General features: G+C 39.7%; 2 protein-coding genes and 1 long non-coding RNA gene across 3 annotated transcripts in view; 1 reads left to right on the top strand and 2 right to left on the bottom strand.

Annotated features, from left to right (window-relative positions):
* The window catches only part of LOC139948601 (uncharacterized), a 12,329-nt gene extending 1,039 nt beyond the window's left edge, over positions 1-11,290 (bottom strand). Inside the window, exons 1-2 of the long non-coding RNA XR_011787466.1 lie at positions 11,201-11,290; positions 5,642-5,704 (exon numbers count right to left, since the gene is read on the bottom strand). This is a non-coding gene — a long non-coding RNA (uncharacterized lncRNA). The remainder of the gene's footprint in view (positions 1-5,641; positions 5,705-11,200) is intronic.
* Positions 11,291-17,687: 6,397 nt separating this feature from the next.
* LOC139949196 (uncharacterized) lies at positions 17,688-22,489 on the top strand. Its single transcript, XM_071947590.1, has 4 exons — positions 17,688-17,706; positions 18,447-18,547; positions 20,533-21,255; positions 21,389-22,489. The coding sequence occupies exons 1-4, from the start codon at positions 17,688-17,690 to the stop codon at positions 22,487-22,489; spliced, it is 1,944 nt and encodes a 647-aa protein (XP_071803691.1).
* Positions 22,490-42,990: 20,501 nt separating this feature from the next.
* On the bottom strand, positions 42,991-55,887 carry LOC139949256 (uncharacterized). The gene is made up of 6 exons (XM_071947652.1): positions 55,800-55,887; positions 49,539-49,799; positions 47,079-48,079; positions 46,596-46,656; positions 45,795-45,957; positions 42,991-45,088 (listed from the first exon to the last, which is right to left on the bottom strand). Exons 2-6 carry the CDS (start codon positions 49,783-49,785, stop codon positions 44,962-44,964), a joined length of 1,599 nt encoding a protein of 532 aa, XP_071803753.1. The 5' UTR covers positions 49,786-49,799; positions 55,800-55,887; the 3' UTR covers positions 42,991-44,961.
* Positions 55,888-72,089: the final 16,202 nt, after the last annotated feature.

The raw sequence follows: 72,089 nt of genomic DNA, 5'->3' as shown, positions 1-72,089 counted from the left end.
TATAAGATTCCTATAAGTTTCTAATAAGTTTGTTATAGAGTATTTTGTGAGGGAAGTAAGCCATGGCCCATTTTTTTTATTGACCATACACAGCCACATAAGCATATATAGCCTTGCCTGTAGTGTCGTGTTGGGTTACAATGATACTGGCAAGCGTAAAAGTGAATCACGGCAAACAATAATATAGGTTATTATTACATTCTTGTTGCTATCAATTGACCATAAGAATAGTGTTTCAAATTTACTTTAAAGGGACACGTTGCCTGGGATTGGACCTAGTTGGTGTTTAGAAATCGTTTTTTATTTTTTTTTTTATATAATATGCATATGTTAAGAAGAATGTTTTAGAATACAATGAGCCACAAGAATATGCCCCAAAATTGTGTGGTTTTTCTTTTACTTCGCAAACTAACATGGCCAACCATTTTGTGGAGTATAAGATTTGACTCCACAAGCTGGCGTGTCATGTTAGTAGAGAACATAAGAAAAACTGTGCAAATGCTGGGCATAATGTGCTTAGTTAAATTCTACTTTCAACATTTTATAAACGGTTCCAAGCGCTTTTCATAAGATCAGTAACATTTTGAAGTTAAATGAGAATGTCGTCTCACCTCTATTTTCTCTATGAGCAGATTAATAGCAGGAATGTCAAAACAGAATCCTTTTCCCATTGTCTTCTTCCTTCCTAGTAACTGGATATGTTGAACCTTGAAATGTGACCTGAAAGTAACAAAGAAACAATACTACTCATTAAGAACCCTCTCGTTAGTGACAAACTGCGGATTTGGTCAATGTTTTTTTCTTGGTACGTACTGTCATTTGCTTAAAACACACCTCTGCCCACTGTTCTAAACAGGGATCAGCACGAGAAGCCGGGCAGTAGGAGTTTGACTAGGAGAGGCTATTTGAGACGCTGGCCATATAGAATGTTTCATGAGTGAGAAGTTGCTCAATACTTCACACACATTCTTGGCCGTTCCTAGCCCTTTGATCCCCACGATAAAAGTAACCGGCCAACAAATCTGATTAAAAACACAACAACATTTAAATTTATTTAGTTATACAGGGTTAAGAAAAGGGGAATGATCAATAAACCGGCACAATCTACACACAAACACAAAAAATTAAAACATCAAACATAGGTAAAAACTGGTAAAACAAGTAATTGAAAATAAAAGATTCTTAAAAAAAAAAAAAAGCAAGAGAGTGCCAGTCTACCTACTAACCACTGTAGGTTCTCTTGGTGGATCGAGGGGACTTCTCGCTATTAACGTCGCTAACTCGGAGTGAGTTTTTTTTATTTTTCATAATCCCAAATTTTCAAGCCCTCGCATCATAGGGTTTGGTTAGGTAGAGTGCCAGTCTACCAGCTACTACCGCAGAGTAGGTTCTGTAATGAATCCAGTGGAATTCTCGCTCAGAACGTCACTTCCCTGGAGTGAGTTTTTATTCCTTCAATATATTCCCATAATCGCTAGTATCATAGGGTTTTGTTAGTTAGAGTGCCAGTCTACCTACTACCGCAGAGTAGGTTCTCTTAAAGGATCGAGTGGACTTTGCGTTCTTAACTTTACAGAGTTAAGATAAGTGGAATGAACAATTAACCGGCACCATCTGCACACAAAAACAAAAAATTGTTGTTAAGGGAAATTTAAAAAAAGGCAAAAACTGGTAAAAACATGTCATTAAAAAAAAACAAGATTCTTAAAAAAAAAAACCAAGAGATTGCCAGTCTACCTACTACCCACTGTAGGTTCTCTTGGTGGCTCGAATGGACCTCTCGCTCAGAACGTCACTGTTACGTAGAGTGCCAGTCTACCTACGTCACTGCACCGGAGTGAGTTCTTTTTCCTTCAATATATTCCCATATTTGCAAGTATCATAGGAAATTGTTACGTAGAGTGCCAGTCTACCTACTACCGCAGAGTAGGTTCTCTTATTGGATCGATCGGACTTCTCGCTCAGAACGTCACTGCACCGGAGTGAGTTCTTATTCCTTCAATACAATCCCATATTCGCAAGTATCATAGGAAATTGTTACGTAGAGTGCCAGTCTACCTACTACCGCAGAGTAGGTTCTCTTATTGGAACGATTCGGACTTCTCGCTCAGAGTGTCACTGCACCGGAGTGAGTTTTTATTCCTTCAATACAATCCCATATTCGCAAGTATCATGGGAAATTGTTACGTAGAGTGCCAGTCTACCTACTACCGCAGAGTAGGTTCTCTTATTGGATCGATCGGACTTCTCGCTCAGAACATCATTGCACCGGAGTGAGTTCTTATTCCTTCAATACAATCTCATATTCGCAAGCATCATAGGAAATTGTTACGTAGAGTGCCAGTCTACCTACTACCGCAGAGTAGGTTCTCTAAGTGGATCGATCGCACTTCTCGCTCAGAACGTCACTGCACCGGAGTGAGTTCTTATTCCTTCAATATATTCCCATATTCGCAAGTATCTCAGGAAATTGTTACGTAGAGTGCCAGTCTACCTACTACCACAGAGTAGGTTCTCTTATTGGATCGATTCGGACTTCTCGCTCAGAACGTCACTGCACCGGAGTGAGTTTTTATTCCTTCAATACAATCCCATATTCGCAAGTATCATGGGAAATTGTTACGTAGAGTGCCAGTCTACCTACTACCGCAGAGTAGGTTCTCTTATTGGATCGATCGGACTTCTCGCTCAGAACATCACTGCACCGGAGTGAGTTCTTATTCCTTCATTACAATCTCATATTCGCAAGCATCATAGGAAATTGTTATGTAGAGTGCCAGTCTACCTACTACCGCAGAGTAGGTTCTCTAAGTGGATCGATCGCACTTCTCGCTCAGAACGTCACTGCACCGGAGTGAGTTCTTATTCCTTCAATATATTCCCATATTCGAAAGTATCTCAGGAAATTGTTACGTAGAGTGCCAGTCTACCTACTACCGCAGAGTAGGTTCTCTTAGTGGATCGATCGGACTTCTCGCTCAGAACGTTACTGCACCGGAGTGAGTTCTTATCCTTCAGTACAATCCCATACTCGCAAGTATCATAGGAAATTGTTACATAGAGTGCCAGTCTACCTACTACCGCAGAGTAGGTTCTCTTATTGGATCGTTCGGACTTCTCGCTCAGAACGTCACTGCACCGGAGTGAGTTCTTATTCCTTCAATACAATCCCATATTCGCAAGTATCATAGGAAATTGTTACGTAGAGTGCCAGTCTACCTACTACCGCAGAGTAGGTTCTCTTATTGGATCGATTCGGACTTCTCGCTCAGAACGTCACTGCACCGGAGTGAGTTTTTATTCCTTCAATACAATCCCATATTCGCAAGTATCATGGGAAATTGTTACGTAGAGTGCCAGTCTACCTACTACCGCAGAGTAGGTTCTCTTATTGGATCGATCGGACTTCTCGCTCAGAACATCACTGCACCGGAGTGAGTTCTTATCCTTCAGTACAATCCCATACTCGCAAGTATCATAGGAAATTGTTACGTAGAGTGCCAGTCTACCTACTACCGCAGAGTAGGTTCTCTTATTGGATCGATTCGGACTTCTCGCTCAGAGTGTCACTGCACCGGAGTGAGTTTTATATTCCTTCAATACAATCCCATATTCGCAAGTATCATGGGAAATTGTTACGTAGAGTGCCAGTCTACCTACTACCGCAGAGTAGGTTCTCTTATTGGATCGATCGGACTTCTCGCTCAGAACATCACTGCACCGGAGTGAGTTCTTATTCCTTCAATACAATCTCATATTCGCAAGCATCATAGGAAATTGTTACATAGAGTGCCAGTCTACCTACTACCGCAGAGTAGGTTCTCTAAGTGGATCGATCGGACTTCTCGCTCAGAACGTCACTGCACCGGAGTGAGTTCTTATTCCTTCAATATATTCCCATATTCGCAAGTATCTCAGGAAATTGTTACGTAGAGTGCCAGTCTACCTACTTCGGCACCATAGGTTCTCTTATTGGATCGATCGGACTTCTCACTTAGAACATCACTGCACCGGAGTGAGTTCTTATTCCTTCAATATATTCCCATATTCGCAAGTATCATAGAAACCTGTTAGGTAGAGGTGCCAGTCTACCTACTTCCGCACCATAGGTTCTCTTATTGGATCGATCAGACTTCCTGCTTAGAACATCACTGCACCGGAGTGAGTTCTTATTCCTTCAATATATTCCCATATTCGCAAGTATCATAGAAACCTGTTAGGTAGAGTGCCAGTCTACCTTATTCCGCACCATAGATTCTCTTATTGGATTGATCAGACTTCTCGCTCAGAACGTCACTGCACCGGAGTGAGTTCTTATTTCTCCAATATATTCCCATATTCGCAAGTATCATAGAAACCTGTTAGATAGAGTGCCAGTCTAACTACTTCCGCACCATAGGTTCTCTTATTGGATCGATCGGACTTCTCGCTTAGAACATCACTGCACCGGAGTGAGTTCTTATTCCTTCAATATATTCCCATATTCGCAAGTATCATAGAAACCTGTTAGGTAGAGTGCCAGTCTACCTACTTCCGCACCATAGGTTCTCTTATTGGATCGATCGGACTTCTCGCTCAGAACGTCACTGCACCGGAGTGAGTTCTTATCCCTTCAATATATTCCCATATTCGCAAGTATCATAGAAATTTGTTACATAGAGTGCCATTCTACCTACTACCGCAGGGTAGGTTCTCTTATTGTATCAATGGACTTCTCGCTATTAACAGCACTGCCTCATTAAAAGTTTGTATCGTTTCAATATATTCCCATATTCGCAAGTATCATAGAAATTTGTTAGATAGAGTGCCAGTCTACCTGTTACTGCACCAAAGGTGCTCTTATTGGATCGTGTGGACTTCTCGCTATTAACGTCACCGCCTCATAAAGAGTTTGTATCCCTTCAATATATTCCCATATTCGCAAGTATCATAGGAATTTGTTACATAGAGTGCCAGTCTACCTACTACCGCACCATAGGTTCTCTTATTGGATCGATAGGACTTCTCGCTTAGAACATCACTGCACCGGAGTGAGTTCTTATTTCTTCAATATATTCCCATATTCGCAAGTATCATAGAAACTTGTTAGGTAGAGTGCCAGTCTACCTACTATCGCACCTAAGATTCTCTTATTGGATCAATGGACTTCTCGCTATTAACGTCACCGCCTCATAAAGAGTTTGTATCCCTTCAATATATTCCCATATTCGCAAGTATCATAGGAATTTGTTACATAGAGTGCCAGTCTACCTACTACCGCACCATAGGTTCTCTTATTGGATCGATCGGACTTCTCGCTTAGAACATCACTGCACCGGAGTGAGTTCTTATTCCTTCAATATATTCCCATATTCGCAAGTATCATAGAAACTTGTTAGGTAGAGTGCCAGTCTACCTACTATCGCACCTAAGATTCTCTTATTGGATCAATGGACTTCTCGCTATTAACGTCACCGCCTCATAAAGAGTTTGTATCCCTTCAATATATTCCCATATTCCCAAGTATCATAGAAACTTGTTAGGTAGAGTGCCAGTCTACAACTACTACCGCAGAGTAGGATCGAGTGGGAACAACCTGTTTTGGGAATAAAGTTTTGTTAACATTACATAGGTAACAGTGTATAAGATATATAATGCCCACCTAACTAGAACCGACCAATTCGCTTAGCTGCGCAGAGCGCTCCATACATCAAAGGGCCTCGTCCTGATTGACAACAAAAAGAATACAGTTAGTAACCAGGGAAGACGAGGGAGCTTTGGATCCAGGCAACCTGTTTTAGGAATAAAGTTTTGTTAACATTGCATATATGATAAAGTAGGTAACAGTGTATAAGATATTTAATGCCCACCTAACTAGAACCGACCAATTCGCTTAGCTGCAAAGAGCGCTCCTTACATCAAAGAGCCTCGTCCTGATCATTGACAACAAAAAGAATACCGTTAGTAACCAGGCAACCTGTTTAGGGACTAAAGTTTTGTTAACATTACATATATGATAACATAGGTAACAGTGTACAAGATATTTAATGCCCACCTAACTAGAACCGACCAATTTGCTTTGCCGCAAAGAGCGCTCCATACATCAAAGGGCCTCGTCCTGCTAGACAACAAAAAGAATAGTTAGTAACCAGGCAACCTGTTTAGGGACTAAAGTTTTGTTAACATTACATATATGATAACATAGGTAACAGTGTACAAGATATTTAATGCCCACCTAACTAGAACCGACCAATTTGCTTTGCCGCAAAGAGCGCTCCATACATCAAAGGGCCTCGTCCTGCTAGACAACAAAAAGAATAGTTAGTAACCAGGCAACCTGTTTAGGGACTAAAAGTTGTGTTAACATTACATATATGATAACATAGGTTACAGTGTTTAAGATATTTAATGCCCACCTACACTTAACTAAAACCGATCGATAGCCTTGGCCGCGTAGAGCGCTCCATATACGAGGGGCCTAATGGTTGACACCACTAAGAAAATGGTTATCAGTGTTTCAAGTTCATACGTCCATGGCCATTAATAGATGAGGTGGGTGACTTCGGCATTCCAAAAGTGTCGTGGTTGGAGAGGAGAACAATCCATAGAAAGTTAGTTGATGCTATGAAAACAGATGACTGTGATCCATAGAGAGTTCTCTAACAACGTCATCACCACGTAGGACTCAACAAATGCATCGAATTAAAGGTAATTTATTTTTACTATTATTATAAGGTATTACATGAAATCTCACAATGCTTTACATTCACAAGGTTACAGGAAAACCAACAAATCAGTAAGCAAATAATGAAGCAGTTATATGAAAATGAAGAAATAATCCAGGGTCATATAAAAAAGAGATTGGCACAATGTGTTTTTATTGTTCAATTGGCTGATGACATAAATACACTGAATTAGAACCAAATAAAATGTTTATTTAAAAGCGAAAACAGTGGATAAAAAAACACACAAAGCGAATACAATATTAAATTTGTCTGAAACACGAGTTCAAAATTTTATTTCACTCTGTCAGAACCAACCCACAAAAAATGACCAGTAGAGACTATTTAACAGTGACAGTTACAAGGTTAACCAGTTAACTGACCAACATCCGCGTAACCATATTTATTTTTGACTGTTCAGCTAAATAACGTCCGTCGATACATCGAAAATACTTAATACACAACGTTTTTTTGAGATAGATACCGCGGATGTAACATTTTTAATCATATCGAAATATAGAAAATGTTGATATATCACAATTTGTTCCATATTATCGGCAATTTTGATTAAGCAAAAACCTGGCATGCAAACCTCCAGCGGAATTTTTTTTTCCACTGCTCGCGTGTACCGAAGCTAACCGTTTGTCTGGCTCCCCCAACATACCCTTATAAATACAAAAAGGGAATAAAAAATAGAGGAGCCAGACTAAGCCAGTGTAAAGGGTATGCTAAACGAGGAGAAATGTGTCCTAGCCGCATAATGGGACCTTTTACGCGTCTGGTTCCCCCTCAATTGCCTTACACATCGAACAATGAAAACACTACAGAGCCAGATTGTGCAAAAATAGTGTAGAATGTATGCTCATTGAGGATAATCGTGTCCTAGCCCCACAATGGGACATTTGTGTTTTAGACAAACTACCCGGCGGGAGCCGGAGCATGCCTAATGCAGGGAACCCCAGGGGTCGTTACCTCTTGCCTACAGCAAGCTGTAGCACCAATGGTAATCACATCTTTTTCTCATTGTTCTAACAAAAAATACGTCTAACAATAAGTGCGAAGGATGAACGGCAGTGACATCAGGGGGGCCGTTGCCCCCCCCACCACATTTGAAAAGTGTCAATTTGGCCCCCTTACTTTATACTGAGCTTTCAAAAACAAACAAAGATTTTGCTGACAATCCTGTTTGTTTAATATAATACACCTTTACATTTCTCAAGATAACCTTATTCCTATAACAAAAAACACCAATTTACGCCGATCGTTTGCTCGATTGGTCAGTGCGCTGATTTGTGCGGTGTGTGTCCCGCAGATGGCCGCGCCATACACCGCCACGCACGACGTGTGTCTGTGCATACTACAGTACACTGCCCCGTGTACAGTTTACAATTTCATCAAAGCAGAGGGTTGGTTTGTAAAGCCATTCTATCAAAATGTTAACATTTACATGAATATTGAGCCAATAAAAGACTGGCATGCCCTACTGACTTGGTGTTCAGTTCGAACATCTCTTGACATCCCAAGGTTATAAAAATATCCGTGGTGACCCAATAAAGCTTATTTCCATTGGGGTCGCAATGAAATACCTAATGTGGTCCTTAAAGTACACACAGCACAGAGGTACATCGCGCAGAGCAGCACGCTACTATCAAGTTGCCTATACAATTACTATCATTAAAAATATAAACAGGCCCTATAGTCGTGTTATATTTACAAATTGAAACAGACGATTGGAACCAAATGTCTTCACTGACATCTAGCAAACTGACTCAAACAAGGGAGTCTCTCTATGAAGAAACTCATGTAAACCAATATACGCTTATAAATATTAACAGCGACTTTTATTTATTAAATAACATAGGTAGACCAACAAGAACATGTTTGCACCAATGACCATGGTAGAACAAATTTATTATCCACTGATAACAGTTCCTTAAAAACATCCCACAAATGAACATTTATTTTTCAGGTCGACAATAACAATTTAAGCATACACTAGAAAACAAATATTTATGAACATAAAAATGAAGGTCGGATGCAATGTATACAATTTGAAGGGAATAACTACAGATATTAGGATAATTTCTACAGACAGATAAGGACTAGGATGACAAGGACAAAAAACAAAAGCAACCAAAAACAGAAAGTAAAAAAAAATAAAAAAATAAAAAAATAAAAAATGACACGGACCAGACTAATCAATAAAAATACCTCTTGACACCACAGTCTTTGTACAATTAGTGTATATACTACAATTACATACCCTGCCGAGAACAACATTTTGATTTGATTTGATTTGTACTTATTCAGATAAAAAAAAAATTCAAAACACCAACACAACAATAGGAGAAAAGACGATGAAATAAGAAAATTTAGTTTAGAAACACAATAAATATAGAACACCAAAATATACAAGGATAACCAAAAAAAGCCAATATCTGTGGCTTAGTTCCGTTGGGCTCCTATGAAACACCCAACTTGGTGCTTTAAGTACACACCTCACAGAAGGACATCGCGCAGAGCATGCCAGGCTACTATCAAGTTGCCTATAAAATTATTATCAATAACATGTCAGTAGGCCCTATAGTCGTGTTATATTCACAAATTGAAAATGACAATTGGAACTGAATGTCTTCACTGACACTCGCATCCCTTTCTATAACACCATAGTAAGCGCGTACACAATAAGTGAATGTTAAGGTTTATAAAAATATACTTTAGTTCCATTTCAGTACCCGGAATTATGACAATTGAAACCTCAACAAGTAGGACTCGAGACCCAACGTCGGACGCAGCCGTAGCAAATTGGCGGCGGGAAAAGGCGCCGCAGCATACCCCATTTTGCGCTTAAAGCCGATCAACCTTTTTTATGTACATAAAAATTGCCTCTAATGTTGTGCTTTTCAAAGGGGTGTTTTGTTTACAAATTGACTAAAAAAATGGAATCTTTAAGAAGAAATGCATGTAAACAGTTATATATTTATAAATATTTAATGGCGACTTTAACTTCATATGTAGACATATAAGTACATGTTTGCACCAATGACCCTAGTAGAACAAATTTATTATCCTCTGATTACAGTTCTTAAAAACTCTCACAATATCGAGGTCATACCCTCCCAAGAACAACACTTTGAATTTATTTGAATGTTAACTATACATACACAATAGGAGAAAAGACAATGGAATCAGATAAATTAAGTAAGAACACGAAAAAAAAACACCCGGATAACCGATCCTAGGATAACCGAATAAACCATTGGGATGTCTCTGACTACCCATCTTGGTCCCTAAAGTACACACTGTGACACAGCACAGAGGGAGACACCGCGCAGAGCATGCGAGGCTATTAGTAAGTTGCCTATAAAATTACTTTCATTAAAAATGAGATAGTCGTGTTATATTTACAAATAGAACCAACGTTTGGAACCGAATGTCTTCACCGACATCCACCAATAATTTTCATTGACATCCCTTTCTACAACACCATGGTAAATATGTTTACCATAAGTTCATAAGTATATAAGGATATACTTAAGTTTCATTTCAGTATCCTAAATTATGACGATCGAAACCGTCACAACAATGGGAGAAAAGACGATGAATTAAGATCAATTAATTTAGAACACAATAAAAATAGGACACAAAAAATATCCAAGGATAACCAAATAAAGCCAATATCTTTGGCTTATTTCCGTTGGGCTCCTATGAAATACCCAACTTGGTGCGTAATAAAGTACACACAGCACAGAGGGAGACCGCGCAGAGCATGCCAAGCTACTATCATTGACTTGGGTTTGATTTGATTTGAATTTATTTGGATAAAAACATGTCAAAAATACATACACAGCAATCGGAAACAGACGATGAAATAAGATAAATTAATTTTGAACACAATAAAAATAGGACTAAAACTAAACAAGGATAACCCAATAGTTAGACAATATCTTTGGCTCATTTCCGTTGGGCTCCTATGAAAAACCCAACTTGGTGCTTAATAAAGTACACACAGCACAAAGACACCGCGCAGCATGCCAGGTTTACTATCATTGACAGAACTTGATTTGATTTGAATTTATTTGGATAAAAACATGTCAAAAATACACACACATCGCAATCGGAAACAGACCATGAAATAAGATAAATTAATTTCGAACACAATAAAAATAGGACACAAAAATATACAAAACAAGGACAACCCAATTAAGCCAATTTTTATCTTTGGCTTATTTCCGTTGGGGTCCCTATGAAATACCTCACAATTGGTCCCTAGTATTTATATAGCAAGAGGAACACCGCGCCGAGCATGCCAGTTGCCTGTCACTACTTAGTCGTGCTATGTCATGTCAGATACATGTATACGTATGTCGTGCTAATTTACAAATTGAAAACAACGATTGAAATCGAACGTCTTCACTGACATTCACATCCCTATCTACAACACCATAGTAAGCACGTACATGTATACAATATAAGTTAATATTAAGGTTTAAAAATACTTATTTTCCATTTCAGTATCCGGAAATATGACGATTGAAATCTCCACAAGATGTATGACGTTCGCACTTGTCTTGAAACCCCGCCGTCGAATGAAGCTATCGGCGGCGGGAAAAGGCGCCCGCAATAAGTGATAACCCATTCCCCCATGGTTCCCTACACGTTCTGTGTACAAAATTCTTTCAAGACCACAGGGCGCAACTTCATAGCTCTGTTTATCGCCAAATTCTGCGATAAACGTAGAATTGTGGACAAGTCGTTTATGGCCCCACGCAGTGAGATAGTCGAGTTGCAGCGGGTGCTCTCTGCTGGTTGCGCGACTACTGCGCGCTGCCCGACTCTACTTCCCATAATGTAGAGTAGAAGTCGGATGCCACGGGCATCTTCTGTTTCTTGCGGTGTATGTGTGTTTTGCCTGTTGGTAACCATGTGGTAACCGTGAAAAAACACGGAAAAACTGCAAGAAAGAAAACCTACAGCATCAGATGATATTGAAGATGATAAACCGGGAACCCATCTCTATGCACCGAAACAAATCTGACCCAGAAAAAAACAAATTTAGTTATAGAAACCGACACAACTACAGGGTCCCCCATCTACACATTATTGTCAATTAGTGTTTTCCTTGGGGATGGAAACATGCGGGGAAATGTGCATGAAACAAAATAAAACCAGGCAATTCATGCTCCTTCGCTTTGCTTATACGCATGAAAAATACTTTTACTCTATCGGATGACATAATAATAACACTGACACATCGATCTGATTTCATAAGTATTTAATATTCAAAGCATGGGTAGCGGTAGCCCTGGCAGCCTTACACTTTCGTATTGTACTGTGTACTAGAGGAAGAGTCCTATATAGGGCTAGGGTAGCGGCCGCCTTGACCAAAGAGTTACACATAGTTTGGATCATTATGTTTTTATATAGAGTAGTAACCAAGTTCGTAATAAATTAGCCACACTTCTGCGCTACTATTAGAGCACTGCCTTTAAAGCCAGTGGACACTATTGGTAATTTAATTACTCAAAATAATGGTTAGCATAAAACCTACGAGTAATGGGGAGACGGGTTGGTGGTATAAAACAATAAAACATTGTGAGAAACAGCTCCCTCTGAAGTGACGTAGTTTTGGAGAAAGAATAATTCTCCACATATTTGATTTCGAGACCTCAGATTTAGAACTTGAGGTCTCGAAATCAAGCATCTAAACGCACAAAACTTCGTGTGACAAGGGTGTTTTTTTTCTTTTGAGCTCAAACTTTCACAGCTTTATTTTATGCATATTTTGAGATACACCAAGTGAGAAGACTTGTCTTGAACAATTATACCAATAGTGTACAGTTTCTTTAATTTAGGCTCACGGACACTTCAGTCGGTCTTGGTAGTTCGTACCTTCCATCTTTCCCTTATGTGTTTAAATCTGTACACTCAACCTGCGATATTGATGTTTGGCTCACGAACACCCTAATGCACTTAAAAGGATATAACATGAGCTAAGCTTCCCTTCACCCGCTGGGTATGAATCTTTGGGTGAAACTATTTAACAACAATCTCTTATGTTGAACAGAATTAATCGGGTTGTCTGATGTCCAAGATGTGGTGTATACATTAGCGTGTTGTTAACAACCACACCTTGTGTCAGAGCCTCTAGGCACCCTACAGCATGTCTTCAGCTGTTAAAATGCCCAAACGAGTTCGTGCATCACGGGATTCGATAGAGGATCTTCTCTGTGGGAAGTTTTTTTGACATTGACATGTTGAGATTGGAACGTTCTCTTTCACATCTAAAACTCGTTGCGGGTTATTTTTGTAAGACGTTTGGCTTTCTTGTGATGATGAGCGTCAATCTGTCTTGCAAGATGGGTGACATCGTTATAGTCAGCATTTACCTTGTGGGGTCCGGGCCCGTTTTGCGGCCCGGGAAAATAGTAGGTCGTAGATGCTCTCTGGTGCAATCAAGGTCTTTTCACAGACACCTTTTGACCCTTTAAATTCATCTGAAATGATTTAAAGGGACACACCGGCCGAATTGGGCTATTTGGGCTACAAAATAGACTAATAAATGTATTCAACGGGTTTCCAGCAATGAAAAAGAACAGTCCTTAAAAAAAATCATCAAATTTGGCCGTTTTTGAGCATTTTAAAACAAAAACGAAGGTCGCGTGATTGTTCTAGCCAAAAAGTGGTACAAACAATCACGTGACCGTCCGGGCTAGTTTTACTTCCAGCCGTCTAAAAGTAACTTACCAAACCGAATTTAAATCTTTTTTTTACAAAATTATTAACGAGTAATTGACGAAAAAGATCATGTATTCAAATTATCGCTACAAAATGTAAATAATGGTGAAAAATCTAACGTAAGATTCGCATTCAAAGAGTCCGTGTAACGGAAGCTTGTTATATGGCCCCACAGCGTGGAGCAATCGGAACGTAAGACTCGGGGCATATCACGTACCGCACATGCCGTGTCTCGTGGGGGGCTGGAGGTGTAATCCCGGGCGCTATGAACTCCCAGCTTGCGGGTCTCGCCGTGAGCTTGGGAGGGGTTGGGAGCCAGACATCAGAGTACATGTTTGTCATCGTGGGTTTGTCAGTCGGTACACCTCGTGTCAAATCCGTTACTTCTTATGATCGCAACGTTCCAATATTATACTCTGTTTTGTTTCATGGCTCCTAATTTCTTTTTGCTAGGAGTTTTCAGGAAACAATAAAAAAACATTGATGATGTCAAAACGTAGGAACACCGCATTTTGTTATATTGACAGTGTTATTGTGGGAGTAGCTTAAAAAATGTTTTATGAAGAAAAGAAAGGGATTAAAAAAACCGGAGCCCCCGATCGAAAAAAGAACAGGTAAAAAATAATTTTGTATAAAAGGTTGAAAAAAAAAAAAAATTCCCTCAAAGCATAATTTTGTCAAAAAAACATTTTTTAATTCTGTGAATGAAGTGTTATTTTTGAGATTGTTGAGGTATTATTTGGTTACGTTCCAAGCTACGCAGCTACTCAGCTACGCTTACGTTCCTTCAAGTTACGCTATAATATAAAAAGGTACGTTTTTCAAGCCCGAGTCAAGCTACGCTTACGTTCCATATGCAGCTACGTTTACGTTCCAAGATATCCAGCTACGCTTATACCTTCCAAAATATGACGTTCCAAGCTACGCTTACATTCCAAGTTTTGCTTACGTTCCTTCTCAAGTTACGCTATATATACAAAAGGTACGCTTTCAATCCTGAGTCAAGTTACGCTTACGTTCCATACGCAGCTACGTTTATGTTCCAAGATACCCAGCTACGCTTACGTTCCAAGATATGCTTACGTTCCAAAAGATAAGATTACGTTCTAAGCTACACAGCTTCTCAGCTATGCTTACGATCCATACACAGCTACGTTTACGTTCCAAGATACCCAACTATGCTTACGTTCCAAGATATGCTTACGTTCCAAAAGATATGGTTACGTTCCAAGCTACGCAGCTACTCCATATCCATACAAGCCATATACATCATTTAAGTTTGTTACGCTAAAATCAAAAATTACGCTTTCAATCCCGAGTCAAGCTAGGCTTACGTTTCAAGATTTGCAGCTACGCTTACATTTCAAAATACATTCTCACAAGGACGCTTTTGAATCCCTCGCGATTCCCCCCCCCCACCCCCCACCCCCACCCCCCTCCCCCGAGATTATGAAATGTTTCACTGTGAATAACAGGGCCCCTCAGTTTCATCTGTTAATCAGAAAATACTGCTCACAAAATTTCTTTACTATTCAAAAATTTAGTCGGCCACCAGCCACAAGTTCACCAGGAAGTTGGTGCCAGGAATGCTTTATTTACTTGTCACTGTCCCATAATATTCTGGGTTAGTTTTTTGTGTTCTTCGTGACGATCTTTGGATGTACGTCCATGGAGCAATAAACTAGTTTATTGCTCCATGGTACGTCGAAGCACGACTACCTCCATCGTCGAAGGATTTGCCTGATCCGTATATGCTGGTTGTTTATACTTTATGGATAGACTGGATCCTTATGCTGCGTCGTAGTAAAACGTTGCTATAAACAAAGCACCAGTCTACTTGCAATATTGTGCGACGATGTCACGAAGACTTGACAGTTGCAACGGCTGGAAACACGTTTACGCTGGCCTTTTACCGCTTTTGGTTTTTTAATCATTTTTCGCTAATTACGTGACATTTTGAAGATATTTTTTTTACAGCAACCATCTATAAAAACATTATTTATGATTCTACAGCCCTAAACTGCGTACACTGTGAGCCGGTGTGTCCCTTTAATGTTAAATGCAGTACAATATACTTCAAAGTGAAACGATGCAAACTGGTTTAAACATGCTTATGTAGGCTAGGCGTCCACCCCAAGTAAATTTGACCGCCATTCATTTTAAGGGTGGTTACCAAATACCAATTCCCCCTTAAAACTGGACACTGAACTGAGGTGTGTTTTCGCAACTGTAATCGATAACTCTTGCAGTCATTGGTCAGTGATTATCTAATGGTCAGTTCAACCGAAACAGTTGTTGGTTGTGAACATGACCGCCAAAACGCACTCCTGAGTTGAGACCAAAACACTTGCATGATTGTGTCTATCGTTACATTTTGATTTTGTCTATTGATGCATGGTACATAGTGGTCTAATGAGAAAACACTGATAGGTGCGATCATCCGAGAATGAAAGGAGGAAAATTAAATCAGTCGACACGGTGTACTGAGGACATTCACACGGTGGCCTAGTTTTAGCAAAGAGGAATTTAGACTGGTCACTGTCTTTAACCGCATGACGGGCACTGGTGGTCTAACAGGCCAAATGATTTCATTGGATAAACGTGCTGTGACGTAAGCTTTCCGTTCGTTTAGCTTCCCTGGGTCGACCCCGGTGTGTGGCGTGTTTTTTTTTCCAGGACAAATGTGGGTAATTATCTGCACACGTTCGTCCTGGAAAAAAAAAACCGCCACACACCGGGGTCGACCCAGGGAAACGAACGCACCCATTATCGAATGTGTTATTGGGTGCGTTCGTTTAGCTTCCCTGGGTCAACCCCGGTGTGTGACGGTTTTTGTTCCCAGGACGAACGTGTGCAGATAATTACCCACGTTCGTCTTGGAGAAAAAAAAACCGCCACACACCGGGGTCGACCCAGGGAAGCTAAACGAACGCACCCATGGTATCAGCTTGCACTTTGCATCGTCTGCATGCAGAGTGTGCCCAACCTTGCGTATACATCAGTGTTGTTTTATAAACAAGCGCTCATGATTTATTGGGGACCAAGGGCAAAACAAAAAGGATTCTAATAGTAATCATAATAATAAATAGTATGTATTTGTAATGCGCCAAATCAATCTTTACAGATACTGACTTGGTGCATTATATTTTCGAAAGGATTCTGGTGGTCTATTGGGACTATGTTGATATGTACAAAGAAAAGACAAAATAATGTGCACGAAGGATGCAGTTTTTAGTATGTTAGTACTAAAGGGTGAATTGGCTGCGCATCTCCGTGTGAAATGAGTGCCAGATCAAAGAAACATCTGGAAAAGTTATCGGGTCAGAAGGTATGGCTTTATTCACGAGCCTAGAAGTGTGACGTCAGATGTTCAGGCTACAGCGAAGTGTTCCATTTGGTATATCGATTCTGTAACTCAAAGTAAACCACTCATCCTAAACATAGATGTTAACTTCAAAAAAATTGTCATGGTATTTTCAAAAGAACATGATTAATCATCAACGTTTCATTTGCGAAGTGGCAGCTGGTACAACATTATTATGACAGCAGCATTTGCAAACAGTCATCAACAATAAGAATCTGAGTGTATGATTCGTGCATGAATCGTTTCTCAGATTCGAATAAACTTCGATGAACAAGAGTCCATTTTCTTTTAAAGATTTGTTTTGCAAGTTGGGATATACCAAGTGAGAATATAATCGTCTTTGACAATTTACCAAATGTGTCGAGTACCTTGAAAGATAGTAGCTTCCAGGCTTATTGCTTTAAGAAGCGATACTCATCGCTGATCAATCTTGTAGTTTCCAAATGGAATCTATTTGGGGATTGTGTATCAATAAGTATAGAACCAGCGATGTTTACCATAACGTGATTCAATTAGACATGACGTCCGCACTCAGCTAAAAATAACCTCACAGCAGCTTTGTGAATACTAGACGTATTACCCCCCCCCCCCCCCCCCCGTCCACTAGGGATGCCACCACTACATAGAAATACAGCTCTATGGTATCCACTATACAATGTCTATGTTAATCCTGCAGCATATTGCCTATACTTCACTAAATATACTCTATGTAAAAAAAGTGACCGTTTCACTCTCTTGTCCCGAGTGGTGTAAGTTTCACTCTTTTGGGAGTGAAAGTCAATCTGTCTCAATCTTTTTGAGATACATTGGAACGATTTTCACTCTAAATCGAGTTGAATGTACCCGTCTTTCACTCTTAAAAAGAGTTGTCCGCCATAAAAAGTATGGCTCTTTGCAAGAGTGGTACAAAACGAGTGTTTTCACTCTTTTACATTTGAGACGGTGCAAATCGACCAAGTTGAGCAACCTGAACAACTTTCTTGTGTGGAGGCATGCAAAATTCGCAAAACCTTGGGAATTACAACTTTTTGGTGCAAAAGTGACGTCATAGTTTGACCAAAAATCGTCGATTACCGCCAAAATATAACAGTGACGGGGTTCAAATTTGCACCGGCACACTCGGGTGGGGTATCCGCAAGAAGTAATCACGCCAATACGGTTTTTCGGGGTGGCTCGAAAAATAAAAAGTTTATTCCCCCGAGCAGGGAAAAGGGAAGAGCGGCCATCTTGTTTTTCTAATAGTCAACTCTGGAAATCGCGTTTTGACGGTGCAAATCGACCAAGTTGAGCATCCTGAACAACTTTCCTGTGTGGAGGCATGCAGAATTCGCAAAACCTTGGGAATTACAACTCTTTGGTGCAAAAGTGACGTCATAATTTGACAAAATCGCGTTTTGCGATTTCCAGAGTTGACTTATAGAAAAACAAGATGGCCGATCTCCCCTTTTCCCTCGAGGAATAAACATTTTAATTTTCAAGCCTCCCCGAAAAGCCGAATTAGCGTGATTACTTCTTGCGGATACCCCACCCGTGTGTGCCGGTGCAAATTTGAACTCCGTCACTGTTATATTTTGGCGGTAATCGACGATTTTTTTGTCAAAATTGGATTTAATTTGTATCTTTCTCTTGTTTGACTGTTACAGATGATTCAACTGATGATGACAACGACAATGGACTATCTTCTTCAGATGAAGAAGATGGTACATCTTCTGTGAATTTTGTTCATTCTTCTACCCAAACAAGAGTAAGACAAGGGAATGATTAGTTTTGCCTAGTGATATTCTGTGCACAAAAATACTCTTTAAATGGTTTATACACGGGAACTTCATTGATATGTGGTACTAAGAAAGAGTTACACATTTGAGTACTAGTAGAAATGTTTGAATCTACATGTATCTAGTAAAATTTGATGTTGAATATCCTGTCCCATATTTTCCGATTCAAATTGGGTACACTTTGAACAGTAACATCAATTGGACTTTGGAGTAATATTTAAAAACCTAGTGTTTTGATAATGTGAACTCAAAAATGGTGACTGTTATATGTGTAAATACATGTAGGAATGTGCGAACTAAATAAAGTGCATCATTGGTTACATATTCAAATGATGTGTAAGAAAATAGAGGGATCTGTAGGACTTGTATACATGAAGAAAACAAATTCAGTAGTGTCAATGGTCAAGGGTTGGGGTTTTGAAAAAAAAATCAAATTGTACTGTTGTAACTTTCAGTATCAGTTGGAAAAGGTGTAGGACTATAATGTGATTCGGAATGGTCCGATGAAGTAATATCTTACATTATTATTGATTCAATTTGATGCAAGTTTTCACACAAATTGTTGTTTTATTTCATGTTAGTTTAATCGTGGCTGACACCAGTCTCCAGAACACCATATTGGTATGGGTTCTAATATACGATAATCAATGATATATAGCCCTTATGAATATTGACTATGGGATCACTCAACACCCCCCACCCCCGCAAAAGAAAACAAAACAAAACGAGGCTTGATTTGTGTGGGTGGGTAGGTCCTTGTGTGTACAGTTGTTGAACTTGTTGTTGACGAGCAAGTGCCACCCATTCACCATGGATATTCATAAGAGTACAACTTACTGATATTATCTACAGTGTATGTTCTTGATTATAATGCGATCAAGTTCTGAAAATCTAAATCTTTCAGACATGATGCGAAATTGTGAATGTGTGAATGACAAACATTGCATTTATTTTTGTGTCCACAATATAATGTTTAACAAAATGCCACTTTCATAATGTGATTGTCTGATTCTGTTCATCTTAATATAATGTTTGGAGCTGTTTGTTTGATCAAAACAATGCACATGTAGTTTGTAGAAGGAATGTATCTGCGAAATAGTTCATTCTTTAGTTGCAAGTCAGGACCATCAATTTAAGGCAACGTTTCTTTTCAGAACCACATGAAAAAAAAAGTATTGTGTGCAATGTTATGATAAAAAACAGTGTTTATGCATAATTACAAATGAGATTTAAAGTTTTGTTTGTGTGAGGTGGTTGTTTGTGTGAAGGTGAAGCCCTGGTTGTAACAAAACATTGTACTCTAGTCTGTTGTGCACTTTGGTATTCTGAAAATGTTGACAAGATTTGCAGTTAATAAATATTAAGAAGGACATAATATATCTGAGTTTGTCACTTTTATTAGGGCTGTTTAGACATACGTGTACTTTGTTTGTTAAGAAAGTCTATCGGAATCTTCAGTAAATATGAAATACTGTAGTGTGCTCATTACCGAGAATAACCCCCTCCTCAATCATGTTATGTATACATGCTGGCCTACCCCTTGCTTAGATTTGTTACTACTGGATCGTTTATTGCCTAGAAATAGTGTATTTCAACAATTTAACAATGAACAATCCCCATTACAAATAAACACCAAGTACAGTTGCAAAATACTATTCCAATAGCCATATGCCTATACAGACTTTTAGAAATGTTGTGCCATACATATCTTTACAATTATAAAGGTTTCAACATCAAAATGTGAATTTGTTTGGGGGTAAGCCGTTTCTATCTGGAGACAGACTGTTTATTTTTGGTCAAATGAGGGCGCTGTTTTTCTTATGTTTTTCTTTATGTTGGAAAATGTGACATTTTATCCGTGAATTACATGTTATAGTGCAACTTGTGAGCAAAAGAACAATGTGATTCTTTATTAAGGACATATTATCTATAACTCAGACTATATTTCATGTAGCACCACTCCGGTAGTGAACAAGAATCATTTTCTAGAAGGATTTCAGAGCCACGGCCCATGGCCTATGGGGTTGTGTTCAAGTCATCATTGAACATAAAGCCCTCTATCCCAGCTCTCTCATTTGATTCATTCGAACACACTGATGTATGTACAACCACTGCCGACCATCTTCGGATTGTCGTGATATATCGCCCTCCCTCTTCATCTATCACACAATTCTTTGATGAGTTTGAGGATTTTATCACTGGCTTGGCACTCTACTCAGGAAGACTTGTTGTCACTGGAGACTTCAATATCCATGTTGAAAATGTCAACTCTTCAAATGTGCAACGCCTACAGGAGCTCTTGACGGTGACCAATTTCATCCAGATTGTCAATGGCCCGACACATATAAAGAATCACACCCTTGACCTGGTAGTTGTCCGTGACGACGACTTCCAAAACTGGATCAATCTCGATGTCACCCAAAGCTCCATGTCTGATCACTTCAGTGTGCTATTTGCCCTCTCCATCGATAAGATAGATCACACTCCATCCTTTGAATCCATCGACAAGCAGTGCTTCGCCTTGGACCTGACTGCCAACCTTAGTACTACTTCCTCTGAAAGCTGCCCCAATGCCCCAACAGCATTCTTCATAACTACAATCAGGCTGCTATTCACACCGTCAATCAACATGACTACTGATTATTCGCAAGAACACTCAAAGGAAGCACCATCCTTGGTATACTCCAGATATCCACGAGATGAGGCATCAAAGAAGACATCTGGAATCGATCTGGCGCAAAAATGGTCTAGAATGTGACCGGCAACTTTACATAAACTGTCGCTCTTCTGTTAACAACCTAATCGCTAAGGCTAAATGCAGCTACTATCATGATATTCTGAGCACCTCCAACCAGAAGATAATCTTCAGAACTGTGAATAAGCTTCTTGGTGGAAGTGAAATTGCTCTCCCATCTACCACTCCAGATGCTACATCACTCTGCAATCGCTTCTCAAATTACTTTGCTGACAAAGTTGCAACCATTCGCAATGATTTGGAAGACCAAGCTCTTCATCTACCGCAGGAGAAAACGACACCAATACCATATCGCAATTGCTCATCACAGTTAGCAGATCTTCGACCATCAAATCCCATTGAGCTATTGAAAATCATCAAAGATAGTCCATCAAAGTCGTGTTCGCTTGACACTATTCCAACAGACATCTTGAAGCAATCTGTTGAAGCTCACCTTCCAATCCTCCTCAGTCTGGTTAATACGTCATCCATCACCGGGACTTTCCCAACGAATCTTAAGAAGGCAGTCATCACCCCAATCCTCAAGAAACCTAACCTCGATAAGGAACATCTTTCGAATTATCGTCCAGTTTCCAACTTGCCCTTCATTGGAAAGCTCCTTGAAAGACTAGCAAACAAGAGGCTCATTGAACACTTCAACATCAATAACCTCAATGAAGATCTTCAGTCGGCCTATAAGAAACACCACAGCACAGACCGCACTCTACTGAAGGTTCATCATGACATATCAACTGCTCTGAGTGTCAACAAAGCGTGCCTTCTTGTGCTGTTAGACCTGTCCGCCGCTTTCGACACTATCGACCAAGATCGCCTTATGTGTGTCCTTGAAAGGCAGTTTGGTGTTGTAGGCAAAGCCAAAGCATGGTTCGCATCATACCTATCTCATCGCTCCCAGCGCATCAACATCGGCTCCTTCACATCTGATGAATTCCCTCTAAGATTTGGTGTTCCACAAGGGTCAGTGCTTGGCCCCATACTGTTCAATGTATACACTGCGCCACTAGAAGCCGTCATCACATCCTATAAAATACACTACCATAAATATGCTGATGACATCCAGCTATACATCTTCTACAATCCAAACCTCGACGGTGATCTTGAACGAGCTATAAGCATCACCTCTCTTCGTGCACGAGTGCAATTCGTAACTGTATGACCACAAACCTTCTCAAACTGAGCGACACGCAAACAGAGTTTCTTCAAATAATGTCCCCACACCAACTACGCAAGTTCGGCTCAACCAACATCGTCATTGGCGAAACAATAGTACATCCATCTCCATCGTGCAGAAACCTTGGCGTAACACTCGATCGCCATCTATCCATGAGTGCTCAGGTATCAGCCGTTTGCAAGAAGTGCAACTTTCTACTCCGTCGAATAAAGTACATAAGGCAATACCTGACCACATCTTCATGTCGCACTGTTATCCAGTCTCTGGTTGTCTCAAACATCGACTACTGTAATGCCATTCTCTACGGAGCTACAGGTTGTCAGACTGCCAGGCCACAACGTATCCAGAACCACGCAGCTCGCTTAATCACTGGAACTAGCAAATTCCAACCCTTTTATTTCCTTTGATAATTGATTGCGTTCGTTTAGCTTCCCCGGTGTGGCGGTCTCGAAGCTCCTGCGGTCTCAGAGCTCCAGATTACCAGATACGGTAGTATTACGTCATGCCGTGCCTGCGCACACCAAGCGAAAGTAGTCGATCTTAGCGCCGTGCCGAGTCATTCTCGTAGTAGACTTAGGGACAAGTCGTTTATTGTCCCACGCGGTGAGATAGTCGAGTTGCAGCGGTGCACTCCGCGCGCGAACTGCTGGTTGCGCAACTACTGCGCTGCCCGACTCCAGGCAGCTCGTAGTAGTCGCGCAACCAGCAGTTCGTAGTCTTGGTTCCAAGACCATTGGTGTTGGGCGGTCACACACAACCAACGTTCCGATCTATGCACGGCAAAAACTGTACACGCTTGTAATGATCGAACGCTAGCGGGCGCTCTGTTTCTCTAGTCTTGGTTCCAAGACCATTGGTGTTGCGCGGTCACACACAACCAACGTTCCGATCTATGCACGGTAAAAACTGTACACGCTTGTAATGACCGAACGCTAGCGGGCACTTTGTTTCTCTGATTATGATGAGATCATGGTGAGAGAGATCCGAAAATCAGAGAAACAGAGCGCCCGCTAGCGTTCGGTCATTACAAGCGTGTACAGTTTTTGCCGTGCATAGATCGGAACGTTGGTTGTGTGTGACCGCCATAGAGTTATATATAAGAACTAGAGGGCGCACTGGCCTATATACGCGCTGTGGCATGCGCGCAGGCCGCCACTTTCTAAGTTGACAAAACTGGCATCTCACAGCGTGTGTTTGTGTGGCCATTTTGTAAGTGGAACAAACAGCATCCCGTGATGAGCGTTCAATAAAAAAAACCTCAAACGTGTATTTCATATTCAAGGCACGTGCAGAATGACGCGCTTGTCATCTTGCGGTCCCGTGGCGTTTGTGCACGAAGCATCACTCGTGCGCCCTCTAGTTCTTATATATAACTCTGTGGTGACCGCGCAACACCAATGGTCTTCGAACCAAAACTATGGTGAGAGAGATCCGAAAATCAGAGAAACAGAGCGCCCGCTAGCGTTCGGTCATCACAAGCGTGTACAGTTTATGCCGTGCATAGATCGGAACGTTGGTTGTGTGTGACCGCGCAACACCAATGGTCTTCGAACCAAGACTATACAAGCAGTTCGCTGCAACTTGACTATCTCACCGTGTGGGACTATAAACGACTTGTCCACAAGTCTACTCTCGTAGCTGTCATGGCGGCGCCCATATCGTGTGGTGAACGAGTGGAGCGTATGCGACAGTATTGTGAAAAAAGTAATCACGTTTATATTAAAGTATTTGAGGAGTGGGAATTACAAAGAAGGTTCTTCTGAAAGCCAGAAAAGGGTTTGGGGTTGCCCCTCGGAAGAGCACTCGTTTGACAACAAAACAGGTCTCGAAGATTTATTCATGGCGGTAGGGGGGACGGGGACTCACGCCCGCAACAACAGCATGCTACGTCATCCCGGAGAGCTTGGCACGCCAGAGATCTGAGACCGTGATTACTGCGTGCCGAAATCTCCACTGACGTCACCCGGAGGCCGCCACACCGGGTCTACCCCGCGGTGCTCACTCGGGTGAGCCCCTGACAAGAGCTAAACGAAAGATCACACTTGCCCTCTCCTGGTGACGGCATGCACCTCGGGTCACCCCCAAGTGACCCACTCCACAAGCCCCGTCAAAGCTATTTGAACGTACCGGGGCAGACCAGGGTCGACCAAGGGAAGCTAAACAAACGCACCCATTATACTAGACTGGGGTCAGCACAACTAACCTTGGATAGTCTGTAAGCCGAAGGAAAAGACTACGGGCAACTTATCAAGGCCTTGGAATGTCGCTTGGATCCTTCAGGCGGGAAGGACTTTAACAGGGTCAAATTGATAGACCATCGCCAGCAGACGCAAGCAGAGAGCCTTGAAGTTGAGTCAGCAGCAGAGGACATAAGAAGACTGATGTACCAAGTCTATCCTGACATGCCAGAGAAGAGTCGTGGCCGAATGGGCCATGACCAGTAGATGCTGTACATGAGGGCCAAGGAACAGCGGGGAAAAGACGGGCCTATTGCATTATTGATTTACAAGTTGGAAATGTTGCTGCTGTAGACGAATTGCAAATGGATGTATGCGTAAAATAGAGCACTGACTCTGACGCAAGCACGAAAATGCCGATGCCATGTCGTGAATGCCTTGCCTGCAGTGTTAACGTTCCCCAGATAACTGGGAGGGGCAATCAATGCCAAACACTACGAGCGAGACGAACGACTATCAAAGTGTGCTGCACCGGGGTGTTGTGGTTTCATTTAGAAGTAAGGTGCTGCTGGGATTAGACTTGCAGCGAGGATGGTGTGATAGTCGTCACATAGATGCTTGGAATAGGAGGGATTGTTTCTGCCTCTGAGAGAGGCAGTGGATTGACAGCAGAGCTGCCGGATGACTGTTCCAGAAACAGTCAGAATTCCTCCCTGGACCAAGAAGGTTGCTGTGGAAAGTCTTGAGCATGGTGGTATGACGGTTTTGTAGTTGGTTACTTGAGCCTGCTGAAACATTGGTTAGAAAGAGCCATGTCATGGTTGCGCCACTAGTAGTTAGCACCAGTTTTGATGAACCACCCCTACGCTTCTTGAATCCAAGGGATGATCCAGTAGGACAACAGCAGCCACATTTAGCACCATAATTATATGCAATTGGCCCGGAACTTAAAGTGTGGGATGACTCTACGTTCAAGTCTAGACAGAAGTGTTTGAGTATGGACCAACGTGGCCGATGGCAGGGCCGGGAGTGAAACCGTTCTACTGTGCAGAGGGCCGAAGAAGCTTCTTATAGGCATAGGAAGCATGATTTAGACAGACACTGATAGCATGTCCACAAGGACTGGTCCCCGTCAACCAACGAGACAGGTGAAGTACCGAGAACACCTGCTGGAGACATTGACGTTCTGAGCCTCCCCCCGAACAGCCCCATACAACAGCTGCCATTCTCCGGTCTAAGACCCATATTGCAGCAACTGACCGTGCCCCTTCCCCGTGAGACCCCCCTGCAACTACTGTCCCTGCCTCACAACCCCTTGGGCCCCATACAGCAACGATATCCCCTACCAGTCCCTCAATTGTCTGAAGAATCCTAATGGAGCCGGAGGAGCGGATGACTGATGATCGCCAGCCTTTTCATCGAGACGGACAATCAACGAACTTATCGCCGTGTCGTGTCGCGTCGTGTCGCGTTAGTTAAAGTTTAGTTACAAATAGTCTTAAAGGAACACGTTGCCTTGGATCGGACGAGTTGGTCTACGAAAAGCGTTTGAAACCGTTTGTTATGAAATGTATATGGTTAGAAAGATGTTTAAAAGTAGAATACAATGATCCACACAAGTATCACTCAAAATTGCACCGGTTTCATTTTACGTCGCAAACTAACACGGTCGGCCATTTATGGGAGTCAAATTTTTGACTCCCATAAATGGCCGACCGTGTTTTTCGACAAGGTAAAACAAAAACCACGCAATTTCGAGGCATATTTGTGTAGATCATTGTATTCTACTTTTACAACATCTTTCTAACCATACCGATTTTATAACAAACGGTTACAGAACGCTTTTCAAAGACCAACTCGACCAATCCAAGGCAACGTGTTCCTTTAAACTGTTCCTTTTTCTAAGTGTTTATTTTTAAAGAAAAGTTTTGAAGTTGTTGTCTGAAAACTTGTTTCAAAAGTGCCAAAGATTATTGGACAGAGAAAAGATCAGGGAAAGACACCTGAAATTCATTGCATTTTGTTTTGTGTTTAATAAAGAAAAGTGTTTTAAAACTTTCTTTTTGGAATGTTTGACTAATGTTGTTTTTGAGAAACCAAAGAGCCTCGCTTTCAAGTGTATAAATTTATTACATGTGTTTTGTCTAAAGTTAAGAGTTTTTGCCAAAGTTTTGAAGAGAAAAACAAACAGTTTATCTAATTTGATAGTAAAATTGTAGTTATATGATGTGAGGACACATCACCTTCTTTAAGGTGGGGGTAATGTGGCGAAACAGTCGCATGGGGGCGCCATTGCTGACCTACTTCAAGAGCCATCGCCAGCGGTGCCGGGCACATCAACTGTGTGTGCACAACGCGTGATCCCCGCGTGGGGATCACATGGACAGCATGTGCTGACCACAGCCGTAGCTAGCAGTGGGTATTTTTAGGCTGCGTTTTCAGTTGTGATTTAGCGGCTTGGAGGAAAGACGAATTGAGAGAACAGGTCAGTAATTGCGCACACAGGGCTTGATTATGGTTAAATAAAGAGAAGGAATTAAAGAGAATCATTAAAAGGAGTTAATCAACAAGAGAGAATAAGGAAACAGAATAAAGCATTATCAGTAACGGAGACATATTGCTTAACACCCGTTATTTTCTTTATTGTGTCAGTTATTATTATTGTTTAGCTGCAGCGAAGACTTTTAGACCGCTTGAGTCGACATTACAATATCATAAGGCACTGTAGTAAAACACCCCACCCCCCTTAAAACACACACACTTCATAACAATCCGTTTTCCCCCATTTTAGACCAGTAATGTTTTGTTTCAGGAGATTATAAACCAATCTATGATATATTCTCTTTAATATAGACGTAATATTTTTTACGCTTATCGGAATTTATAACAGTATGCAGTTAATCCAAAAAATTGTTTTGTAATTTTCACTTAAAATATTCAATTTTTTTCCTCATTTTGGCACACCATAGAATCCCAAATAGTAACCACCTCACGTGATCCATCTAGTGACTAAAACTACGGTGGCTCATATCCGCCAATTCCTAGAGAACTCTTGTTTTATATTGCGGCGATATATCGCCATACTATTGCGTTATATCGTCGTACTAGTGCGTTATATCGCCGTATTTTATTGCTTTATATCGCCGTATTTTATTGCGTTATATCGCCGTACTGTGTTAATGTTGGGACTGCTCGAATCAGCAATAAACGAGTATAATTCACAATTAATGTGTCCTAATTAGACTGAAATAAGTAATTAAAACAAGGTCTCAACTCACCTGAAAAAAAAACTTGGACCTCGGACGTCGTGCCTTGTGTCTTTGCCCTGTAGAATGCTGATATCACAATAAAAAACGGCGATTATAACGCAATAAATAGTACGGCGGTATAACGCAAAAACATACGGCGATATAACGCACTAGTACGGCGATATAACACAATAGTACGGCGATATAACGCAATAGTACGGCGCTATAACGCAATAGTACGGCGATATAACGCAATAAAATACGGCGATATAAGGCAATAAAATACGGCGATATAACGCAATAAAATACGGCGATATAACGCAATAATACGGCGATGTAACGCACTAGTATGGCGATATATCGCCGTAAAATAAAACAAGAGTTCTCTAGGAATTGGCGGATGTGAGCCACCGTATAAAACAGAATGAAACTCAATCTTGCAGATAGTAATTTTGTTTTCAACTTTCGAGGTTGGATGATGTTTCTATGACTCATTTTGAATGTTGGCATAATAATGCACTAGTGATTTGTACCAAAAATCAATAATTTTATAAATATTTGAGCATAACCAACGTCTAAGCCTGATAAAAATACAGATCGTGAGTAAACTGCATAGCTTTTGCAACCGGTGCAGCTTGCACAATCTCGCGGTAAACGGTAATCAAAGTTGAGGGTTCGAAAACATAATTATGAGGGTCGATATCGTTTGACGCTACGATAGTTGGGTGCGTTCGTTTAGCTTCCCTGGGTCGACCCCGATGTGGTAGATGTTAGTTTCCAAACGCCAGGAGTGACTCGCTATCATTCCCTGAGCTTTTTCTCAATAAGAATTGTTTGTGTATTTTTGTATGGTAGATACACCGATGTTTTGGACTTTCGTTCTTTAGTTCAGACATTTATTTTATTTATTTTTATTCACTACCATTATTATACAAAGGGGTCATGTTTTATTGCTGATTTTTAAAGTTTATTTCAAGATGGTTGTATTTACAACAAAGCAATGCGTAACCACAGAAAACGAACTCTTCATCAACTAAAGTGGTCGATTTGTAAAACGGTTTATCAATACGGTATCCTTCAAATTAAGCCAATTCATGTAGCATTACTGATTTTATCGTATTTTTATAAAGCTCCATTATATTTATTTCAGATTTTTGAAAATTTAAGACCACGAGTCCCTTTGCAGCATACTGTCCGTAAGTTTACGATTTCATCAACGCCACGGGTGGATTTGTAAAACTATGAGGGGCCGTTTATGACTAAATGAGCAAACCCATATATATAGGAGCAAAACCATTATACAAGAGCAAAACCATATATATAAGAGCAAAACCATATATATAAAAGCAAAACCATATATATAGGAGCAAAACCATATATATAAGAGCAAAACCATTTATATAAGAGCAAACCATATATATAGAAGCAAAACCATATATATATAGGAGCAAAACCATATATATAGGAGCAAAACCATATATAAGAGCAAACCAATATATTTAAGAGCAAACCAATAAATATATAATGATCAAAACAAATATATAGAAGACCACCGAAAATATATAGAGGATCAACGGCAAATATATATAAAGGACCAAAAACCTCAAATATAAATGACAAACACAAGTATATTTAACAGCGCCCTCTATATTTGACGTAGTTTCATATATATAAGATATGTGCACCCATATACAGGGTGTCTCAAAAAAAAGGTAATCCTACTTTAAAGGGTTTTTATGGCCAGACTATTATGTTTACCAGCAAAAAGTATGGCATCATCTTAAAGCTGAAACTTTGTGCTTTCCAATGATACATTTGGTTACATTCCAGGGTCATGCATCAGCGAGCACCATTGTCTTGAAAATGTGGTGCAAAAATGCAGTTGGTTCACTTTTAAACCCTTGTCATTCTGGCCTTCAGACAGTGTGTAAACCTCAGGTTGTCACAATGGTTCATCTAACGGCAGAACAGAGAATATTTGTGACCAAGAAATTGTATGAAACCAGAACTTTTTGCAGGCTACACAGGATGCATTTGGAGAAGCATTCCCAGATCGATAACCACCAGCAAAGAAACAATCTGGGCCAATGTGAGAAAGTATGAAGCACATCAGGAACCAGCCTCAATCGCAACAAAGGAAGTTTAGGAAGGCCAAGGACAGCGACATCTCAGGAAAACATCGCTATCCTACGACAGCAACTGATTGACCACCCACGGGAGACAAGTGCAAGACGGAATGGTGTTGGACTGAACCGCACCACTTTTAATCGGATCACTCATCTGGACCTTCACTTCCATCTGTTCCTCATCTTCACATCCGTCATGAACTTCTGCTTCCTGATTTTGCAAGAAGACATACTTTCTGTGAGTGGCTTATTGAGCGGTGTGAGAGAGATCCCAGCAAACTTCTGGTTTCATACCTTTTCTTGACCACTCTGCTGTTATTAGCTGAACCATTTGTGACAACCCGAGGTTTACACTCTGTCTGAAGGCCAAAATGACATGGGTTCAAAAGTGAACCAACTGCATTTATGCACCACAACTTCAAGACAATGGTGCTCGCTGATGCATGACCCTTGAATGTAACCAAATGTATCATTGGAAAGCTCAAGGTTTCAGCATTAAGATGATGCCATACTTACTGCTGGTAAACATAATAGTCTGGCCATAAAAACCCTTTAAAGTAGGATTACCTTTTTTTTGAGACACCCTGTATATAAGACATAAAGTCTCATACAAAGGACGCCAACAGCCGTCAAAGGTTAAAATCGGAACGAAAATCATCGAGCTGTAAATTCAGCCTTTGTCTGACACTTGGTAATCATTGCGCACGTTTCGCTGGGAATGGGAAAGGGAGAGGGGGACTTGACGGCGTGACTGACGACCGACGCTATAGCTAGCACCCGGGCCGGGCTAGCTGGAAATGGGCAGCCGATCCGATCTGATCAGTGTGCATGCTGCACGTACACCGACAGCGATTCCTCTCTTCAATACTATCTCCATGATACTATAGTGTAAAAACAAATTAGGATAACAGGAAAATTGTTCACAATCAAAAACTATAAATCAACTTTCCAACCTTTTTACACCTTGTGTTCGAAATATTAAAAGTTTTGGTTTTACGCTGTGAGGTAATCTTCAAATTTTCTGAAGCAGCACTTTAGAGGAAGAAGACGAGAGATAGTCCGCCATTTACTTTGCTAATGTATGGACGACATTGGGGCGACGTCATATGTTTTCATTACTTTCATTGGTTCTTATTCTTATTCTTTATTTGGCCATTAAACAATTACAAATACAAGCAGACAGTATGTCAAATAGATAATGTACGTGTACAAAAGTAAAGCAAGAAAAACAGTAAGGGCACAGGAAATTATAAAAACAACCCTAATGTGATGGCCAGGATCAACAGGTATTTTATTGAATATTCAGAAGCTAGTATATCGTGAAAAATCAATCAAAAATCTCATTCAATTATATTAAACAAATTAATTACAATTAAAGTCACGCCGTCGCGACGTGTCGGTCCCCCTCTCCCTTTCCCATTCCCAGCGAAACGTGCGCAATGATTACCAAGTGTCAGACAAAGGCTGAATTTACGGCTCGGTGATTTTCATTCCCGATTTTAACCTTGGTCAGCTGTTGACGTAGCCTTGCTCAAGGCAGTCGCATTATTCGCTCCGAAAAGACGCAGCTGTAAACCCACCCGCCGTATACCCTGTGCATGGTGTGTGCGATCACACCGAATGACCAACCCGTATACACACTGTCACATCGCACGAATACTGTTCACACAAGTCATCGCACTCGTACACCACTAACCGCATGCGGAGGCCGTCAGGCCGACAGCCTTGTCGGATCTGTATCTTCCCGTTTTAATGTGTTGTATTGAAAAAATTCCAATAGTGGACGAAATTGGGGGGGCTCGAGGATATGCTAGTATGCAGCTCATGAATATGTATATCGTTCGTCAGACCTATCAGACAACACAGGATGTGAGGCAAATGAATTATTCATTCTGACGTCCAATCACGCACTTCCCTTATCACGACCTTTGGACCCTATCATGCGTCCGTGGTGGTGGTGTGTGAGGTAAACATGTCTCGTCTTTCGCGGGCATTATGGTAATGAGCTGACCGTGGGAACTCTTCGCTTATTATAGTAATGAGGTCAGTGGCTTCAACACAGATCCTACAAGGCTGTCGGCCTGACGGCCTCCGCATGCGGATAGTGTACGGAGGCATCGTGTCGTGCGATGTTACGCACAGTGAATACGGGTGGGTTTTACGCACAGTGAATACGGGTGGGTTTTTATACAGCGGCGGTCTTTTTTAGGAGTGAATAAATCGACTGCCTTGAGCAAGGCTACTGTTGACGTCCTTTGTATGAGACTTTATGTCGTATATATATATGGGTGCACATGTCTTATATAAATGAAACTACGTCCAATATATAGGGCGATGTTAAATATATTTGTGTTTGTCTTTTATATTTGAGTTTTTGATCCTTTATATTTATTTGTGCATCGATTATATATTTGCCGTTGATCTTTATATATATTTTCGGTGGTCTTTTATATAAATTGTTTGCTCCTATATATATATGGTTTTGCTCTTATATATATGGTTTTGCTCTTATATATATGGTTTTGCTGGTTTGCTCCTATATATATGGGTTTGCTCCTATATATATATGGTTTTGCTCCTTTATATATAGTTTTGCTCCTATATATATGGTTTTGCTCTTATATATATGGGTTTGCTCTTATTATATATAACTTTGCTCTTATATATATGGGTTTGCTCATTTAGTCATAAACGGCCCCTCATAGTAAACAGTTTATCAACACATTTATTGTTCAAACGAAGCCAATTCAAAGACTGTCACTACCTAAACAAAGTATTATGTAGCATTACTGATTTTATCATATTTTTTATAATGCTCCATTAGATTTATTTCTTATTTTTGAAAATTACTCACCACGAGTCCCTTTGCAGCATAATGTGCGTGTGTATAACACTGCTGTGCGTACAGTTTACGATTTCATCAACGCCACGGGTCGATTTGTAAAACGGTTTATCAATACGGTATCATTCAAATTAGACCAATCAAAGACTGTCATTACCTAAACAAAGTATCATGTAGCGTTACTGATTTTATCATAATTTTATAAAGCTCCGTTATATTTATTTCAGATTTTGAAAATTAAAGACCGTAAGAGTCCCTTTGCTGCAAACTGTGCGTGTGTACCACATGAAATCAAGTGGAAATGGTCATTAACATCATGCTTAGTAAAAAATATCAACCGCCAGACAAATTTTCTGCTGCATTAGGCCTGCCAGACACCCCCTCCCCCAAATATTTAGTGTACAAACCTATGGGTTGAAATTAACCAGTTGTCAAATTACCTCAGATTTACATGAAACTTTGTCTAACTGTTCCACTATGGCTAAAATGAACACAAACCAAAAATTAAATCAATACTCCATATCGTTTCCGAGGTACAGCCTCTTAAAACATGCTGAAATCTCCCCCTTTTGGCGCTCCACCCCCGAACGACCGCGCGTCGTGGTGGTATTCTTTTGAAAACGTTAAAGGAACACGTTGCCTTGGATCGGACGAGTTAGTCAAAACAAAAGCGTTTGTAACCGGTTTTTATATAATGCATATGGTTGGAAAGATGTTTTAAAAGTAGAATACAATGATCCACACAAGTTTGCCTCGAAATTGCGTGGTTTTCCTTCTACTGTGCGAACTAACACGGTTGACCCCCATAAATGGCCGACATGTTAGGCGACGAGGTAAAAGGAAAACCACGCAATTTTGAGGCATGTTTGAGTGGATCATTGTATTCTACTTTTACAACCAGTGGCGTAACCAGAGGGGGGGCAGGGGGGGCCGGCGCCCCCCCCCCCCCCCCCCCCCCGCTCAGAACCCTTGCCCCCCCCCTCTTGCCCCCCCCCCCCCCATATGAAATCAGAGATAAGTATATTCTTATAGGCCTTATATATAAATCGTTTAAGGCTGCATAAAATGCTGCCGTAAAACGGAAAACTTTTATTCATTATCAGTAGGCCCTATGTGGACTATAACACGAAAAATGCGTGGAAACGCGCGCGCGATCGTATTGGCGGTAAATGTTTGTTGTGGTTTTGCGGTTACAGAGAGTGCAGGATGTGACAAAGTTCTGTTAAATACGTGGTGGTCTGAACACAGACCAATAGCTCCGTAAACACAAAGTCAGATCATGGAGGTAGAAATTTCTACCTCCATGGTCAGATGCACTACAGAGAAATTTACTACAGCAAAATGGCCAGCGAAAAAGGTACTCCTAGAACTATTTCGGTTTCGTCCGGCTATCGTCTCCCGTAACCTCATAGGTTTATATCTCTCATGCGTTTAACGACCCATGGTTCAATGAATTTTGAAATCAGGAATCTCTCTATTTTTTTTTTTAATCTCGCCAAAATTAGGCTCTATGTGTCCTTTGATGTATCAATGTGTAATCTTTTGACCAGAGAATCCACTCCGCCATCTCAAACATTGTTAAAAATTATAAATCCTTATAAAGTCATACTGCCCAAATCAGCCAAGCAACAATCCACAGTATGACCATGAAGGCAGCATAAGGATCAACTTTCTGTACCAATCAACTCCTTCTTTATTCACAACAGTGACCTGCCGCTTACATGTATTTACCCCATCTTTCCCTTTATCCCCACTCTCCTCATTTTACCCAACCGCTTTAAACCCAATCCTAACATTGGGTGACTTTGCTTAGCTACAATAATCCACAGAATAACGGACAGTTCTGAGCATGAATACCAGTACTCTTCGATGAAAGGCAAACGAAGAATAACACTGTGTAATTAGTGACTTTTAGTTCTATGTTGGCGATACACACCTCTCGCCATGGTTTGGGCAAAGGCCTGGTGACCAGTTTGTTTCTTTTTACCATTTTTAAATTTATTGTTTGAGTAACGACAAGTGACGTTTCATTTGAACTCAAAAATATCAAAATATGAGAAGGTGTGATTACCACACTGTATCAACTTTACAGCAAAATTGCAGCCAATACGCCAACGCAAAATAACAAAAACCGGAAATGATTTTTTTTACTTCCAAATAAAATAACAAAAATGTACGCATAGGCCTCAATGATAAAACCCTTTAGATTAATCCAGATTGCGCAGCAGTACATCAAAACCAATAAAAAGCATTCTGCGGGCCTCGTATTAAGTGCTTTACAGGAGAAGCTAACAAAATAACGGTCGAGAATGCCCTGCAGTTAAAAACAGAACTGGGGATCCAGAACATTGCCTGATATTTATTTTATATTTATGCTTAAATGCTATACAAAGCATAGCTGCTATCACTGTATGGGAGCTCTTAAAAGTTAATACAGCACCAAATAACTTACTCAGAATCCATTGGATGTAACTAACTGTTAAGCGCTAATGTGAAGAAAAGTGCATTGAGCAGCACAACCACAAGTATTACTTTAAATCCTCAGCATAACCTGGAGAAACAAAATAGTTATAAAATGTTGTTCATGAGAAAAGTATACACTTTGTTGTGTTGTGCAATGCACATTTAAAACTTTTAAAATTCTTATAAAACCAAGCCACACACAATACTTAATGGAGGCAATTATTAAAAATATTGGCAGCAAAATCATTACAATGAGGGCAATGTAAAACCACACTTTCCGTGCACAAACACATGACAATTCACGATGATCAAATCATGTGACTTAACATTCTGCTGAGCATTCTGGGAAAATAATACAGAGGCTTAAAGAAGCCATGTGCCTTATATAATTTTCTAATATTTTTTAAGATTTCTTTTTAAATCCTCGTATCAATATTATTATAAATATTAAAATTTAAACATCAGCTTGGTGTTTCAATTATCAGTTTTTATTTTTACGCTTTATTATAAATATTTAGGGGAATTTTTTTAAAATTAAAAGTAAATAAAAATCAGATTTAAAAGCCAATAATTATTCACACTTATTTTTATTTTTTTATTTTTTGCACTTTACCATGGTAATTTTTAAAATGTCATAACAAATAAAAAAAATTGTGAATAAAATGAAGACAACTGCTGGCTATAGAGTCATATACAGAGTCTCACAGAACACTTGCAGTCACTGCAGATTTTTCTTTTACGTATGGCTTCACCGGGAAACCATTATTTCTCGTTTGCCTTGAAAACAGGAAAAACTCAAAACAAATGGGAACAGTTGAAGTCAATGAAGGTCAGTGTGTGGTGTGAAAATATCAATGTCCATCCATCAACAATCAAGTTTTAATTAATGTTTGCATACTAAATATAAACAAATGAAGATAATTAGGGCATCGGTTGATATATCGCATCATTATTTTTTTCCCAATTCAAAGAAAAAGTGCAAATGACCAGTGGAGCCTTACGTGTTTCTAAGTTTTGGTCAAGGGAGAGGAAACTCTTTGCTTGGCAAATAAAACCACACAATTTTGAATCTAGGGACTGTTTACATCGTGCACAAAATGGTAAAAGATTTGCCACGATTTTAGGGACACCTCGAAAAAAGGACCTCCTACGATACTTTAGTAGAACTATGACAAAGTATATGAGGCTACCGTCTCTGGATTCTAATAAAGTAGCCATAATGCCTTAGGACAAAAATGTAATTAAATTTGTTAAGTAGTAATTGAATAATATTTTTGATTTATTTTGCACGCCATACTAGCTTCTGAATATTAAACAAAATACCAACCAATGAAAGGTGTGAAAACATATGACGTTGCTCCAATGTCGTGCATGCATAGGCACTGTTAATGGCGGACTGTCTCTCGCAACGTAAAACCAAAACTTTAAAAATTTAAGTTAATTTAAGTTAAAAGTGAAAATTGGATAGATGATTTGAAAAAAAAAATATTTAGTTTTTGATTGTGAACAATTTTCCTGTTATCCTACTGAAAACACATGACACCAGGATAATTTTGTTTTGAACTTTCGAGGTTGGATTATGTTTCTTTGACTCATTTGAATGTTGGCATAATATTATTAATGCACTAGTGATTAGTACCAAAAATCAATCATTTTATAAATGTTTGAGCATAACCAACGAAAGAAAAATTTGTTCTCAGCATGATTAACCCAACAAACATAACAGCATTGGTCCAATACTGGGCCAATGCTGGCTGCCATTATGACCCAATGCTGGCTGCCGGCATTGGGCCAGTACCGTTTTGCTCATTGCCGCGTTATTGGCCCAATGCTGGTAGCCGATGTTGGCCCGATGTTGGCCCGATATTGGCTTAATGTTGGCCCGGGTATTGACCCAATGTTAATGTTTGCCCCGATATTGACCCTATGGTTGCCTAAAAAAAAATCGAAAATAATATTAATTACACAGTACACAAATAATGTAAAATGTGCTACAATTCTTGGTTTTTGTGTGTAATTTGTTTTTCATTTTTTATTCAGATAAAAAATGCTATTAATTATTAAATATTACTATACTCCATTTATAAAGGATGGGTTGAGCTAATGACCTTGCTAAATAATAGAGCTGATTAAGCAGAACAGTTTGCGTACAAGTCCCTGCTTAGCAGAAATGAGCAGGAAACACAAATTGTACACGTGACATGCCATTTTTGCTGGTAACCTCAATCGCGAATGCCCAATATTGCTGTGCTTAAGTACACATTTTTATGCTTTATAAGCAGCTCTATGTAATTGGGTCCTGCGCAGCATGCACAAAGTGGCTAAACACAACAAAATAATGCTTACCAGAATGAGGTTACCATACCAAGTAACATGTGCCATTTATTAAATGCTGTATGCCTAGTAGAACATTTTTCAAACAGCTCTATATGATTGAGCCTTGCTTGTGAAAACCTGAAAAGAGTAATTAACTATGATTGACATAAACCCATTTCCAAGTTTCATTCACCAAGCCGAAACCACACGTATATAGGCTAGGCCTGCTGCATGGTGCCACTTAGTCGCCTAACTTATTTGGGTCAACTGTCATTTGTTACAATATGCTGAAATACGATGAAAATGGTACATTTTAAAACCACATAAACATAAACTTGATCAGAAAAATCTACAGGAATTCCTTTAACCATCCGCAACATTTTGTTTCTAACAATCCTCAAAACATTTTTTAAACAATGCAGTACATTTGTACACAATCCTCAACACTTTGTTTTAACAATCGTCAAAACATTTTTTAAACAATGCAGTACATTTGTACACAATCCTCAACACTTTGTTTTAACAATCCGCAATACATTACTTGTAAACAATCCTCAACACAAATTTGTTTTAACAGTCCGCAACATTATAAACTTTAAAAGTAAATAACAAACATTAATGCTTTACAATGACATGATTTGCAAATCCTTAACAGACCCCTTGGTGGTTTTGTGAAATTATGATGAAATTGGAACGTAATTGCTCTTAAACTTCACTAATTTCCTAACCCTTCACAGCATGTTTGTTAGCAATTAAATCTTTCTTAAATTTAGCCGAAAAATACCAAAATAAGGGTGGCACCGTTCGGCCGGTTCAACAAACCGCAAGGGTTGGAATCGGTCATATAGAACTATCCTTAAATAAACAAGGTACCCTGTAGATTCATTACAAACTTAAGTAAATAGTTCTCAACTTGAAAGTTATTGTCTTTCCTAACTTAATAGCATGAAGTGCATTAAAACAGCGCCGCCGTTTCCAAAATAGAGGTTCATTTTTTTTCACGAGAGAAGCCAATATGAAATGTGTAGAACGCAGAAGAAGGTGTCCTCTAGAATGGACCAAATTGTATAACAATAACTTATGCATACCTAATTGTTAATATTCTCCTTTGAAGAGTTGTTGGCTGTAATTAATTTCACAAAGTAACATATTCATCGTTGTCAGTATTACCATAGTAATTCGCATTATGACGTCACACTTTGCTTAGCAAGTACAATTGGTTCGCATTTTAAAAGATCAATCGAAGCTCTTTGTGAAATTAGCCAATTTCAAAAATCTGTGAGCATAACAACTTGCTAAGCACAGACAATGTGGAAAAGGTTTACACCAAGTATTGACTATATAATGAGTTGAGTGGTTCTGAAAAGAACGTTGGTTTCAACTCTAGAGCAAACCTTTCCATACCGTATTTCCATCATGCAACGTTTCAAATCCCACCATGCAGGTAACCAAAATTTAAAAAAAATTGCATTTTTGCAAAATTAACGATCTCGGCTTATTTAAGCATGTGCAATGGACTGACGCGACTCTGCTCCCAAGTCACTGCAGATCAGAGGGAGCCGTTTCTCACAATGCTTTATACTATCAACTCCTCTCCAGTACTTTTTATCATTTCAGTCGCATCTTGTGTCACCTGGATCACACAAGGCTCTCAACAGCTGCCAACATGGTTTTCCAACTAGAAGATTATGTGCGAACCAACTACTTTCAACAGTCCACAAGCCTACACGAGTCTAGTTCGCCCCACGTCGAATACTGCTGCTCAGTGTAGGACCCCCATTATACTATTACAAATATTCAGAAAAATCGAGGCCTCAGAGACGCGCAGCCCTGCCACTGCTATGCTGAAAGAAATCCAGCTACCTTCACTTCAAGACAGACGCCTCAATCAGAGACTTGTCATGGTGCAAAAAATTGTCCAGGAGCTGATCAATTATTTTATCAATAGGTTTTGGAAGAAACCAAATTTTTAAAATAGATTTGGTGAACAGTCTTTTTGGTCTGTATTTATAAAACGAATTCTAAACACCAAAAAAATTAGACCTACTGTACTAATACTTTACGTTCCAAATTTTAATAGCATAACATTTGTACATGCAGAAATTGGGCCCAAAAGTACGATACCATACTAATTTGTTGAATGTCTTTATAAGCATACTTTGGTTTTGTTATATTTTGGCGGTAATCGACGATTTTTGGTCAAATTATGACGTCACTTTTGCACCAAAAAGTTGTAATTCCCAAGGTGTTGCGAATTTTGCATGACTCCACACAGGAAAGTTGTTCAGGATGCTCAACTTGGTCGATTTGTACCTTCAAAACGCGATTTCCAGAGTTGACTTTTAGAAAAACAAGATGGCCGCTCTACCCGTTTTTCCTACCCGGGGAAGAAACTTTTTAATTTTCGAGCCACCCCGAAAAGCCGAATTAGCGTAATTACTTCTTGCGGATACCCCACCCGAGTGTGCCGGTGCTAATTTGAACTCCGCCATTGTTTTATTTTAGCGGTAATTGACGATTTTTGGTCAAATTATGACATCACTTTTGCACCAAAAAGTTGTAATTCCCAAGGTTTTGCGAATTTTGCATGACTCCACACAGGAAAGTTGTTCAGGATGCTCAACTTGGTCGATTTGTACCGTCAAAACGCAATTTCCAAGGTTGACTATTAGAAAAACAAGATGGCCGCTCTACCCATTTCCCTACCCGGGGAATAATTTTTTTCATTTTCGAGCCACACCGAAAAGCCGAATTAGCGTGATTACTTCTTGCGGATACCCCACCCGACTGTGCCGGTGCTAATTTGAACTCCGCCATTGTTATATTTTGGCGGTAATCGACGATTTTTGGTCAAATTATGACGTCACTTTTGCACCAAAAAATTGTAATTCCCAAGGTTTTGCGAATTTTGCATGACTCCACACAGGAAAGTTGTTCAGGATGCTCAACTTGGTCGATTTGTACCGTCAAATCGCGATTTCCAGATATGACTATTAGAAAAACAAAATGGCCGCTCTTCACTTTTCCCTACCCGGGGAATAAACTTTTTAGTTTTCGAGCCACCCGGAAAAGCCGAATTAGCGTGATTACTTCTTGCGGATACCCCACCCGACTGTGCCGGTGCTAATTTGAACTCCGCCATTGTTATATTTTGGCGGTAATCGACGATTTTTGGTCAAATTATGACGTCACTTTTGCACCAAAAAATTGTAATTCCCAAGGTTTTTCGAATTTTGCATGACTCCACACAGGAAAGTTGTTCAGGATGCTCAACTTGGTCGATTTGTACCGTCAAAACGCGATTTCCAGATATGACTATTAGAAAAACAAAATGGCCGCTCTTCACTTTTCCCTACCCGGGGAATAAACTTTTTAGTTTACGAGCCACCCGGAAAAGCCGATATAGCGTGATTACTTCTTGCGGATACCCTACGCGATTGTACCGGTGCTAATTTGAACTCCGTCATTGTTATATTTTTGCGGTAATCGACGATTTTTGGTCAAATTATGACGTCACTTTTGCACCAAAAAGTTGTAATTCCCAAGGTTTTGCGAATTTTGCATGACTCCACACAGGAAAGTTGTTCAGGATGCTCAACTTGGTCGATTTGTACCGTCAAAACGCGATTTCCAGAGTTGACTATTAGAAAAACAAAATGGCCGCTCTTCCCTTTTCCCTACCCGGGGAATAAACTTTTTAATTTTCGAGCCACCCCGAAAAGCCGAATTAGCGTGATTACTTCTTGCGGATACCCTCCCCGAGTGTGCCGGTGCTAATTTGAACTCCGCCATTGTTATATTTTGGCGGTAACCGACGATTTTTGGTCAAATTATGACGTCACTTTTGCACCAAAAAGTTGTAATTCCCAAGGTTTTGCGAATTTTGCATGACTCCTCACAGAAAAAATGTTCAGGATACTCAACTTGGTCGATTTGTACCGTCAAAACGCGATTTCCAGAGTTGACTATTAGAAAAACAAGATGGCCGCTCTACCCTTTTCCCTACCCGGGGAATAAACTTTTTAATTTTCGAGCCACCCCGAAAAGCCGAATTAGCGTGATTACTTCTTGCGGATACCCCACCCGAGTGTACCGGTGCTAATTTGAACTCCGTTATTGTTATATTTTGGCGGTAACCGACGATTTTTGGTCAAAGTATGACGTCACTTTTGCACCAAAAAGTTGTAATTCCCAAGGTTTTGCGAATTTTGCATGACTTCTCACAGGAAAGTTGTTCAGGATACTCAACTTGGTCGATTTGTACCTTCAAAACGCGATTTCCACACTGTAAAAAAAAAAATCGTATTTTTACGGTTTTATCCTGGCAGTTTGGACGCCAGTACTATCCCGTAAATAAACGGTCTAAAGTAAATGTACAGGCCACACTGTTAAATCACAGTACCTTCGGTGTTGTAAAATTATGGTTCGTCGCTGTGATTTTACAAGGAGAGGCTTGTAAGAATAGGGCAGCTCCAGTCATTAAACGTAACTTTTCTTGTAAAATAATAGCTTTCCAATTTAATTTTACAAATTAAACCCTGTAAAATCACAGTCCCACCAATGTAACTTTACGTTGACGGTTGAGCTAAATTACACGCAACACTGTTAAATCACAGTACCTTCGGTGTTGTAAAATTATGGTTCGTCGCTGTGATTTTACAAACAGAGGCTTGTAAAAAAAAGGGCAGCTCTAGTCATTAAACGTAACCTTTCTTGTAAAATAACAGCTTTCCAACATTAATTTTACAAATTAAACCCTGTAAAATCACAGTCCCATCAATGTAACTTCACGTTGACAGTTTAGCTAAATTACACGCGACACTGTTAAATCACAGTACCTTCGGTGTTGTAAAATTATGGTTCGTCGCTGTGATTTTACAAACAGAGGCTTGTAAAAATACGACAGCTCCAGTCATTAAACGTAACTGTTCTTGTAAGATAACAACTTTCTAACCTTAATTTCACAAATTAAACCCTGTAAAATCACGGTCCCACTAATGTTATTTCACGTTGACGGTTTAGCAAAATTACACGCCACACTGTTAAACCACAGTATCTTCGGTGTTGTAAAATTATGGTTCGTCGCTGTGATTTTACAAGGAGAGGCTTGTACAAATAGGATAGCTCCACCGTCCTTTCACACAACTTTTGCTTTAAAATCACAGCTTTTTGAAATTAATTTCACAAAATCATCCCAGTAAAATCACGTTCCGTACCTTACCGTAAAATACACGTCAATTTAATAACTCGAAACGTCAAGAACAAACAATTAATAATATTACCGGAACACATCAGTATAGGATTTCGATTTCTTTTTATTTAGCGCTCAACATCCTCAAACGACAAACGTGTAAAAACTTGGCAAACTTTGGCATATACCTTCTTGGAACCCTAAGAACAAACAAGAAAAGCAGAACAAAAACATCTCCAACATTTAATAAAAAAATCAAAATAACGGTGTAATGTTCTGTTCTGATGGTGGAACAAAAAAATAAATAAATCTATAATACAAACTTGTCTATTTTTTGTTCCACTATCAGAACAGAACATTACACGTATATTACGTCACAAATTATGTGTTGCAGATTTTTTGCATGAACACATAATTTTTATCTCTAATAGTGGCTCAAGTTTTGGCCACTCCAACAAGAATACATATGTGATCACAAGTCTTTGTTTATTTGCATAACTTCAACTGATTTTAAAGGCCTGTATAAAAGTATGACCTGAATAAAAATGAGACAAGTATTTATGTGTTGCAGATTTTTTGCAGTGACACATAATTTTTATCTCTAATAGAGGCTCAAGTTTTGGCCACTCCACCAAGAATACATATATGATCACAAGTCTTTGTTTATTGGCATAACTCCAACTGATTTTAAAGGCCTGTATAAAAGTATGACCTGAATAAAAATGAGACAAGCATTAATGTGTTGCAGATTTATTGCAGTGGCACATAATTTTTATCTCTAATAGTGGCTCAAGTTTTGGCCACTCCACCAAGAATACATATGTGATCACAAGTCTTTGTTTATTGGCATAACTCCAACTGATTTTAAAGGCCTGTATAAAAGTATGACCTGAATAAAAATGAGACAAGTATTTATGTGTTGCAGATTTTTTGCAGTGACACATAATTTTTATCTCTAATAGTGGCTCAAGTTTTGGCCACTCCAACAAGAATACATATGTGATCACAAGTCTTTGTTTATTTGCATAACTTCAACTGATTTTAAAGGCCTGTATAAAAGTATGACCTGAATAAAAATGAGACAAGTATTTATGTGTTGCAGATTTTTTGCAGTGACACATAATTTTTATCTCTAATAGTGGCTCAAGTTTTGGCCACTCCACCAAGAATACATATATGTGATCACAAGTCTTTGTTTATTTGCATAACTTCAACTGATTTTAAAGGCCTGTATAAAAGTATGACCTGAATAAAAATGAGACAAGTATTTATGTGTTGCAGATTTTTTGCAGTGACACATAATTTTTATCTCTAATAGAGGCTCAAGTTTTGGCCACTCCAACAAGAATACATATATGATCACAAGTCTTTGTTTATTGGCATAACTCCAACTGATTTTAAAGGCCTGTATAAAAGTATGACCTGAATAAAAATGAGACAAGTATTTATGTGTTGCAGATTTTTTGCAGTGGCACATAATTTTAATCTCTAATAGTGGCTCAAGTTTTGGCCACCCCACCAAGAATACATATGTGATCACAGGTCTTTGTTTATTTGCATAACTCCAACTGATTTTAAAGGCCTGTATAAAAGTATGACCTGAATAAAAATGAGACAAGTATTTATGTGTTGCAGATTTTTTGCAGTGACACATAATTTTAATCTCTAATAGTGGCTCAAGTTTTGGCCACTCCACCAAGAATACATATATGATCACAAGTCTTTGTTTATTGGCATAACTTCAACTGATTTTAAAGGCCTGTATAAAAGTTGACCTGAATAAAAATGAGACAAGTATTTAAGTGTTGCAGATTTTTTGCAGTGACACATAATTTTAATCTCTAATAGTGGCTCAAGTTTTGGCCACTCCACCAAGAATACATATGTGATTAACAGGTCTTTGTTTATTGGTTCAACTTCCACTAATATTAAAGGCCTGATACTATTATTACCTTAACAAAAATGAGACAAGTTTACAATGTGCTGCATGTTTTTGCAATGGCACATATATTAAAATTATGTGTCACTTCAAAAAATATTGGTGGAGTAGCCAAAACTTTCATATGATGATTACACTTACATGTACCATGTTTTTTAGTTCAAGTCCCACTCATTCTCAAAGACTTTCATTGAATTAGCCAGCTTCAGTACGCCTGGATGAACAGACGGCTTCTTTCGTCCACTTTTGGAGCCAGTCCCTGGGTTTAGGCCCAAGAAACATCTGCAATAAAAACAGAAATATACAGATTGGAATATTGCCTTGTCTTTGTTAAAAAATAAAGATGTGCTGTTATGTTTGTTATAAACAAATTTGGAACTGTTTAGATACAGAAAGGAGTTAATGTCATGTTTCGACCCTAGCAGAGTCCTTCTCAAAGGCTAAATGACAACACAACACACACAAACATGTGTAACAGAAGCAGCCAGGTGGAAAGAAGTGAAAAGACAAAAGAAGACTGTAGTCAGAAAAAGCAGGGGAGGAACAATGGAAAGGGAGACAAAGGAGGGGTGCACACTAATTTTATGTGTGACCCTTGACATACTAGTGGGCATACATGTGCTATGAGTATGGCCAAATATCAGACCACTTCCTACTGTCCAATGAGAGTCTCATTGGACAGTAGGAAGTGGTCATTGAGACCCACTTGTAATGACTCTTAGGGGTCCCACCCTAAGTACATGCTGACTCCTGTGTTCAGTAGTTGTTCATGAGTACCAAATAAACCAATACCTATCTTCCATGGGGGATCAATGGTTGAAAAATCTCAACCCTGACCTCGAATCAGGGCAAAAATTCTCAGGGTTGGTGCAGGTTTAATTGTTTCCAATTGTTAAACACAGAACATGATAAATTGAACCCTGCATCAACCCTGGGATTCCTCTAGCATGAACAGGCCAAGCTTCTTAAACATTATCAGTAAACTCACCTCTGGATAAACTCAAGCGCCCCTTCGGACTTGTTCGGGTACTTCAAATTGAAGCAATAGTAAGCACAGAACCACATGCTTAGGGCTGACAAAGGATTAGCCAAATCTGCCACGAGAAACTTTCCAATGGCGAGTGAAAATCTTGAAGATTGAAGTGGTCTACCTGCAATGCATGTAATGAAAGTATTGGACAGTAAAGTTAAAGACACAAACAAATGCCTTGCAAATATTTAGATGGAAATTTGACTTGTAGCATGCAATGTTTCTGACAAACATATTAAAGGAACACGTTGCCTTGGATCGGTCGAGTTGGTCTTTGAAAAGCGTTTGTTATCAAATGTATACAGGTAGAAAGATGCTGTAAAAGTATAATACAATGATCCACACAAACATGACTCGAAATTGTACGGTTTTCCTTTTACCTCGTCGACTAACACAGTCGGCCATTTATGGGAGTCATATTTTTGACTCCAATAAATGGCCTTTCCAACCATATGCTTTTTATAACTAACGGTTAAAAATGCTTTTTTTTTATAGACCAACTCGTCCGATCCAAGGCAGCGTGTTCCTTTAAGTGACATTTTAACCCTATCAGGTGGGGAGAGCACACCCCCACATATTAATCAGTCGTAAACTTTGGAAAATACAGAGGAAGGGGGCTATATGTGGTCCCCCCCCCCCCCTTGAACAGCGTTAATACAAACTCTTTATGTTAATTTGTTGGCTGTAAAGTTTGAAGTACACAGCAAGCCCTTACACAGTATACAGACAAAACAAAACAAAACCAATATATGCACTTACTGTATGAAACCAAACATGGATTTGCAGGAAGTCTGTCTTTCTCCATAGGATATCCAAGTGTCTATTATAAAACAACATAGAAACACTAAAATTGTTAATACATGTAGGTTAAAAAACTTATCAGATAGAATAATAGAGTTGGACAAATTAGGAAAAATGACAGTCACAGCTTATAGTTCAATAGCACCAATCCCAAGGTGATTGCAAAGTGAGGGTTGGCTATTGTGCAGAATGGGTTCAGACTGGGTGGGTTTCTTTGTCTTGTCTTATCTTGTTGTTAATATTGCACAAACCGCTACTGCTTGGTTGGGCTATAAACGCACAGACCCTCCTGCAAGTAAGCTCCTACATGTACTTAAATTTGGATGTTTTAAAGAAGGGACTTAAAGTATTGGTGGCAGCAGCTGATCTCACTTGTGGTTGGAGTGAGTTCCACATTCAGTCATTGAAATGCAAACAATTAAGTAGGGTGACCGGCCTTACCTCTCTTGATATGACGTGGCAAGCTTCGTCCTCTCCAAAGTAACTGCACAGTAGCAGAATCAGTCCAATCACCTGTGGTGTATGGTCACCTACTTCACGATTGGCTTTCTCTATATCAGTGAGGACAGTTTGTACCTTTTTGTTGTTAACCCCTTGCTTCAAAAAGCGTAGCAGCTTTGGTACCTTGTCTTCGAAGATATTGGTCAGTTTCACCTTCACATCTATGCCAACAAGTTCTTTGAAGTGTTCCAACATGAATCTTTCGTCAAAGAGGTAGGGCCATTGTTCTGTTAAGTCGAGGAACACACATGTCGGTTTATTTATTGCCAGCCTTTGACTCCTGTAAGTCAAACCCATTAGGTCCATGACCTCCGAAGTTTTGGTGTGAGGTTCTGATTTGTGTAATTGTTTTAATTGTTCTTTGAGTTCATTTTGCGATTCTTGTGTCTGACCTTGAGGAAAAGAACTGGGTTCCCAGTTAATACATCCATACGAATCACGCTTTCTCTTACTGACAGGTGTTGCACTCGCATTGTCTGGTGATGATTTCCTTTTTGTAGACAACTGACTCCGAGAAATATTGTCAACCCTGTTGACGAGTTGCGAGAGGATACTATCGTATCCGCTACCAATTTGTTCACCGTCGACTTCGTCGATGAAGGATTTTGGGTATTTACGGATGACTTCTTGGGCAATTGACCGTAATGTCTTAGTGCGAGGGAGTGGTGTGTTTGGCTTGTGTAAATCGTCTATTATGACTCTAATCATCTCCTTCCTCATGCTTGGCGATGGACTCAAATTAGCCTGTACACAAGACAGGAGCTCTTTCGACATCTTGCGCCAAGGGACGCTAGGTTGAACACTAGATGCAGTCGATGACATTGGAGATGTGCCTGATGCAGTTGATGAAGAGTCATCTTCTGGCACAGATGAGCCTGCCGCTGATGAAGAGTCATCTTCTGTCACAGATGATTCCATTGCAGGTGCTTTCTCAGGCACACCTATGAATGTGGAAAAAATCTAATATTTATTAAATTTAATAATATAAACAAAAACTTCAACTAATTAGAGCATTTTTGAGATGTACATTTTAACCCTGAATCTGGAAATGGTTAGCCTTTAGGTTAAAAAGACTTGCATTGGTGGATCCAAAATTGAAAGATTGGTATGTGTGTGGGGGAGGGACCGGAGTGATTAAAAAATGCACACATTCCCATGTAATATTGAAAATAGTGAAATCAATATTAAATCATGCAAAGAAAGACACATGTATTATGTTCTGAATAAACTCTCACAATTTTTTCTTAAATAGGGTCATTCCAAGTCAGATCACCTAAACTTTCAACATTCCCCCATGTGACCCCTTCAAATTTGGCTGAAATTTTTTTTAAAATAGCTTTACCCTTCAAAATCAGACAACAAATCCAGCCAAATTCCTAGTGGATTGGGATTTATGGCCCACCAAAAGGGGCGTGGCACCACCCTTTTTGACATATGACAATCTTACTGTCACTTTTTGTCCATTTTCATTTACTCATAGCTAACTACATGTATTGATTTGAAAAGATGTGAGCCTGAAAGTTGGTTTATTGGGTAAACTTGACCTGTACTCTTTATATAAAAGGCATCTAAAACACTGTATCTACATCACATCTTGAGATATTCTCACCTAAAAACGCTACTTTAATTCATATACAGTTATTTAATTGGAATGTTTACCCCCCCCCCCCCAAATTCACATTCAAACATAAAAAAACACTACTTTGGTATAATATAGCTATTTAGCTATATTATACAAAATAGTGCTATATTATGTTTGAATGTGAATTTGGGGGGGGGGGGTAAACATTCCAATTTAATAACTGTCGAAGAATTAAAGTAGCGCTTTTAGGTGAGAATATCTCAAGATGTGATGTAGATACAGTGTTTTAGATGCCTTTTGTGAAGAGAACAGGTCAACTTTGACCAACTTTGAGGCCTATACACATGTTATTTAAATATAAATTATGAGCATACATGTATGAAATTTGTGGAAAAGTGTCAGCAACATTTTCATTTGTCAAAAAGGCCAGTGACACACCCCATTTGAAGGGTCTTAAATCCCAATCCGCTGTGAATTTTTCTCATATTTTTAATTTATTTTATTTGTGTCTGCGTTTCAAGAATAATGCTATGTTTAAAACAAATTCAGCCAAATATGAGGGGGTCACCTAGGGACCCTGTGGTTACTTGATCAAAATGACCAAACAGTACAACCTACTTTTTTGCTTTTAATGTACTACCAATCCACCTACATTGTAACAACTCTTCCCCACCCCCACTAAACTTATTTAATGTTGGTTAAATTTTTTCATGGCTGGGTGGTTTAAGTCCACCCCCCCCCCCCAAAAAAAAAAAATCCAGGATTTGTCAATGACTTGAGAAGCAAGAAAAATCAAAAACTATATTTCTATTGCTAACCTTTCACTTTCACACCTGATAGCAGCTTCCTTGCTTCAATCTTGGTAAGGGTAGGAACCATGTCATCTTCAACCAAATAAGTCATGTCCTCTTTGCACACAACACCTAATCTTTGCAAGCAGGTCACTAATTTCATAAAGCGATGTGGCTGAATAGCTGGCAAAACTGAATGTATTGACTGTGCAATCTCATCTTCCTGCTCCTCCACATCACTTCCTGTTTCACTGTGAGTGTGAATGTCATCCATTTCAAAGCTGAAATCTGTAATAATACTGTTGAGTCAATGAAAGGGTAGATTGTCCCTACTCGGCTGGCACAGATTGACCCAAACTCTGATCACAACATTCATGGTACGTGTGTTTTATTATATATTGTTTTGCTGGCAAATTGACAATAAATACTTGACCAACACTTGTTAACCATGGGCAAAAATATTTGTACATTATATATGTACATCTATTTTGGTTAACCCCGCCTAATAATCAATACATGAAAATTGGTCCATACATGTTTTCTAAATATAAATGTTATAGGAACACAGAGACCATACACAATCTACTTCTAGTTTCTTTCCATTGCACCTTACAAAGCAACACAAGGTGAGTACAGTGTAGGTGGATAAACTGTTTGCCTGTTGACATGAGGTACATGTAGTCGACTAGGCCCTATAAATAAACTGCAGTCCTAACAAATCTTTGGTTGGTTTTTTAGTGTGATCATGGAATTGCCTCTAATGTTATAAGAGGCCAAAGGGAAGTAGTCTTTCAGAGCAGTGTATGGTATGCATTCTACATTTGAGTGATCACTGTCTGATGAACACAGTTTATAAAGGCCATATTCATGCAGATATGTACATTCACATCGTCTGACAAGAAAATAGACCTCCTCTCTCAACAGAACAAGAAGTATGCAGGCAAAAGTCCAGGAATCAGCAGATTTAACCAGAACATACTTGCCCTTTGTGTATTTTGTGCCAAAGATAAAAACTTCATCAGAAACTTCACAACTCTTGTCATGAAATTTGTCACCAAAATACAAATGTACAGCTTGTTGGATGCTTCCAGCATAAAGATTTGGATCAAATCCTATTCCTTTATCCATTTTAACATCATCAGGAAATAGCTGCCCATGACAGGAGAATGCTTGAAACAATTGATGTCTCTCTGATAGCATTCCTGTTATGTTCTTAAAATTCTGGCTGAATCGCACACACTTTTTGAAAAAAGAGTGTTTGCTTTCAAACCTCAATGTCCAGACACGAATAAGTGGCCCAAACATATGTATAAGCCATGCATAATGGCCCAAGAAGTGATGCTTGGGACGAAGCTTTTTACCTGGAAACAGTCGGACTCTATCTTCAAGATATTCATCAACAAGGACTTTGAGATTAGCCACTTGTGAGGATGAAATGACTGGTGAAACAACAATTTCCACTATTTGCTTTAACTTCAAAAGCAACTCCCAAACAGGGTCTTCAGTATCTAGAATGTGATTATACATTATAAGTGGGAAATATCGTAAGAAATGCCAATTCTGAACTGCATGACCCCCTATTTTGTCTTTCTTTGCTGTATAGAGCTTATCTTTTGCATCACTTACACAAAATGGAAAATTCTGCAGCTCTTCATTCAAAATCTTGTCGGTGAACCAATTGCATCTAATGAAATGCTGAATATACAAAGCAACATCATAATCCACTATGCCTTCAAAGAGGTCGTGTCCTAGGCAAGGTGGCAAACCAGGATTTGCCACATGAAAGAACGACAAATTATTGAACACAGAATCAAATTTAATTCCTTTGTCAGAGTCAACAACCATTTCCTCTAAAATTTGCAATGAATTATTATGTGTTTCAACTGTTCGATACACCCCTTTGGTGTATGGTGGTTCTTCATTAATTTTTGTCTTACTCCGAAGGCAATATCGGCAAAAATACTCAGCGTTGAAACTTTCACAGAATCCTCCAATGAAATGAGAACCTAAATTGTCACCTACTATTGATAGTACGGTTCCCTTGACAACTTCTTGATTAACAGAAATGCCCTCTCTCTCCAGGAATTTTATATCCTGCACAAGTCTTGAAAATACTGCTTCTTGTCCAAAGAGCTTTATTGACTTTTCTTTGCATAGAAGGACAAGCTGCATTGGATCTATCTGTGATCTACACCTAGCATCAATATTTCCAAGTGTATAATACACTCCAAGAATTTTATGCTTACTTCTAGCAGAACCCAAAGGATTCACAACCTCAAAACTATCCTGGAACAAGATTATTTGAAAGGCATTAGGATTGTCTTTGTAAAATGCACTTTGCTTGTACACCTTTCCATCATGGACATCACTGTAGGTTTGTGCAACATCACTGGCTTGTACAATATGTGTTTGCACTGATCCATCCTTCCACATGACTTTCAAAGTTTCTAGGATAGGCACATAATGACAAACATGGGTTTTGCCAGATGAATCTACTCCCAATTTGATTTCAACAGGCTTCACAAAATCAAACTCTTTTTTGTAGTAGCAATTCCTACAATGTTTTGATCGAAGCGCACCACACAATGGGGACAGGGGTTGCCCTTAACTTTTTTTTCAACTGGCCAGCAGGACCAGTTGGCTTGATTTTTCACTGGTCCGCCAGGTTTTTGACTGGTCCGTCAATTTTTTTATGCTATTTTTTTTTTTAAACTAATAGTATTCTGTTGTATACCAACTGCTCGATTTTCGATCGTCGCTATTTCACTATTTCATAATTCAACATGATTTGCAACGTCAACTTAACTGCACTGGAAGCCATACTTTATTTATGTGTACCAAGTTATTGTGTTCGTAAAGGATAATTAATTTGAGAGTATTTTTTCTTTAAAAATGTAATAACAATAGCGTTATTAAAGTTAATTTAAAAACAGGTCAAATTATTTGTCAGAGCAAAATGGTCTTTATTTAGGTAGTTTTTTTTTAGTCCACGGTTTATTGTAAGCACTCAACATAGAAGTATTCCTAAGTAAGAAGAACTTTTTTATGAAGAAAAAAAAAAATAGTGTTTTTACTAAAAAAACACCCCAAAAAAACACTTTAAAACCGACTGTTAAAATATCATTAACTTTTTATGTACTGCCTTCAAATCTACTGTGGGGGAGGGTTACGTGCGATCGCTCAAGTTATTTTATCATGTATAAACATTGCCTATTATTGTAGTTTTAATAAGTATTCATAAACATAATACATCGTACCGAAGTTCCCAAAATCTTCCCACTTTCGTCCAGAAAAACCCCCAACAAAAAGTAGACATCAAAAAAGTCCATGAAGAAGCATACGAGTTTGACGGTATTTTTTTCAATTATGTGTATGGAATGGTCGGTGCCAGCGTCTGTTTTGTGAACAAAATTTTCATTTGAAAAACGTTTTTAAAAGCAGCAAAAACAACTGCGCCTTTGTTTAACACATGATTGCATTCTAAAACCCAAGTCTTTCTTGAAATCAACCCGCAAAAAACCCCAAACAACCGCGCATTATATGTGACCAATAAAACCATAGATAAACTAGATCGCCCACCAATCGCCCGCAAAAAAAAACAAGCCCCAAATAACAACAAAATTACCCAAAATCAGGACGGAAGAACTTTACTAAACACAATTAAATACTCCTTTTTGCTCATCCAGAGTATCCTAGCTTGGTAATTTTTGTTGAATGAAGCCTCACCGTCTCGCTCGTTTTTCGTAAACACGCTAGACTCTTATTCCCACACGGAAATCTGCTCCGTTGACCGACCATGCTGCTGACAGAATGTGTTTTGCTTTGTGGTCTTCTGTCAAGGCGATTGAAGCTAGTTTTGTAAGCTATTGCGTACTTTCACCAATAGAGGGCGTCTATTCCCACGCTATCGAATATTCTGAAACGCCCTCTAGCGTTCAGTATTTCTTACACTTTCTGCCACACGTGAACTTATACGAAGACTATAAGCCTTTGCGTTACATGATGGGATTTTGCGCTGTGTACGCGTGATCGTCGGAAGTTTGCCAGCGTTCAGCGGCACTTCGAGTGATTTTTATTACGTTTTATCCAAACCTTGAGTGAATGTTTTTACATTTTATTCGAGCCTGAAAATAGTTTAAAATTTTCATAGTTCTGTAGTACCGCTGCCGATATTTTTGACTGGTCAGCCGGACCAGTTGGCAAGGTGTTTCAGCTGGTCCGCCGCGATTTCTACTGGCATTTGGCCAACGGACCTGCGTTAAGGTCGAACCCTGGGGGACTTAAAATGATTGGATGGATCCAAAGCACAACTCAATTCGGATATGGCATCTAAAATGTTACCCGCTAGCACATGATTTGAAATGGAACAGTTGGTACCTGCTTTTTCAAGCATACACTGAACATGCTTCTTGGCGCTTTCACAACTTAGTTCAAACAAATCGTGCATCTCTTCCACTATCATTTGAATAGTGTTCTCTGGAACTAGGAACTTTGAATATAGTTTGAGCAGAAATAGTGCAATACTCTTGGTAAAGTCAGCCACAGATACACCAGGATCATCGTCATCTTCATGATCATTGTCATCACCATCAACTGTGTCTTCAGGCTCAGTAAATGTGGATGTACCTGCTCCATCATAGCATGGATTATCATCAACATTGAAGTTAACATTTTGGTCAACAATTAATGTTTGGTTCACATTATGAGCTGAGTAGTTTCTGTGATACCGCGATAAGTGAGAAGAGAAAGACTTTTTATTTGTGAATGTTTTGGTACAACCTTCAAATGGACAAGGTACATTTAAACCACTTGTAATATGGCTTCTTAAATGAGCAAGTAGCTCCTGAATATCGGAACATTCATGCTGACAGAAATCAAGTGGACACCGGAAAAGTACACCAGCATCTCTGTACCTATTATTGTTTTCTTGCTTCGTAAGTTGATGGTGTCTTTCAATATGAGAAATGAGACCTTTGTATGTGAAATACTTTTTTTGACAACCCGACACACAACAAGGAAATCGCATATTTCGATCATGTCTATGTACTTGATAATGTCGTATGTATGCTCTGATACTGTCACATTGTGTACCACAAACATGACAAACAGTCCTGTTGTACATGTTTGTTTATCTTTTTGGTTTAAATGTGTATCCTCTGCTTACCAGTTATCACGCTATTATGCCTTTTTCTTTGAATTGGGAAAAAAATAATGATGCAATATATCAACCGATGCCCTAATTATCTTCATTTGTTAATACGAAGTATGCAAACATATATTAAAACTTGATGGACATTGAAATGTTCACACCACACACCGATCTTGGATGACTTCAACTGGCCCCATTTGTTTTGAGTTTTTCCTATTTTCACGGCAAACAAGAAAGTATGGTTTCCCGGTGAAGCCATACATGGAAGAAACATCTGCAGTGACTACAAGTGTTCTTTGAGACTCTGTGTATGACTGTATAGCCAGCAGTTGCCTTCATTTTATTCAAAATATTTTTTTATTAAATTTTTAAAATTACCATGGTAACTTGCAAAAAATTTAAAAAAATTAAAAAAAATAAAAAGTGTGAATAATTACTGGCTTCAAAATCTGATTTCTATTTTTTTTTCTCTACTTTTTTTCTTAATATTTATAATAAAGCGTATTAATAAACAGTGATAATTGAATCAACAAGCTGATGTTTAAATTTTAATATAAATAATAGTATTGATACGAGGGTTACAAAATAAAAATCTCAAAAAATATTAGAAAATGATATAAGGCACATGGCTTCTTTAAGCCTCTGTATTTTTCTTTAAGAATGCTCAGCAAAACATTCAGTCACATGATTTTGATCATCATGAATTGTGAATTGAAATAGCGTTTGATGAAACTTTTTCGGTGGGCAAATATTTTTTTATGGCCTCAACATTATGACATATTTTTGTACCTTGTAGAAATACCTAAAATACCAACTTTTTTGCATTTACAAGTGCAAATGACCAGTGGAGCATTACGTGTTTCTAAGTTTTGGTCAAAGAAGAGGAGACTCTTTGCTTGGCAAATAAAACCACACAATTTTTGTCTAGGGACTGTTTACATCGCGCACAGAGAGGTAAAAGATTTGCCACGATATTAGGGACACCTCGAAAACAGGACCTCCTACGATACTGTACACAAGTGACATAGTTAATTCTAAAAAAAGGAGTAAACAACAAAACACATTTCCAATTTTGCCAACATCAACAACTTATAATTCTAAGCTACACGTACAATATGAATGGAATGATATAATCATACCTTAAGCAGCAATGATTCTGCTGTTTGACACAATTCTGAGTACAGTACTTCAGCTCAGGATTCGACAGTTCACGTGAAAGAGAGCAACTGTTGACAGACCGTGTTGACAGCTCACGCGCGCCCGCTTCTCGTCTAGTTTCCCAAATTTAGCCCATGTTATTCACGGTACAGCGAGCCTAGACTGGTTCCTGAAAAGTTACTGGTTGCCAAAATGCTTTTTGTCTATATCGGTATGTAAAATCAGGGTACCAGTTTCCACGTGCGTTGCATACATGAGCCACGGTAAAAATACAGGATTTTTTCGGCAAATATTAACCACCGACTTAACAATAGACTACAGGCCCATAATAAGTAATTGAATAAATAAATAATACAAATATATGATCCATGGTTACAAAATCAACAGTTGAGAGAAATTTTCTTTCGGGGGGGGGGGGGGGGGTCACAAAAAGAAGGTAGAAGGGGAAATGAAAAGGGAAAATCATTTGAGGAGACGATATTCAGATGACTATGAGGGCATCCTTGCAGGTTTCTTGAATGGGAAACAATGTATTTTGACAGCGTGAAAATTCATAAAAATAGCTACAATTTAAATTTACAGTTTATTTATGTAATAAACGGTGTGTTATTTATTAACAGAAAGTCTACAGTCATCAACAAAATTCGTCAAACCAACGTTGGTGCGCTGTCATTTTAAACGTCATACAATTTTAATTTACAGTTACAGGGTAAAAAGTGTGTTAACTAACGTTGTAAAGTTAATTAACAGTAAGTTGGCGTTTACTTACTTACAGAACTCCGTTTGACCCAAAACACGTTGCCATGCTGTACTTTTACTGCCAAAAAAACGTTAATTTGTACGGTGTGTTTTTTTCCACACGCACGGGAAACCTGTATTTTGCCGGAAACGATCCTGAAAACACAGCATACAACTTAAATTTACAGTTTCATTGTTAAAAATATGTGTAAATAAACGTCGTAAAGTTAATTAACAACAAGTTGGCGTTTATTTACCTACAAACTCCGTCAGACCAAAAAAACGTTGCCATAGCTGTTATGTTATTGCCCCAAAACTGGTATTTTACGGTTATTTTTACAGGGTATTTTTACAGGGTTGTTTTCACACGCACGGGAAACCTGTATTTTTCCGGAAACGATCCCGAAAAAAACAGCATACAACTTAAATTTACAATTTCATTGTTAAAAATATGTAAATAAACGTCGAAAAGTTAATTAACAACAAGTTGGCGTTAATTTACCTGCAAAACTCCGTCAGACCAAAAAACGTTGCCATGCTGTTATTTTATTGCCATAAAACTTGTATTTACAGTTATTTTTACAGTGTATTTTTACAGGATTTTTTTTCACACTCACGGGAAACCTGTATTTTGCCGGAAACGACCCTGAAAAAAACAGCATACAAGTTAAATTTACAGTTTCATTGTTAGAAATATGTAAATAAACGTCGTAAAGTTAATTAACAACAAGTTGGCGTTTATTTACCTGCAAAACTCCGTCAGACCAAAAAACGTTGCCATGCTGTTATTTTATTGCCAAAAAACCTGTATTTTACGGTTATTTTTACAGTTTATTTTTACAGTTTTTTTTTCACACGCACGGGAAACCTGTATTTTGCCGGAAACGATCCTGAAAAAAACAGCATACAACTTAAATTTACAGTTTCATTGTTAAAAATATGTAAATAAACGTCGTAAAGTTAATTAACAAAAAGGTGGCGTTTATTTACCTGTAAAACTCCGTCAAACCTAAAAACGTTGCATTGCTGTAATTTTATTGTCCCAAAACTTGTATTTTACAGTCATTTTTACAGTGTATTTTTACAGGTTTATTTCACACGCACGGGAAACCTGTATTTTGACGGAAATGATCCTGGAAAAACGGCCTACAATTGAAATTTACAGTTATAACTGTTATTTTCAATTGCAGACCGTTTTTTTCAGGATCATTTCCGTAAAAAAAAAGGTGTACTATGTAAATAAACGTCGTAATGTTAATTAACAGCAACTTGGTGTTTATTTACCAGCAAAACTCAGTCAGACCCAAAAAACGTTGCCTTGCTGTAATTTTATTGCCCCAAAAACTTGTATATTTACAGGTTTTTTTTACAGTGCAGAGTTGACTATTAGAAAAACAAGATGGCCGCTCTACCCTTTTTTCCTACCCGGGGAAGAAACTTTTTAATTTTCGAGCCACCCCGAAAAGCCGAATTAGCGTGATTACTTCTTGCGGATACCCCACCCGAGTGTACCGGTGCTAATTTGAACTCCGCCATTGTTATATTTTGGCGGTAATTGACGATTTTTGGTCAAATTATGACGTCACTTTTGCACCAAAAAGTTGTAATTTCCAAGGTTTTGCGAATTTTGCATGACTCCACACAGGAAAGTTGTTTAGGATGCTCAACTTGGTCGATTTGTACCGTCAAAACGCATTTTCCAGAGTTGACTATTAGAAAAACAAGTAGGCCGCTCTACCCTTTTCCCTACCCGGGGAATAAACTTTTTTATTTTCGAGCCACCACGAAAAGCCGAATTAGCGTAATTACTTCTTGCGGATACCCCACCCGAGTGTGCCGGTGCTAATTTGAACTCCGCCATTGTTTTATTTTAGCGGTAATTGACGATTTTTGGTCAAATTATGACGTCACTTTTGCACCAAAAAGTTGTAATTCCCAAGGTTTTGCGAATTTTGCATGACTCCACACAGGAAAGTTGTTCAGGATGCTCAACTTGGTCGATTTGTACCGTCAAAACGCAATTTCCAAGGTTGACTATTAGAAAAACAAGATGGCCGCTCTACCCATTTCCCTACCCGGGGAATAATTTTTTTCATTTTCGAGCCACACCGAAAAGCCGAATTAGCGTGATTACTTCTTGCGGATACCCCACCCGACTGTGCCGGTGCTAATTTGAATTCCGCCAGTGTTATATTTTGGCGGTAATCGACAATTTTTGGTGAAATTATGACGTCACTTTTGCACCAAAAAATTGTAATTCCCAAGGTTTTGCGAATTTTGCATGACTCCACACAGGAAAGTTGTTCAGGATGCTCAACTTGGTCGATTTGTACCGTCAAAACGCGATTTCCAGATTTGACTATACGAAAAATAAAATGGCCGCTCTTCACTTTTCCCTACCCGGGGAACAAACTTTTTAGTTTTCGAGCCACCCGGAAAAGCCGATATAGCGTGATTACTTCTTGCGGATACCCTACGCGATTGTACCGGTGCTAATTTGAACTCCGTCATTGTTATATTTTGGCGGTAATCGACGATTTTTGGTCAAATTATGACGTCACTTTTGCACCAAAAAGTTGTAATTCCCAAGGTTTTGCGAATTTCGCATGACTCCACACAGGAAAGTTGTTCAGGATGCTCAACTTGGTCGATTTGTACCGTCAAAACGCGATTTCCAGAGTTGACTATTAGAAAAACAAGATGGCCGCTCTACCCTTTTCCCTACCCGGGGAATAAACTTTTTAATTTTCGAGCCACCCCGAAAAGCCGAATTAGCGTGATTACTTCTTGCGGATACCCCACCCGAGTGTACCGGTGCTAATTTGAACTCCGTTATTGTTATATTTTGGCGGTAACCGACGATTTTTGGTCAAAGTATGACGTCACTTTTGCACCAAAAAGTTGTAATTCCCAAGGTTTTGCGAATTTTGCATGACTTCTCACAGGAAAGTTGTTCAGGATACTCAACTTGGTCGATTTGTACCGTCAAAACGCGATTTCCAGAGTTGACTATTAGAAAAACAAAATGGCCGCTCTTCCTTTTTCCCTACCCGGGGAATAAACTTTTTTTAATTTTCGAGCCACCCCGAAAAGCCGAATTAGCGTGATTACTTCTTGCGGATACCCCACCCGAGTGTACCGGTGCTAATTTGAACTCCGCCATTGTTATATTTTGGCGGTAATCGACGAATTTTGGTCAAATTATGACGTCACTTTTGCAACAAAAAGTTGTAATTCCCAAGGTGTTGCGAATTTTGCATGACTCCACACAGGAAAGTTGTTCAGGATGCTCAACTTGTTTGATTTGTACCTTCAAAACGCGATTTCCAGAGTTGACTATTAGAAAAACAAGATGGCCGCTCTACCCTTTTTTCCTACCCGGGGAAGAAACTTTTTAATTTTCGAGCCACCCCGAAAAGCCGAATTAGCGTGATTACTTCTTGCGGATACCCCACCCGAGTGTACCGGTGCTAATTTGAACTCCGCCATTGTTATATTTTGGCGGTAATTGACGATTTTTGGTCAAATTATGACGTCACTTTTGCACCAAAAAGTTGTAATTCCCAAGGTTTTGCGAATTTTGCATGACTCCACACAGGAAAGTTGTTCAGGATGCTCAACTTGGTCGATTTGTACCGTCAAAACGCAATTTCCAAGGTTGACTATTAGAAAAACAAGATGGCCGCTCTACCCATTTCCCTACCCGGGGAATAATTTTTTTCATTTTCGAGCCACACCGAAAAGCCGAATTAGCGTGATTACTTCTTGCGGATACCCCACCCGACTGTGCCGGTGCTAATTTGAACTCCGCCATTGATATTTTGGCGGTAATCGACGATTTTTGGTCAAATTATGACGTCACTTTTGCACCAAAAAATTGTAATTCCCAAGGTTTTTCGAATTTTGCATGACTCCACACAGGAAAGTTGTTCAGGATGCTCAACTTGGTCGATTTGTACCGTCAAAACGCGATTTCCAGATATGACTATTAGAAAAACAAAATGGCCGCTCTTCACTTTTCCCTACCCGGGGAATAAACTTTTTAGTTTTCGAGCCACCCGGAAAAGCCGAATTAGCGTGATTACTTCTTGCGGATACCCCACCCGACTGTGCCGGTGCTAATTTGAACTCCGCCATTGTTATATTTTGGCGGTAATCGACGATTTTTGGTCAAATTATGACGTCACTTTTGCACCAAAAAATTGTAATTCCCAAGGTTTTTCGAATTTTGCATGACTCCACACAGGAAAGTTGTTCAGGATGCTCAACTTGGTCGATTTGTACCGTCAAAACGCGATTTCCAGATATGACTATTAGAAAAACAAAATGGCCGCTCTTCACTTTTCCCTACCCGGGGAATAAACTTTTTAGTTTACGAGCCACCCGGAAAAGCCGATATAGCGTGATTACTTCTTGCGGATACCCTACGCGATTGTACCGGTGCTAATTTGAACTCCGTCATTGTTATATTTTTGCGGTAATCGACGATTTTTGGTCAAATTATGACGTCACTTTTGCACCAAAAAGTTGTAATTCCCAAGGTTTTGCGAATTTTGCATGACTCCACACAGGAAAGTTGTTCAGGATGCTCAACTTGGTCGATTTGTACCGTCAAAACGCGATTTCCAGAGTTGACTATTAGAAAAACAAAATGGCCGCTCTTCCCTTTTCCCTACCCGGGGAATAAACTTTTTAATTTTCGAGCCACCCCGAAAAGCCGAATTAGCGTGATTACTTCTTGCGGATACCCTCCCCGAGTGTGCCGGTGCTAATTTGAACTCCGCCATTGTTATATTTTGGCGGTAACCGACGATTTTTGGTCAAATTATGACGTCACTTTTGCACCAAAAAGTTGTAATTCCCAAGGTTTTGCGAATTTTGCATGACTCCTCACAGAAAAAATGTTCAGGATACTCAACTTGGTCGATTTGTACCGTCAAAACGCGATTTCCAGAGTTGACTATTAGAAAAACAAGATGGCCGCTCTACCCTTTTCCCTACCCGGGGAATAAACTTTTTAATTTTCGAGCCACCCCGAAAAGCCGAATTAGCGTGATTACTTCTTGCGGATACCCCACCCGAGTGTACCGGTGCTAATTTGAACTCCGTTATTGTTATATTTTGGCGGTAACCGACGATTTTTGGTCAAAGTATGACGTCACTTTTGCACCAAAAAGTTGTAATTCCCAAGGTTTTGCGAATTTTGCATGACTTCTCACAGGAAAGTTGTTCAGGATACTCAACTTGGTCGATTTGTACCTTCAAAACGCGATTTCCAGAGTTGACTATTAGAAAAACAAGATGGCCGCTCTACCCTTTTTTCCTACCCGGGGAAGAAACTTTTTAATTTTCGAGCCACCCCGAAAAGCCGAATTAGCGTGATTACTTCTTGCGGATACCCCACCCGAGTGTACCGGTGCTAATTTGAACTCCGCCATTGTTATATTTTGGCGGTAATTGACGATTTTTGGTCAAATTATGACGTCACTTTTGCACCAAAAAGTTGTAATTTCCAAGGTTTTGCGAATTTTGCATGACTCCACACAGGAAAGTTGTTTAGGATGCTCAACTTGGTCGATTTGTACCGTCAAAACGCATTTTCCAGAGTTGACTATTAGAAAAACAAGTAGGCCGCTCTACCCTTTTCCCTACCCGGGGAATAAACTTTTTTATTTTCGAGCCACCACGAAAAGCCGAATTAGCGTAATTACTTCTTGCGGATACCCCACCCGAGTGTGCCGGTGCTAATTTGAACTCCGCCATTGTTTTATTTTAGCGGTAATTGACGATTTTTGGTCAAATTATGACGTCACTTTTGCACCAAAAAGTTGTAATTCCCAAGGTTTTGCGAATTTTGCATGACTCCACACAGGAAAGTTGTTCAGGATGCTCAACTTGGTCGATTTGTACCGTCAAAACGCAATTTCCAAGGTTGACTATTAGAAAAACAAGATGGCCGCTCTACCCATTTCCCTACCCGGGGAATAATTTTTTTCATTTTCGAGCCACACCGAAAAGCCGAATTAGCGTGATTACTTCTTGCGGATACCCCACCCGACTGTGCCGGTGCTAATTTGAATTCCGCCAGTGTTATATTTTGGCGGTAATCGACAATTTTTGGTGAAATTATGACGTCACTTTTGCACCAAAAAATTGTAATTCCCAAGGTTTTGCGAATTTTGCATGACTCCACACAGGAAAGTTGTTCAGGATGCTCAACTTGGTCGATTTGTACCGTCAAAACGCGATTTCCAGATTTGACTATACGAAAAATAAAATGGCCGCTCTTCACTTTTCCCTACCCGGGGAACAAACTTTTTAGTTTTCGAGCCACCCGGAAAAGCCGATATAGCGTGATTACTTCTTGCGGATACCCTACGCGATTGTACCGGTGCTAATTTGAACTCCGTCATTGTTATATTTTGGCGGTAATCGACGATTTTTGGTCAAATTATGACGTCACTTTTGCACCAAAAAGTTGTAATTCCCAAGGTTTTGCGAATTTCGCATGACTCCACACAGGAAAGTTGTTCAGGATGCTCAACTTGGTCGATTTGTACCGTCAAAACGCGATTTCCAGAGTTGACTATTAGAAAAACAAGATGGCCGCTCTACCCTTTTCCCTACCCGGGGAATAAACTTTTTAATTTTCGAGCCACCCCGAAAAGCCGAATTAGCGTGATTACTTCTTGCGGATACCCCACCCGAGTGTACCGGTGCTAATTTGAACTCCGTTATTGTTATATTTTGGCGGTAACCGACGATTTTTGGTCAAAGTATGACGTCACTTTTGCACCAAAAAGTTGTAATTCCCAAGGTTTTGCGAATTTTGCATGACTTCTCACAGGAAAGTTGTTCAGGATACTCAACTTGGTCGATTTGTACCGTCAAAACGCGATTTCCAGAGTTGACTATTAGAAAAACAAAATGGCCGCTCTTCCTTTTTCCCTACCCGGGGAATAAACTTTTTTTAATTTTCGAGCCACCCCGAAAAGCCGAATTAGCGTGATTACTTCTTGCGGATACCCCACCCGAGTGTACCGGTGCTAATTTGAACTCCGCCATTGTTATATTTTGGCGGTAATCGACGAATTTTGGTCAAATTATGACGTCACTTTTGCACCAAAAAGTTGTAATTCCCAAGGTGTTGCGAATTTTGCATGACTCCACACAGGAAAGTTGTTCAGGATGCTCAACTTGTTTGATTTGTACCTTCAAAACGCGATTTCCAGAGTTGACTATTAGAAAAACAAGATGGCCGCTCTACCCTTTTTTCCTACCCGGGGAAGAAACTTTTTAATTTTCGAGCCACCCCGAAAAGCCGAATTAGCGTGATTACTTCTTGCGGATACCCCACCCGAGTGTACCGGTGCTAATTTGAACTCCGCCATTGTTATATTTTGGCGGTAATTGACGATTTTTGGTCAAATTATGACGTCACTTTTGCACCAAAAAGTTGTAATTTCCAAGGTTTTGCGAATTTTGCATGACTCCACACAGGAAAGTTGTTTAGGATGCTCAACTTGGTCGATTTGTACCGTCAAAACGCATTTTCCAGAGTTGACTATTAGAAAAACAAGTAGGCCGCTCTACCCTTTTCCCTACCCGGGGAATAAACTTTTTTATTTTCGAGCCACCACGAAAAGCCGAATTAGCGTAATTACTTCTTGCGGATACCCCACCCGAGTGTGCCGGTGCTAATTTGAACTCCGCCATTGTTTTATTTTAGCGGTAATTGACGATTTTTGGTCAAATTATGACGTCACTTTTGCACCAAAAAGTTGTAATTCCCAAGGTTTTGCGAATTTTGCATGACTCCACACAGGAAAGTTGTTCAGGATGCTCAACTTGGTCGATTTGTACCGTCAAAACGCAATTTCCAAGGTTGACTATTAGAAAAACAAGATGGCCGCTCTACCCATTTCCCTACCCGGGGAATAATTTTTTTCATTTTCGAGCCACACCGAAAAGCCGAATTAGCGTGATTACTTCTTGCGGATACCCCACCCGACTGTGCCGGTGCTAATTTGAATTCCGCCAGTGTTATATTTTGGCGGTAATCGACAATTTTTGGTGAAATTATGACGTCACTTTTGCACCAAAAAATTGTAATTCCCAAGGTTTTGCGAATTTTGCATGACTCCACACAGGAAAGTTGTTCAGGATGCTCAACTTGGTCGATTTGTACCGTCAAAACGCGATTTCCAGATTTGACTATACGAAAAATAAAATGGCCGCTCTTCACTTTTCCCTACCCGGGGAACAAACTTTTTAGTTTTCGAGCCACCCGGAAAAGCCGATATAGCGTGATTACTTCTTGCGGATACCCTACGCGATTGTACCGGTGCTAATTTGAACTCCGTCATTGTTATATTTTGGCGGTAATCGACGATTTTTGGTCAAATTATGACGTCACTTTTGCACCAAAAAGTTGTAATTCCCAAGGTTTTGCGAATTTCGCATGACTCCACACAGGAAAGTTGTTCAGGATGCTCAACTTGGTCGATTTGTACCGTCAAAACGCGATTTCCAGAGTTGACTATTAGAAAAACAAAATGGCCGCTCTTCCCTTTTCCCTACCCGGGGAATAAACTTTTTAATTTTCGAGCCACCCCGAAAAGCCGAATTAGCGTGATTACTTCTTGCGGATACCCTCCCCGAGTGTGCCGGTGCTAATTTGAACTCCGCCATTGTTATATTTTGGCGGTAATCGACGATTATTGGTCAAATTATGACGTCACTTTTGCACCAGAAAAATGTAATTCCCAAGGTTTTGCGAATTTTGCATGACTCCACACAGGAAAGTTGTTCAGGATGCTCAACTTGGTCGATTTGTACCGTCAAAACGCGATTTCCAGATTTGACTATACGAAAAATAAAATGGCCGCTCTTCACTTTTCCCTACCCGGGGAACAAACTTTTTAGTTTTCGAGCCACCCGGAAAAGCCGATATAGCGTGATTACTTCTTGCGGATACCCTACGCGATTGTACCGGTGCTAATTTGAACTCCGTCATTGTTATATTTTGGCGGTAATCGACGATTTTTGGTCAAATTATGACGTCACTTTTGCACCAAAAAGTTGTAATTCCCAAGGTTTTGCGAATTTCGCATGACTCCACACAGGAAAGTTGTTCAGGATGCTCAACTTGGTCGATTTGTACCGTCAAAACGCGATTTCCAGAGTTGACTATTAGAAAAACAAGATGGCCGCTCTACCCTTTTCCCTACTCGGGGAATAAACTTTTTAATTTTCGAGCCACCCCGAAAAGCCGAATTAGTGTGATTACTTCTTGCGGATACCCCACCCGAGTGTACCGGTGCTAATTTGAACTCCGTTATTGTTATATTTTGGCGGTAACCGACGATTTTTGGTCAAAGTATGACGTCACTTTTGCACCAAAAAGTTGTAATTCCCAAGGTTTTGCGAATTTTGCATGACTTCTCACAGGAAAGTTGTTCAGGATACTCAACTTGGTCGATTTGTACCGTCAAAACGCGATTTCCAGAGTTGACTATTAGAAAAACAAAATGGCCGCTCTTCCTTTTTCCCTACCCGGGGAATAAACTTTTTTTAATTTTCGAGCCACCCCGAAAAGCCGAATTAGCGTGATTACTTCTTGCGGATACCCCACCCGAGTGTACCGGTGCTAATTTGAACTCCGCCATTGTTATATTTTGGCGGTAATCGACGAATTTTGGTCAAATTATGACGTCACTTTTGCACCAAAAAGTTGTAATTCCCAAGGTGTTGCGAATTTTGCATGACTCCACACAGGAAAGTTGTTCAGGATGCTCAACTTGTTTGATTTGTACCTTCAAAACGCGATTTCCAGAGTTGACTATTAGAAAAACAAGATGGCCGCTCTACCCTTTTTTCCTACCCGGGGAAGAAACTTTTTAATTTTCGAGCCACCCCGAAAAGCCGAATTAGCGTGATTACTTCTTGCGGATACCCCACCCGAGTGTACCGGTGCTAATTTGAACTCCGCCATTGTTATATTTTGGCGGTAATTGACGATTTTTGGTCAAATTATGACGTCACTTTTGCACCAAAAAGTTGTAATTTCCAAGGTTTTGCGAATTTTGCATGACTCCACACAGGAAAGTTGTTTAGGATGCTCAACTTGGTCGATTTGTACCGTCAAAACGCATTTTCCAGAGTTGACTATTAGAAAAACAAGTAGGCCGCTCTACCCTTTTCCCTACCCGGGGAATAAACTTTTTTATTTTCGAGCCACCACGAAAAGCCGAATTAGCGTAATTACTTCTTGCGGATACCCCACCCGAGTGTGCCGGTGCTAATTTGAACTCCGCCATTGTTTTATTTTAGCGGTAATTGACGATTTTTGGTCAAATTATGACGTCACTTTTGCACCAAAAAGTTGTAATTCCCAAGGTTTTGCGAATTTTGCATGACTCCACACAGGAAAGTTGTTCAGGATGCTCAACTTGGTCGATTTGTACCGTCAAAACGCAATTTCCAAGGTTGACTATTAGAAAAACAAGATGGCCGCTCTACCCATTTCCCTACCCGGGGAATAATTTTTTTCATTTTCGAGCCACACCGAAAAGCCGAATTAGCGTGATTACTTCTTGCGGATACCCCACCCGACTGTGCCGGTGCTAATTTGAATTCCGCCAGTGTTATATTTTGGCGGTAATCGACAATTTTTGGTGAAATTATGACGTCACTTTTGCACCAAAAAATTGTAATTCCCAAGGTTTTGCGAATTTTGCATGACTCCACACAGGAAAGTTGTTCAGGATGCTCAACTTGGTCGATTTGTACCGTCAAAACGCGATTTCCAGATTTGACTATACGAAAAATAAAATGGCCGCTCTTCACTTTTCCCTACCCGGGGAACAAACTTTTTAGTTTTCGAGCCACCCGGAAAAGCCGATATAGCGTGATTACTTCTTGCGGATACCCTACGCGATTGTACCGGTGCTAATTTGAACTCCGTCATTGTTATATTTTGGCGGTAATCGACGATTTTTGGTCAAATTATGACGTCACTTTTGCACCAAAAAGTTGTAATTCCCAAGGTTTTGCGAATTTCGCATGACTCCACACAGGAAAGTTGTTCAGGATGCTCAACTTGGTCGATTTGTACCGTCAAAACGCGATTTCCAGAGTTGACTATTAGAAAAACAAAATGGCCGCTCTTCCCTTTTCCCTACCCGGGGAATAAACTTTTTAATTTTCGAGCCACCCCGAAAAGCCGAATTAGCGTGATTACTTCTTGCGGATACCCTCCCCGAGTGTGCCGGTGCTAATTTGAACTCCGCCATTGTTATATTTTGGCGGTAATCGACGATTATTGGTCAAATTATGACGTCACTTTTGCACCAGAAAAATGTAATTCCCAAGGTTTTGCGAATTTTGCATGACTCCACACAGGAAAGTTGTTCAGGATGCTCAACTTGGTCGATTTGTACCGTCAAAACGCGATTTCCAGATTTGACTATTAGAAAAACAAAATGGCCGCTCTTCACTTTTCCCTACCCGGGGAATAAACTTTTTAATTTTCGAGCCACCCCGAAAAGCGGATATAGCGTGATTACTTCTTGCGGATACCCTACGCGATTGTACCGGTGCTAATTTGAACTCCGCCATTGTTATATTTTCGCGGTAATCGACGATTATTGGTCAAATTATGACGTCACTTTTGCACCAAAAAATTGTAATTCCCAAGGTTTTGCGAATTTTGCATGACTCCACACAGGAAAGTTGTTCAGGATGCTCAACTTGGTCGATTTGTACCGTCAAAACGCATTTTCCAGAGTTGACTATTAGAAAAACAAGATGGCCGCTCTACCCTTTTCCCTACCCGGGGAATAAACTTTTTAATTTTCGAGCCACCCCGAAAAGCCGAATTAGCGTAATTACTTCTTGCGGATACCCCACCCGAGTGTACCGGTGCTAATTCGAACTCAGTTATTGTTATATTTTGGCGGTAACCGACGATTTTTGGTCAAATTATGACGTCACTTTTGCACCAAAAAGTTGTAATTCCCAAGGTTTTGCGAATTTTGCATGACTCCTCACAGGAAACTTGTTCAGGATACTCAACTTGGTCGATTTGTACCGTCAAAACGCGATTTCCAGAGTTGACTTATAGAAAAACAAAATGGCCGCTCTTCCTTTTTCCCTACCCGGGGAATAAACTTTTTTTAATTTTCGAGCCACCCCGAAAAGCCGAATTAGCGTGATTACTTCTTGTGGATACCCCACCCGAGTGTACCGGTGCTAATTTGAACTCCGCCATTGTTATATTTTGGCGGTAATCGACGATTATTGGTCAAATTATGACGTCACTTTTGCACCAAAAAATTGTAATTCCCAAGGTTTTGCGAATTTTGCATGACTCCACACAGGAAAGTTGTTCAGGATGCTCAACTTGGTCGATTTGTACCGTCAAAACGCATTTTCCAGAGTTGACTATTAGAAAAACAAGATGGCCGCTCTACCCTTTTCCCTACCCGGGGAATAAACTTTTTAATTTTCGAGCCACCCCGAAAAGCCGAATTAGCGTAATTACTTCTTGCGGATACCCCACCCGAGTGTACCGGTGCTAATTCGAACTCAGTTATTGTTATATTTTGGCGGTAACCGACGATTTTTGGTCAAATTATGACGTCACTTTTGCACCAAAAAGTTGTAATTCCCAAGGTTTTGCGAATTTTGCATGACTCCTCACAGGAAACTTGTTCAGGATACTCAACTTGGTCGATTTGTACCGTCAAAACGCGATTTCCAGAGTTGACTTATAGAAAAACAAAATGGCCGCTCTTCCTTTTTCCCTACCCGGGGAATAAACTTTTTTTAATTTTCGAGCCACCCCGAAAAGCCGAATTAGCGTGATTACTTCTTGTGGATACCCCACCCGAGTGTACCGGTGCTAATTTGAACTCCGCCATTGTTATATTTTGGCGGTAATCGACGATTTTTGGTCAAATTATGACGTCACTTTTGCACCAAAAAGTTGTAATTCCCAAGGTTTTGTGAATTTTGCATGACTCCACACAGGAAAGTTGTTCAGGATGCTCAACTTGGTCGATTTGTACCGTCAAAACGCATTTTCCAGAGTTGACTATTAGAAAAACAAGATGGCCGCTCTACCCTTTTCCCTACCCGGGGAATAAACTTTTTAATTTTCGAGCCACCCCGAAAAGCCGAATTAGCGTAATTACTTCTTGCGGATACCCCACCCGAGTGTACCGGTGCTAATTTGAACTCCGTTATTGTTATATTTTGGCGGTAACCGACGATTTTTGGTCAAATTATGACGTCACTTTTGCACCAAAAAGTTGTAATTCCCAAGGTTTTGCGAATTTTGCATGACTCCTCACAGGAAACTTGTTCAGGATACTCAACTTGGTCGATTTGTACCGTCAAAACGCGATTTCCAGAGTTGACTATTAGAAAAACAAAATGGCCGCTCTTCCTTTTTCCCTACCCGGGGAATAAACTTTTTTTAATTTTCGAGCCACCCCGAAAAGCCGAATTAGCGTGATTACTTCTTGCGGATACCCCACCCGAGTGTACCGGTGCTAATTTGAACTCCGCCATTGTTATATTTTGGCGGTAATCGACGATTTTTGGTCAAATTATGACGTCACTTTTGCACCAAAAGTTGTAATTCCCAAGGTTTTGCGAATTTTGCATGACTCCTCACAGGAAAGTTGTTCAGGATACTCAACTTGGTCGATTTGTACCGTCAAAACGCGATTTCCAGAGTTGACTATTAGAAAAACAAAATGGCCGCTCTTCCTTTTTCCCTACCCGGGGAATAACCTTTTTTTAATTTTCGAGCCACCCCGAAAAGCCGAATTAGCGTGATTACTTCTTGCGGATACCCCACCCGAGTGTACCGGTGCTAATTTGAACTCCGCCATTGTTATATTATGGCGGTAATCGACGATTTTTGGTCAAATTATGACGTCACTTTTGCACCAAAAAGTTGTAATTCCCAAGGTTTTGCGATTTTTGCATGACTCCACACAGGAAAGTTGTTCAGGATGCTCAACTTGGTCGATTTGTACCGTCAAAACGCATTTTCCAGAGTTGACTATTAGAAAAACAAGATGGCCGCTCTACCCTTTTCCCTACCCGGGGAATAAACTTTTTAATTTTCGAGCCACCCCGAAAAGCCAAATTAGCGTAATTACTTCTTGCGGATACCCCACCCGAGTGTACCGGTGCTAATTTGAACTCCGTTATTGTTATATTTTAGCGGTAACCGACGATTTTTGGTCAAATTATGACGTCACTTTTGCACCAAAAAGTTGTAATTCCCAAGGTTTTGCGAATTTTGCATGACTCCACACAGGAAAGTTGTTCAGGATGCTCAACTTGGTCGATTTGTACCGTCAAAACACAATTTCCAAGGTTGACTATTAGAAAAACAAGATGGCCGCTCTACCCTTTTCCCTACCCCGGGAATAAACTCTTTAATTTTCGAGGCACTCAGAAAAGCCGAATTAGCGTGATTACTTCTTGCGGATACCCCACCCGAGAGTACCGGTGCTAATTTGAACTCCGTTATTGTTATATTTTGGCGGTAACCGACGATTTTTGGTCAAATTATGACGTCACTTTTGCACCAAAAAGTTGTAATTCCCAAGGTTTTGCGAATTTTGCATGACTCCTCACAGGAAACTTGTTCAGGATACTCAACTTGGTCGATTTGTACCGTCAAAACGCGATTTCCAGAGTTGACTATTAGAAAAAAAAAATGGCCGCTCTTCCCTTTTCCCTACCCGGGGAATAAACTTTTTAATTTTCGAGCCACCCCGAAAAGCCGAATTAGCATGATTACTTCTTGCGGATACCCTCCCCGAGTGTGCCGGTGCTAATTTGAACTCCGCCATTGTTATATTTTGGCGGTAACCGACGATTTTTGGTCAAATTATGACGTCACTTTTGCACCAAAAAGTTGTAATTCCCAAGGTTTTGCGAATTTTGCATGCCTCCACACAGTAAAGTTGTTCAGGATACTCAACTTGGTCGATTTGTACCGTCAAAACGCGATTTCCAGAGTTGACTATTAGAAAAACAAAATGGCCGCTCTTCCTTTTTCCCTACCCGGGGAATAACCTTTTTTTAATTTTCGAGCCACCCCGAAAAGCCGAATTAGCGTGATTACTTCTTGCGGATACCCCACCCGAGTGTACCGGTGCTAATTTGAACTCCGCCATTGTTATATTATGGCGGTAATCGACGATTTTTGGTCAAATTATGACGTCACTTTTGCACCAAAAAGTTGTAATTCCCAAGGTTTTGCGAATTTTGCATGACTCCTCACAGGAAACTTGTTCAGGATACTCAACTTGGTCGATTTGTACCGTCAAAACGCGATTTCCAGAGTTGACTATTAGAAAAAAAAAATGGCCGCTCTTCCCTTTTCCCTACCCGGGGAATAAACTTTTTAATTTTCGAGCCACCCCGAAAAGCCGAATTAGCATGATTACTTCTTGCGGATACCCTCCCCGAGTGTGCCGGTGCTAATTTGAACTCCGCCATTGTTA

Source organism: Asterias amurensis, chromosome 16, assembly GCF_032118995.1.
Source record: "Asterias amurensis chromosome 16, ASM3211899v1".
Lineage (NCBI taxonomy): Eukaryota > Metazoa > Echinodermata > Asteroidea > Forcipulatida > Asteriidae > Asterias > Asterias amurensis.
Note: the sequence above shows the minus strand (reverse complement) of the source record. Positions and strands in the feature narration are given on the sequence as shown.

Excerpts from the sequence above, each read along its gene's own strand:
- LOC139949196 (XM_071947590.1), top strand. Across the intron at positions 18,548-20,532 it reads ATTCTTCTACCCAAACAAGA|CACCACTCCGGTAGTGAACA; the intron begins GTAAGACAAGGG and ends TATTTCATGTAG. Across the intron at positions 21,256-21,388 it reads CAAAGGAAGCACCATCCTTG|GCTAAATGCAGCTACTATCA; the intron begins GTATACTCCAGA and ends CTAATCGCTAAG.
- LOC139949256 (XM_071947652.1), bottom strand. The coding sequence starts at position 49,785 with ATGGATGACATTCACACTCACAGTGAAACAGGAAGTGATGTGGAGGAG. Across the intron at positions 48,080-49,538 it reads ATCAGGTGTGAAAGTGAAAG|GTGTGCCTGAGAAAGCACCT; the intron begins GTTAGCAATAGA and ends CCACATTCATAG. Across the intron at positions 45,958-46,595 it reads TCCATGTTTGGTTTCATACA|GTAGACCACTTCAATCTTCA; the intron begins GTAAGTGCATAT and ends CATGCATTGCAG.